This window comes from Homalodisca vitripennis, chromosome 2 (assembly GCF_021130785.1).
Source record: "Homalodisca vitripennis isolate AUS2020 chromosome 2, UT_GWSS_2.1, whole genome shotgun sequence".
Taxonomy (NCBI): domain Eukaryota; kingdom Metazoa; phylum Arthropoda; class Insecta; order Hemiptera; family Cicadellidae; genus Homalodisca; species Homalodisca vitripennis.
The window spans coordinates 25,582,018-25,654,106 of record NC_060208.1 but is presented as its reverse complement, the minus strand read 5'-3'; positions in this window follow the sequence as shown (position 1 = coordinate 25,654,106).

The window sequence follows — 72,089 nt, the reverse complement described above, 5'->3', positions numbered from 1 at the left end:
GATTCTGAGCTGCAATAAATAACAAAGAGCAGTCAATTGATTAATTTCTGAGTATTTTGAAAAGTAAGTCCCAAGTTAGTTTAGTGTTTTAAACAGCCCTGATGCAATAAAAATCCAAAGCAATACAAGAGAAATGGCGGTTTGGTTGATAAGCTTAGGTCATTATTAATTAACGACATTATAGTATTGTTAATTTGTTAGTAACATGTCAATGTGCAACATTCTCAGGTGTGGCACTGATTATACACAGCCACGTGTTGGAGTACAGCTAACTATTAAATCATTGTAATTGGTGGTTAGACTTGTTGACACATGCAATCGCTTCATGTTGTATGTAACTATAGGTATAACTTATTTTTATAAATGATTAATTATATAAACTTTACAAGCAGGCATTGTAGGGCTAGAGATGTAGGTTTTAATTACCTCTTCTGTAAAAAATCTTTTTCACAGTAATTTATTTTATAAGATTCTATAAAACACTCTATACAAATTTATTTTTGATACCGTCACGGTTTCCACGGTTTACAACAATTAAATTATTATGATCCTTTTTTAATCCTTACTCTGCCCATACGTATAGACATCTGGCCTTTGCGAGGATCGTATGAAACAGAATTAAGGGGAGAGTCAATAAAATAAAGGTTGATGGTACTGAAAAAAGTAGAACGGTCACAGACAGGATTTGAATTCGCATCCAAATTCTTAGACCATCGGCATTCACCCAAGAGTTGCGCTTCTACGTTGCATAAACTATTTTACCATGCCTAAAATTCTCTTAGTATTAGTGAAACATTAGTAAATAAAATAAAAACTATTACGTGCTATGATAATTATATTTAGTAAAAAATTTGTGTTTAAATTCAATTACTCGTTTTTCTTTATAACGGTTTATTTTATTTTCAAAACAATAAACCGAATAAAATTCTACACAAAATTCGAACACTTTTGGAATAATTTTATTTGTCTTGTCTATATATATATATATATATATATAGACAATGAAAATAGAATATAGAATGTTTGTGTGTTTGTCCTTTATAGACTCAGAAACTATTTGACCGATCATTATGACTATTTGTATGTATATGTATTTTTCCACGTAGAAGGTTTATATGCTATGCCCATTGTTGTAACTCACCACCAGGAGGCGCTGCAAAATATATAAGTTATCAAAGCGCCTGCACATTGTAAACTACAATTACGAGATAGTTGTGTATAATAACCACACACTATGTGAAGGCGCTAAGTTTTTATGGATATTTGTCTTTCAAATGAATTTCTGTTTGGCCTTATAGCTTGAATGTTAGACCACTTTATTATTAAGTACATGTACGTGTACAATGGCTATAAACATACACTTTTGGCAGATTTTCTTGATAGTGTCAACAAGGTAAACTCTACATCGGCGTTGACAATATAATTCACTTGAACCAGAAGTGCTCATACACGAGCAAAGCTTACAAAAAGCGTGCGAAGCCGCGGGGAACAGCTAGTAATACATAAATGTTTTATTCACCTTGAGTTATTTACAGATGTTACTATTATTACATTTATTTTTAAACATTGCCTACGTACATGTTAGCCACCTCTGCTATTTCAACACCAATGTCCCGTTGTCCAAGAATATCAGTTTTACTGAATCACACGTTAGATAAGGAACATATACACTAATACAAGTAAAAGAGAAAGATCAGAGCATTTCATGGACGATTGCTGAGGAAATTGCGGGTTTGGAAGGGGAATAGTCCCTCCGGAACTTCCTGCACCTGTTTTCTAGTAAATGTCTCTCCGTTCTAGTTTAAACACAAGTTGAATTGAACCAGTATTATTGTAACCCGTTGTACCTATACATTTCAGTAGTTAATAATTGGATTATATTTCCAAAAGGACTTTTATATTATACATTGTATTGTATTATGTAGAATGGTAGATGATTACTGTAGTAGAAAATATTTCATTATTTATAATAAGTTTTCCTTCCGTGCCTTCGTACCTTAATATATGTCCTGTAATAGATGTCCTACAAAACAACTAATATAAATTCCAATAAAATGTAACTAAAAATTCTGTGTTAAGGAAGATTTTCAGATGAAAGAAGAATAATTTGGAACCGAATATAACTCATACATAACATATATAACTCATACTGAGTTAGATAAAACTATTATTTAGATTGTTCTTTGCTAAGATCCTTCACAATTTAGATTTGGTTATTAAATCATTATACCAATACTCAAATTATTATTTCACATAATATTGTATGGCATTGATAGCATGGTTCCAGAATTGTATGATTAACATACTCAAATCTGTATATTAAATAATGATAGATTAACAGTAAACCTTCCATTGGTTATAATTGGTTAATCACTATTAGTAATTTTCATTGTGGAATTTTTTAATCAACAGCGCAAACATTTTTTAAATTATATGCTCACATATACTTTGCAAATATTACCGTCAATGTTTTTACTCGAAATTATACATTTTAATAAAAAACATCACATAAATAATAAACAATTATTGTTTAAAGCGTCTTAACGTAGTAAGTTATGTTATCCATACATTAATAAACTTTTAGAATATTCAGGCGAAATCATCTCCATTTTTGCAAATTGTTTAAACATAAACTTTATTTTAGAAAATTATATATCGTACTAACATTGTTTGGCATAAAACTTTTTATCAATCCCGAGACTATTTTAGACTTTATCTTTTATTTATTATGATTAAAAACTACAACCAAAATTACTGAATGACACAGTAAATAATGAAGCTATGTTAAGTCTCAGAACTAAAAATGTGTGTTATTTGATTAGCACAGTAGTTTTAAATTACATTTACTTAAACGTTTCTGATATGCCCTTGTTACGTCTAGTTTCAAAATTGTAAAATTGCCTATTTACAAAAAGAGTGGCATAGTTTAACGCGTAAATCGGTCCAAAGAAAGGAGCAACCTGTGGGAATGGACCCAAGGGATGTTCGCTGAACGATTCTGTCCTTGTAAGTAGAATGTAAGGCAACTTTAGGCCGGCACTTTATACTCAATATACAATATACTGTGGCGCAGTACATGACACAGTACAACACGACAATCCTCCCTTGTGTACTCAAGTAGCAAATGTTGACCTTAGTCAACCTTGTGTTTACCTTTAATCATCTATGGTCATCTCACCTTGCTGTTTATATTGTTTTACAATACATTTTATCCAGATTAAAAAAAATATATTCCATAGTTTATTAATTGTTTTAAATATTCCTTTAGAATATTACGACATTTTCAGAACTTACTTTATTAGCATTTACAAATTAGATTTTAGATATTTATTGTTATGTTCATAATTTTTATGCAATAAGCATTTGGTAAAAATCGTGTTTAATGATTTTGCCAAAGAAATTAATTGGTTGAGTATTGGCTAATCATATATCCGGCTGTCCATACCATATCTTGAATAGTAAGCTGAAGCTTTAGACAACATCAAAACCATATAATCAGGCAGTACTTTATTTACGTTGACAATGTTTTGGTTAATTTTAAAACAGAGCGAGTCATATCGTAAATTTTGGTTTCATATTTTTGCAATTATTTTTATTTCACGTAGACCTTTAACTATACAATATCGAAAGTTATATAATTATATTCTCCAGATCGTAAATATTTTTTATAAGCAAATATCGATCCACCAAAACTATTCCACATTGTTAACGACTAGTAGGATTTAGTTTTAGAGCCAATGTAGTGGCGCAGTGTAGTGGGTACAGCGTTTATCGCAAGATAACCGGATCAAGCAACGTCGAGCGTAGCTGCTACTTGGATGGATGACCGCTGAGCGATCCTGTCCTTGCAAGCAGCCCGCCTGCCTGGCCGTTGGTGGTGATCGGAAGTCACCTTTAAGCCGTTGGTCCCCAGGTTAAGTGTTAGAGAGGGCTTCTTAGCCCTAACTTTGCCTGGTAAAACAAGACATCTTTACTTTTTTTTAACGTTTTTATCAGTGACACTATCATCCATCTTATTACTATAAGGATGATAGGCTTACAAGTAGTCAGCTGGCTCATGATCTTCAAAGTTTTACTGTTCAATACATCTATAAAAAGAGTTTATAACGTTAGATAGCCCCTTGAGGCACTTGTGATCACATAAAGTTTTATTCTGTTACGTGACAGGCACTATCTCGAGGGATGGTTTTCCGCTCGTCACCACCAGTGTCGGGCAGCACCGACGCGTGCTTTTCAGCCCTCACTACACTGTCGTAAATAAGAAATACTCTCTAAGCTTGATTCAATATACCATTAAGCTTAGTTTGAACTACTATTTCATAGATTTTTATCGTTGTTTGTGTTTAAGAAAAGTGTTATATACAATAGAATACAAAACAATTTGACCCGGTGCACCTTAGAGATAAATTGTTGAAAATTATTTTCCTTGTAGTTTAAAATGAAAAGAAATATTAATATTATATTATTATTGAAGCTTTCGTAAAAGTAATAAAGTTATACAAATGTGTAAAGCATAGGAAAAGTTGCTCGATCTAATTACGAACATGTGTTTACCTAGAACATAAACATCGTTCAATAAATAATGTAGATGTAAGTTTTTAACTGATGATATGCAAGTAAAATTTGTCATTGTTAATATATTACTTCATTATTTAATCATGCATTGCAGTCGTAAGAGATTATATATATACATTATTTGTATACAGAAATCTTTACGATATAGGAAACAAAGTGTTTGATGTTAGTTATTGTTCCTTAAAGATTTTAAAAGTTTATTACGGTATTAGGCTTGGCAGAATTAAACCAATGACCGTAACTATTATTTTGGTATAGTAAAATAATATACATTTTATCTTCATTTGAAACTACAAGAAAAATAACTGTTCCACATTTTAGGTTTATATCTTTAATGGTTTCTAAAGTAAAAAGTAAAAAATTAAAAACTAAAAACCACATACAGGCAGACCATTCTGTTCCATTTAAATACTAGCTTCTCTTGGTCTAAGGAACAATATCTTAAAAATTTCACAATGCAGTTTTCTTACATCATGTATATTTTTTTAATATTAACTGTTATTTAAATGCAAATTCTATTTATATCTCAAGTAAAATAAAAAATTAATAATTTTATAATTTAAAAGTGATGCATTAAACGGATAAAGAAATAAAGAGGCGCGGTTGTGTATTTGTTCCCGAACACGATTAGTTTTACCAAATTATATACCGTGTATTTAACGTAGTTTCCAAAATCGGCAACATATAACTCTAACACGAAAAATATTGGGCAAAAAAGTTTTAATTGTAGAATAAAGTGATCAATTATGTTTTGTAGGTTTAAGTAAACAATGTATACAAACTATTTATTACATTGAGAAGAATATTGAAAACATATAATCATTCGTTTAAGCGTACAGTACCAAACGTTCTCACATGAAATTAAATACTAATATTACGTTATTTATGATTTATTCTTGATAATAAATAAATAGAAAATATATTTAGATCTCCAAGTAAAACATTGTGAACCCAAGAAAAAAAGTAAATTTGTTAATTCTTTGGTTTTATATTTCTATGGTATTAAACAACGAGCCAATTCGGTACTGTAGAAATAGTCTCATTATGTGCTGAAAGCTGCATCACATTAAAGATAATTTAGTAGATACTTTTTTAGTATATTAGTTTTTTATTTAGTACTTGGGAGAAAAGGCAAAATAACGGAGATAACAGTACAGTCAGGGCAATGTTCACGATCGAGGAGATAATGGAGGCTATAATAAGATGCCATTTCCTAACGCTGCTAAGTTTATCAGCAACCATACTACACAATATCTGGGCTTTGATAGAGCTTCTTACAATTTCTTTAAAACGTGTCAATAACAAATCCTTGATTTTTACCCACATTTCATTCTAATCGGATAGTATCAAATCAATCAATTCACACGGAAAAACAATACTTTGCTAGACATTGCTTTAAATAAGAATGTAAAATCTCTTGTCACGTATTAAACGTTCCAGATTCTATTCAAGGACTATTGAAACTCCCTTTTCTCCAGTATGACAGGAATTTGGAATGTAAGGAAAGGAATTGATAAAGTTTAAAGTTGTATTATAGTACGTTAAGGTGTTATTATATATTGTAATACATAAAATTTAATAAGGTAACGTTATGGCTGTCAATATTAGTTCAGCTATACGTAGTTGTAAGTCCCAAACAGATAAATGTAGAAGCCCATGAAAATCACAAAAACTATAAACCGTATGTATAAATTCGATTCAGGCAGATGATTTGCTTTAACATGTTCACATTATATTTCAGTTACTGATTATTGTTCTACTTTAGAGACTAAATTATTTCACATATAAAGAGTATAATCTGAGCAAAATGGATTGTGTATACAAGGTATTATCCGATTGCCCCACCATAGACCTTTTTTAATTTGAGTGTGGTCCAAAAACCGACGAGATATATAAAGTACAATGATTTATTACAAAAATAGAAAATTAGGGTACATGTATACAAAATCAAATAATTAAGGAAATACGCCTCTATTTGAGGGTATTAATAGATGAATATCAAAATGATCAAGTGCTATTTATTTCAAACATTAAAATTTCTAGATTAATGTGGCACTCGTCGCGTAACAGGCTTCGCTAAGGATGCGTGGAAAGGTAAAAATCTGTGTAGCTTATTTCACTCTCTAGATGTCCTGCGAGCAGATAGGAAGACTTGCTATGTACAGAAAAGAATATTTACATCAGGCAGACAACAGGTAGTTGTGTTAGCTTACTGAGTGATAGACTTCATTGAATCTCATTATTATATGTAAAAATGAAGTTTCTTGAAAAATACAAAATGTGCAGTTTAAATATTTCTCGATATCATTCCACATAATACATTCACATTTTTGAACAGTAAGTTAGGTTCTATAGCATTATTCCAATAAAAGTTACAGTAAGCTAGCATTGGTACTACAGTATAAGATTGCGCTGGTGAAATATTGTCTCTGAAATTTAACACTACCTTCAATGTATTGTATTTTCGTTTTACACTATGAATAATAATGTGTAACTTGGTAAATCCCATATGATTGTACACAGTGCGTAAAGTATTTATTTATTCAGCTAATTTCTCGTTCCCATCATGGTTACCTATTTAAACCAATGTAAAAATATTAGCTAATGCCTAGCCAAATCTTATGGAATGAAATTAAGCATATGTGAACTAAGTGTAGCTTATATTGAAATTAAGCTTGATGAATTTCAATTGTGTTCGAAAGTTAATTTTTGAGATATTATGCGGATAGACAGATAGACACAGACGGACAGATAGACAGAAACACCTTTTTCTAGTCCCAAGAGTGATAAGCGTCGCTAAAGCTTAACCAGTAAATAATAAAATCTATGCAATTAAGTATTGTAATACTTGTTCAAATTATTGAGTCTTTGAAGGCTGAATCTATAATTACAATACATAAGTCTGGAAGCAAGAATGGTGTTCGCAACTACAGTACTGTAGCGATCTAATCAGTCGTGGTAAAAATCTTTAAAGGTATGGTTTTGTATTTACTGAACTTTACCATAAAAATGTTATCATGGAAGAGCACCATGCTTTTATGCCAGACAATATTATGGATTTTCAACGGTTTCCCGGATTTTCTGGAGTTCCGCATGGTTTCTTTTTGTGACATGCGATGTCCAATCTTTTTATTAATGAAATCGGGTCAGCTGCACTGACTTTTTCAGCCCTTCCCTCCACTCCTTAAAGAAGTACTGTGTACTCTGCCAACCACCTGATTTATCTCTCGTGTGTACTCAAGATTAATCATTAGACGTGCGTGCGTGAACGCGCGCGCCCGCACACACACACACACACACACACACACACACACACACACACACACACACACACACTCACACACACCACATTACCACTGTATTTTGTTATTGCTTAGTTATATATTTGTTTCTATATTAATTATGCATTGGTTATTGGTATAGTTATTGCTATTGCTATATATGATGTTACCAATTTATTTGTCATCTAATGTGTTGATCTTCATCAGTGTGAAATGGCTTTGACTGTTGGGAGGAATAAATAAATTTAAGGGAGTCATAAGTAAGTATAGCATTGCAATATGATGTGACTAAAGGGTTGCTTGTTTGTAAATCATATATAAGAAATAAAAAAAAAAACATAACCTTTAAGCACCTATGACGACGATGTTTTCAATGGAACCTCTTGTAACATTTAATACTTAAACTTTCAACATCTTTAAGATTTTTTTCTACACTTGATTTTCACCTTCTTGTTGCAGAGGAAACAGCAGAATGAATTCTAACAGTTCTCCCGTATTCACATATTGTACTATGGACTAGGCAGATAAACAATACTGGAAAGTTAGACGTTGAGTTAAACTGGTGTAACGTTCCGGAAACTGGGTGCCACCTGTCTGTCAACCTCAGCTTGCTCTGTGACATTTGCAGATTATTATTCCTAACAGTGAGCAGTATGAAATGCGGCTCCACGTTTCTTTGTTACTTGCAATAGTAAGAGTTAATAAGTACATGAACTATATCAACATTTTCAACAAGTGATTTAATCTACGTTCTAGCCATTTACATTCTTTGGTACTTTTGTATTATGTTAGTGATTGATATGGAATCTTTACTCTCTTACCCCAAATATCAAATGAATTATTTATCAACGTTGCATTTACTATTAGAAATATGTATTGTCCTGGATTTCTTTCAATCTTTGAACTCCAAATTGTGAAATATGTTTCATAGTTTATCGCTTGTTTTAAATAGGTTTAAAGAAATGGAATGTTTTATTAATCAAAATCAAAAATGTCTTTTAATTATGTTAATCTGACCATTCCATTTAGATCCCACAGAAATTAATAAGACTGACTGTCGGAGATTTTTTAAAAGAAAATTCTCCTATCGATTACAAGAGAGACAATAGTTTGCGCTTAGCAGGTGTTTGATAAATCTACGTAATTCAGACTAAATGGAGGAGGGAATATAAAAAACAGCGAAAATTAATACAACGGTGAATTAAATGAAGAAAATATTGAAAATGTACATGGACTAAGAAAAAATGAATAAATGGCAGGTTTCGGATGAACGGAATAATACATGACGTCGTGAAATATTTCAACAGTGCACGCCAAAATAGTGACTCCTCAGTTTTGTAATTTTCCTAACTTTATTAAATTACATCAGGCATCATGTAAATATTACTCCAGAAAAGTTTGGGAGGTATGGAGTTCATGCGTTGCTGTCTTATTATATTTGTAGTAGTGCATTGTATTATTATGGGATGGTAAAATGTAACTCAATATCCAAATATTTATTAAACTTCTAGTCATAGATGTTAATGCAATGCATACTATATGCATTTTATATTTCCACGATCTAGGTAAGGCCCTCTCTTGCTGGAGCTACTATTATTTCACATGCTGTTATTGAATATCATTCAGTTTTACAACGTAATTTTTACCCAGTTCACTAACTATTCACGAAATATCGGAATTTTTAGATATGTCTGGACAACTTGTTAGTCAAATTGTAATATGAACTGACAAGCTTCTGATTCACACCAAATCACCTGGCTGCAATTATATCTTTAAAAGAAACGGAACCCCCCCCCATGTAAAATAAGCTACCTTAAGTCATTGATATTACATCCTTTAATACACTTTGCCTGCGATTGCTTGGAAATAAGCTTCCGATTGGTTGGATCCAACATAGTGCAATCGATTTTAGGTTTGGAAAATAATTTTTATGTATTTTTTTTTATTCATATTCCTTTGAAATACCTTCCCTAAATAAACAACCGAAGATAAAAATTTGTTTTTTGTAAATAATTTACATGCATTATATCTTCAGGGATACTTGAAAAAAGTAATTGTACAAAATTTACTATTGTGTGATGTATGGAATTATGAATAGGAGATGGTCTTGGCTCTGGGAGTGAAGTTTGGTGGCGTTATGCGGGAAAAGGACGTAGTAAGTGGAGAAAAATTGCAATAGCCTGATTTTTTATTAAAAAATCTATCTTAAGTGTGATACTTATATTGTTTGGGAAGGGTTTTTATTAGGGTTGTTAAAGGACGAGTAGAAGTTCACAGGAATAGTTCATAAGTTTCAAATTGTACATAAACGTTAAATACAATAATTCTGTAATAAGAAGTTATATTATTTTATATAATATTTTATATAATATAACTTCTTTTAATTTAATTTAATATAATTTGCTTTAAACAGTTTTGATGTTTTGCTAACGTTTGTAAATATTGTATGTTATTACTAAAGCTAACATTAATCACATATTGTTCAGTATGTAAAGTGAATATTAAAATACTTGTCTTATGGATGTTAAATTTTAAATAAATTATTTAAACTATTGCCAGAATAAATCATGTGGCAACTTTCAATCGTTTGTGCTAAAATTCAAAATTATATTGTTGTCTCTTTATAAATAACACCATTTGAAGAAAAGTTCATGGTTACTTTTCCAGGAATGCTCGCTGAACAGTTCTGTTGTTTTAAGTAGAGTATATGACAATCGTAAGCCGGTGTGGCATTTTAGTCCCCGACTTAAATTGTTAAAAAGTGTTTTACCTACACTGTCACTTACTCCAGTTAAATGAGTCTTATTTAAACTTTAAATTTATTTATTTATGTCTTAAATTACTTCTTAATACTCCATTTTGCAATCTGATTTTCATGTACTTTGAATGTGGCATACGCGTGAAGTAAAGTATTTCGGTAGTTAGGGTTGGGATACCAGACAGATTGATATATTTTCGTCCACCACATTTCTATTGCCCCTTTCTAATAACTTCTCTCTCAGAAGATCAAAATGGCACAGTACAGAAAGCCATAGTACAGAATGGCATAGTTCAACATGGTAGTTAAGCATGGCGCATTACACGACGGTATAGTTCAAAGTGGCATTCTATAGCTTGGCATGGGACAAAACGCTCAGTAAAATATGACACATTACGACATGGAACATTGCACACTTCTGTACCCATATCACAATTGATGTTAGTTTAATTAATGGCGACCTAACATCGATCTGCGTGTACATTATATCTTGAATTAGTCATCTAACCTCTCTGTTTACATTGGATTATATTTGGGTTTTCTAAATTCAATCTTTCCTCCAAATAAAGCATGATTCCACAAAATATTTGTGTATTGATTTGTAAATTTTTATAAAATCAGGTTAAATAAAACTGCAATTACATGTTCATACAACCAACACAATAAACTATCTACATTGGTTGTACTTCCGAGTTAGTGTACATAGTAAAGTATGTATAGAATATTGATATCTATTACTGGACTTGTATCGAAAATCTGAGTACAAATAGGAAAATTAAAATGACTCTGATACTGTTTTCCAAAATAAAATAAATATACGAAAACATAATCTAAATAACTTCAGCAATAAAATCAAACGAAATTTATTACGCAATTCGTTTCCGTCTAAACGAAATTCATAATTATATAAATAATTCCATAATTTTTAGCTTTGGCAATTTTGCATGTAAATAATTTACTGTAACTTGGTAAAATACCAAATTAGGAAATAAATCTGGTCCAAGCAAATTATCCAAGGTAACAATAATTTTTTAATTCTGCAATAGTATACCAAGTTGTTGTTCCCCCAACGATGCAAAGAAAATTTCAGGGAAGCATGAAACTAACCTAACTTTATCCTATAATTGGGAGAGTACATTGCGATCTCTCTCTCTCTCTCTCTCTCTCTCTCTATATATATATATATATATATATATATATATATATATATATATATATATATATATATATTGTATCAAACGAGCTTTAAATGTTTCATCAACGGTCAGCGTATGAGGTTTTTGAATAACAATTTCAGCACACAGGTTCTTTATATTAAATAAGGTAATGGAAATGCGTTGGCCAAGCATAATTAAACACAAAATCTGAAAATTTAAAACCGTTTGAACTTTTAAGAAGTTCTTGAAAAATTTAAACAAAATAAAAAGAGCTTAAAAAGGAACAAAACAGTTAGTTCATCATTCTTTTTAAATACACGATTGGATTAAATAAGTACTATACTTTTGAAACTTTCTTTAGATACATTAAAGATATGATAGATGAATCCATCCTAGTAGATAACTCCCACAAAATAGAAAGAGACCAAATAAATTTTTATTTGATCTTCATTTAAATGAGTTCATATATAAGACATTGTATATGGATTTTATTTCTCTGACTCTGAAGCATACATAGACACGTGATACAACTCAGCTTTTCACCACCCAGCCAGCGGAAGAGAGTACAAGTAGCATTTTGAACAGTTCTCCTGCCAACTCATGTAGTAGCATGACACTAGAAAGTTAAACAATGCAGCAACGTTGGAAGTTGAATAATGTTACGGAAACTGATGTCTCCCTGCCTGGCAGCGAGAGAGTTCTCTGGCATCTGTAGCATATAACTCCTATCTGCCAACAATCTGGAATGTGACTTCCGTTTCCTTTGTTCCTAAAACCAGGTAATTTTGAAGATTTAATTATTGTAGAGGGAATATTACATATGTTATTAAATCGCTTATACAATCTCAAAGCAAAACCTGCTACGATACACGTGGTACCTTTTATAAATTTACTTTATAGGGGGTATCTTGTTATAGTGTCTTACATGTTTAGGAAATAATATTACGCTCCCTCCGCATTTATAAAATGATCAATTCCCCAAATTTTTACTTATTTCAAGACATTTCTATTATAACCGAAATTTAAGAATTTCGTTCGGAATTTTTAATTTTTATCTCCTTCCCTTACTTGGAATGTACACGACTATAGATATATCTTTCTGCTAAAACACAAAACATGTTGTGTGCTTATATTATGATATTGTCTCTTATATTACGATAAATTTATGGATTAAATAATAAGGGTAATATCAAAAGATAAAACATAGGCTGTAATTAAAAACAAAATTTGCAGATTCTTACTGAGAACAGTTGTATCTGAATTGTTTACGATGGATTAGCGCCTTTGTTAACTGCTGCGAGTACACAGTCCAAGTGGAGTTATTGAGACTAAAACTGAACTATTTTAATTTCATCTTTATGCAGGGAATAGAAGAAAACGCAAGATTTATGTTAAGCAATATATCAACTGATTATATTTTAATAAAAATATAATAAAAATTAAACATAATTATTTACTAATTGTAAGTACTGCATTGTCCATCATACAATAACTAATCAGATTCATTAAAAAATTATGTTAATATTTATGTAAAAGAACTTCACAAAGCAATTGGAACTCCTGGAATAAACTGAGGTGCACTGTAAAGATAAAATAACATGACTTTCTGAAATAAGACATATTTATAAAACACAACCCTTAAGAACTAAAATTTGTTATGATTAAAAAAGATAAATTTATGCATGGGTAGCCTACACCATTTAAACAAATCATGCAATTTGAGCATTCTTCATACTTTAATAGTGATTTTATGATATTAATGGACGTTTACCTGACCATAGATGTGCGGTTTTGAAAGTTCTGACAATTCTTTGTTATATCTCGGTGAATGAAGTGATGGTGAAAAGTTACTGGCTTACGTTCTTTGTATTCTTCTAAAACAGTAATGCTCTTAGTAAGGTGTGATTAGTATTCGAATTTTACGGCCTGACTTACCAGATACTAGATCACTTATTCGACATGCCTATTATTTTTAAAGAAGTTTAACGGATAATTTGGAGACTAGTAATCAATATTGAGTAAGTGAAAGTTTTTTCCAGCAAGTGGTCATCAAACAAAAGTGCTATGCATTGTAGGCAAATATTGCCAAATTCTTTAACAAATCTGCCGTTACTGAACTACAACAAAAAAAACTATGATCGACTCTCTATTCCCTTATTCATTTTTGAGCTATAGCAGAAAGAAAAATTAATCGATCAATATGACATTATTCATATTCAGTTTATGGATCCATAATACTCATTAAGATTCCAATTCCATAGAGATCTACTATTGAGTACGTATTCTCCTTTCATTTAAACGCAAAATTTAAGAAAATGCAAGATGTAGCAGATTCCACTTACTACATTTAATAAACTACAAAGAATGAAGTGTAACATTCTTGTACAGTGTAAAACAGTTCGGAAATAATTTATAACACTCACACATACAAAGAGGGTAACCAAAATTTAGGGGAAATACTTGGTCTTGTAAAAGCGAAAACGTATTTACATAAAATGAAATTTATTTGAGTGTGCTCGTTATCTAAGCAAAGAGGTGAAATATGCATATTTTCTTACATGAATTTTTCCGAGCAGATAGAGTGAAGTATGTTAGATGCCTCTTCTCAGGTGGAAAGCATATATTGCACTTGAATAAGGTTTACTTTGTACCAATAAAGTTGGAACACAAAACCAAACACAAAGAAGGTAGAATGGTGGTGTAAATTTTACTAACCTACAATCATCATACGGTTATCCGTGGGGGACGGGCATCCTCATCGTCATCAGCCACTTTCCCAGATGGGGATCGTGGGTGTACCATTCTCGTCTTATGCTGCAACTTCTAAGGGAGTGGCAGGGTAAGGGGAGGAAGCCACCTTCCCTTGTCACTATTCCAGTGACAAGGGTAGAAAACCTTTCCCCCCTCTTGGTTTGGCCCTGAAAAATGAGAGTAGTTACCTATCCCTTCCTTTCCTGATGTTCCCTACCCCTCCCTACTTTACCAACAACCCAAGACTAAGGTGTTATGCGACCCGTGCTGAGAGTCTCGTGGCACTGGAGGTATATTCAATGTCTTCAACGGAGCCTTCTGGGAACCAGGGACACCCAGTCGTAATTACCCTTATCTTCCTAATCGGGTCACTGGGAAGATGGACTGCAAACATCCGGTTCTCATGGGAACAGAATGGAGAAGGAAAAAGTAAACAAAAAACAAAACTGAAACTCAAGAGGTAAGCGAGACTCAACCAGAAGAGCTACCGATTGAGCAGTTAAGAGTGTCTGAGATGACCCCATTGGAGGAAGACAGACTTATCTTGTCAGAAGGCGAAGTTCGGCCGGAAGAGCCAAAAAAGAAGCGGCTCTCGAGAGGCGAACTACGAAAGCGGAGGATTGAAGAGGCTGTCGCTAGAGGTAAGCCGATAATCCCCCGGAAGAAAGGCAGAAGAGGAGGGAAGAGAAAAACCGAGCTCTGATAAAACCACACATCGAAGCCGGTTCCTCAAAAGGGAACTTGGTTGTTGTCGGGGCCCCAGAGCAAGGGAAAACTCATTCCGTACCAGCCCAAAAACAACAAACCCCAAGCTATGTAGGTGTGAAGAGGCTGCGATCGCAGCTGACACCTGAAGAACAAGCAAAGGGAGGGGAGAAAAGAAGGAAGGGGCATGATGGAGGTGTCACAAAGAAAACACCCGAAACATATGCCGAAAAAAATCTCTGTAGAGAAGCTGGCTATTGTCCGGCTCGAACACCCAGAAATTAAAACTATCGATGGAAGAAGCCAACAACCTGAAGAAAGTGCTGGGCAAACGCGCCTTTAAGGGCAAAACGTTAGGATGTCCAGCTGTCATGTTGAAGGTGGAGCGATAGTGGTCGGCTGTGTAAACACAGAAACTAAGGAGTGGCTGGAGAAGCAGGTCCAGGAGCTGAGTCCTTTTGAAGGAGTTTCAGCTGAAAATGGGCCCAGCTAAAAGCCTGGTAAAGATTTTTAAAGTTTCAACTTTTAATCCCTAAGGACATCGAGGTGGACAGCAAGCAAGAGCTGTGCGAAGCCCTCAAAAACCAAAATGACCTTGACACGGATCAATGCACTGCTGTTGGAGAGAAATCTAGCACCAACGGCAAATTCCTGGTCCCTCATGAGAACGAATACTCCCTGAAGAAGTTGAAGACTCTGACGATGCGCCCATTTTTGGGCAGCGACAGGGTCACCTTCAAGCTGCAGGGAGGTAACGACCAATAGAGGATGACAGCGGTGCTCCAGATAAAACCTACACCACAGCAGAGCAAGCTACGGCAACACTCTGCTAGAAGATCCTAGCTGACGACATAGGCGTGGTCCTTATCCAAGAACCATGGACCGTTGGCAGTCGGTGTGATGGGGATGAGCACCACTAAAGGTAATTTGATATACGATTCTGGCAGTAACAACCCTAGAGCATGTATATATGTCAGTAACAAAATCAAATCACTAAAAATGGCACAAATGTGTTCTAGAGACACAGCCGTGACAGAGGTTCACTTGCAGACAGGTGATGGCAACATCAGAATCCTTTTTGCAGTGGGTTTACCTCCCATACGATTCTCCAGAACCACCGCCAACTGCGGAGATGAAGCGGATTGTTGAGTTCGGAATCCTTACGCGGAGGCACCTGATTGTCGGTTGTGATGCGAATGCCCACCACACCGCTTGAGGGAGCAGCAACATCAACAATCGGGGTGAGTGCCTCTTGAATTTTTATAGTAGAATCTAACATAGTTATTATGAAATCAAGGCCGTAAACCAACTTTTGTACAAAGAAGAGGTACAGGGTTAAGAGAAGAGGTCTTAGATATAACTCTGGCCTGCAACTATATGGCCAACTAAAGTTTTAAACTGGAGTGTGCTAGATGAAGCATCTACTTTCAGATCATATGTATATCTCCTTTGACATGAGGTCGTACAAAATAAATGAGACCTATAGAAACCCAAAGAAAACAGATAGGGGTAGCTTTCAATGCAGAGCTAAAAAAGCAATCAAGTAAGGGAAAATGGGTATCATGGGGCAAGGGGTCGAGGAAATGGCGAACTCTTTGCAAAAAGCCATGAAAGAATCGTACCACAAAACCCTGCCCCGTGATAGAAAAAAAAAAAACTCAAGGAAAAAAAGCATGTTGGTGGAACCAGGGACTGGAAACCTTGAGGAAAAACCTTCGCAGAGCATATAATACTTGCAAACGTGCAGGGAACTGGAGATAGGTACTCCTGCTGCCCTAACAGAGTGCAATAAAGAGGTGAGAAGAGCTAAGAGAAACTCGTGGAGAGAATTCTGTCAGAGTATTGATAAGGTACCTCACTGTGCAAAACTCCAAAAAGTCCTAGCTCGAAGCCCCATAAATGTTGTGGTGGGTACTATACTTAGGGGCAGATGGGACTCACACCAAGTATCCTGAGGAGACTCTTCAGTGTTTACTGAATACACACTTCCCAGGATCTTTTCAAACCAGTGAAACAGTTGTTAGTGAATAGAGGCGAGAACCTAGAGATAACTCGACTAAGGAGGACTGGAAACTGTGCAAAGACTGTTATCAACTACTTAGGGATATAAAAGGCCTTGGAGTCTTTTAAGCCGTTTCAAATAACCAGGTACCTATGGCATTTTTCCTGCTTTACTGCAGGAAAGTGGGGACTTGGTGATACCTCTGCTTCTACGACTGTTTAGAACCAGTCTAGCGACAGGAGTCATACCCTCATCCTGGAGGACCTCTAGGGTTATATTTATCCCAAAGCCAGGTAAACCCTCCTATGAGGTTGCAAAGGCTTATAGACCAATAAGCTTAACATCCTTATTTGTTAAGACCATGGAGAAAGGTTTCTGGATAGGCATTTAAAGGACACAGTCCTCATCAACCGTCCTTACATCCAAATCAACATGCCTATCAGAAAGGCAAATCTTGTGAAACAGCCCTACACTGTCTGGTTGGCAAGATTGAGCAAGCTATTGAACAAAAGGAAATAGCTTTAACAGTATTCCTGGATATAGAAGGAGCTTTTTGATAATACGAAGTACTCACTCTATACTGTCTAAGCTTACATCCAGGGGTACGGAGAAAACTGTTGTTAGATGGATAAATAACATGCTTAAGAGCAGAAGAGCACAGGCATCTCTGTGCGGAGTCACAAGAGAGGTCAAAACCAGCGAGGATGTCCACAAGGAGGTGTATTATCAACAAGCCTGTGGAACATAGTTGTGGATGACTTTACTCTGGACTCTGAATGAACAGGGTATGTATGCTCAAGACTATGCAGATGATGTTGTCATACTCATAAGAGGCAAGCATATGGTTACGTGTCTAGAAATGATTCAGAGAGCACTGGCCATTGTAGAGCGATGGTGTGACGAAGAAGGACTTGCAGTGAATCCTTCGAAGACTGTCATGATACCATTTACAAGTAGGAGGAAACTGGAAATCACACAGCCAGTCCTATGAGGGGGCCAGATACAGATAAGCAGGGAGTTCAAATATCTAGGAGTCAAACTAGATGATAAACTCACTTGGAATAACCATCTGGAATACATAACAGCCGATCTCAGACTACATTGATGATGGTGAGATGTGCGGGTAGGATGCACATGCGGGCTTAGACCCGACATGTCACATTGGCTGTACACTAGAGTCATCAGACCAATGATGGTGTATGGCTCAGTGGTATGGTGGCCAAAAGTCCAACAGGTCACTGCCGCAAAAGGGCGCTATGAGAGGAACACCAACGGAGCGGCTAGGATGGCTGCCTACAGACTGAAGTGCAATGGGAACTGGCATCATTACCATGCTAGTAAGCACACCAAGATCGTTGACATTCTCAAACTGGATATTCTAGAAATGATGTCTGACAGGTGACGGACAAAAGGTTACGGACTGGGAAAAACCATTTCAAGTCAAACATTGGTTAAAAAGGAATGGTCAAAAGGTGAGCCTGACTACATGAAGAAGAAGGCTCTATCCTGGTACACGGACTGGTCAAAGACTCTGAAGGATACTGGGGCAGGGGTCTGGGGAGCCAGACCTAGGGTTAAACTTAAGCTTTAGCCTAGGTAAACTGGCAATCGTCTTTCAGGCTGAAGTTACAGCCCTTGCAGAATGTGCAAGAGTTAATGTGGAAAGGGGCTACAAAGTCAAAACCATCTACATTAACTCGGACAGCAGGGCTGCTCTGCAGGCCTTGGCTAACCATTGAACTGCAATTCGAAGACAGTCTGGGAATGCCATAAGGTCATGAAATTGCTGGCGAAAACCAATAAAGTTATTCTAACTTGGGTGCCTGGTCATAGAGGAATTACAGGTAATGAAGGGGCAGACAGTTGCGCTAACTTGGGAGCCAACTGTCCTCTTACCGGTCCTGAAACCAACGTTGGGGTCTCATATAACTTAGCACGTAGATCAAGTTACCAAGTGGATGGTTAACAAACACCTACAACATTGGGAGAAAAACTGAGGGGAATGTACAAAGCAAAGCGGATGCTCAAGGGACCATCAAGGAACATTGCAAGCAGATTCCCACAGAATGAGTAGAACGGAGGTCCGAAAAAGTGACTGGTTGTATTACAGGTCATTGGATATTCTGGGAGCCCTCTGAATAGAATGGGTATATCCAGTTCAGGAAACACTGTGCAGGAAATATGGCGAGGCTGAAGAAACAGCTAAGCACGTCATATTTGAATGTCCGGCATTACAGAGCAAACGCTCAAGATCCCTAGGTGTTCTTATGCATAAGGAAAGAGGGGTTGGAACAGGAAAGCACTGTTCAGAAGATCTCATGGTTTTGTAACCTGGGATTTGATACAGCTTAAACCTGGGAGAGGGTGCACAATAAGCCGGATGGCTGAGAGGCAACTAACCAGGCCTACGAAACCTGGCTCTCTGTTACAAAAAAAAAAATCATTCGGTTACCTGCCTAATATATACGCCACAATTTTTTCCATGTGCTTACTACAGCAGATATTATATATTGACAAAGAGGATTTGAGATCTTGAAAAATAATAAATCTTTACAGAATATTTATGGGTTTATAAGTTTTGAATAAAACACCGCATTTATAACATAATGTTATAACCCTTTAGGTTTTAATATTAATAATATAACTCCCATATCACATTTGTTGCTGAAAAAATTTGTTAGCAATTATTTTAAAAACAGACAATAACAAACCTGTACACTTAACTTATATGATAAACTGATACGCAATGTAAAGATGAAGTAAGATTTCTCTCCTCAATGACAGATATTTATAGCAAACAATCTTGGAACTAAGATTGAAATGATTAGGAAATAAACGTGTAGGTACACTATTTGAACAAATTATGTAACGTGAGTATTTGTAGGTTCCAAAAGTGAAGAAATGTTTTGGTATTACATACTATTTTGGTATTGGGTTTATAATTTTAGAGTTTATGATAAATATTTTGCTCACATTAGGGCAATTCAGGGATGATGAACAAACAGCTACTGACATGACTTTTGCTCTCTAATAAAATAAGAAGATCTGATGACAAATTTAGTTCTTAAAGTTAATTAATGATTATAACCTGTCATAAAAATGCCTTTATAATGGTTTTCTCTGAATTGGAATAGTATGTTAAAAGAAGCCCACGTCGTCGTTATTGGCAGGGATAAGTGTCGTTTGACATTCCAATATTGGATATTTACAAATACAACATCTTTACGTACTTCATGTTTCCTTATTCAGCCGCCACTAAACACTTTTCCAGAATTATATTACACTGCAGCCTACATACGATTACAAACTAACCTATTTATCCAGCCAACTAGATAAATTAGGAAATGTTTCTTCAGTGAATGTATCTTCTGCGAGGGTCATATTTTATCTCGATAGTCTCAGAAGCGTATTATGAACTCTGACTATAAAGAAAACAGATTGAGGGTTTCCAACTACAAAGGCAACTTTACCTCTATGCCTTAAGATATCTAGCCTTAAGTCATCGTATAAGTACATTGTCCTTACAATAACGTCTCTGTCATCATATGCATCACACACATCACTGAGCTACACTTACTGTACTCGATCATTAAATATTAAAATATATATTTTTGTGGAAATAATTAATACAATAATTAAAACTCTAATGTCAAATGTAAGCATTGCATACGTTTGTGAACAATAAAGGTCCTTCTTCTTCTAACAGCGTAAGGACGTTTCCTGTCACGTGGGATCCCTACCATAGGCATTCTCCTTATCTCTTATTTGTATATATTTGTTTATCGAAGCAATAAATTCCCCGTTCCCCATCAAAATCGTGAGAATGACTCTTGGCGCAAGAACAACTTGACTTTAAAGAGTTTTAAACTTAATATTTACAAAAACTCCATATTTTATTTGCACACTAAACTATAAACCCTTTTCCAATTCAACCTAGGAGACATACAATGCTAATAGATTTTCCAGGGCTTAATCTGAATATTGTGAAATATAGTGAAATATTATATATAAATACATTAAATAAACCATTTGAGAAGAGCTTACGTATTGAAGAGATCTGCAGCATAGCCTATGATCAAATGGTTTATTTAATGTATTTATATATAATATTTCACTTATATATCGGTTATTGATGTATTGATAATAGATAATTAGTTACTATATTTTGCAATATTGTGCAACATTATATATACTTCATTAATATTTGATCCAAGAGTCCTTTTGATTTGGTTTTGTATTTTTCTCTTTGCTTAGCAGAATGGAAGTGGTGATATACAATACAGACTGAATCGTCAAAACGTAGTAAAAATTTTGTTCGCTTGGGTGGCTCAGTGGTGATATTGTTAGACCAGAAACGAACTCTTATGATAATTAAGAGGTATTAGTATATACGTATTTGCTAACTACCGTTATGACAGGTGAGTTGGCAACTATTAAAAAACACTCATTTCAAAAATTTTCATTTGTAATAAATACAGAGATAATTAATGTATGTTTATAATAAAAGCAGTGAAAACGTATACCGAGATAACGGCAAATCAATACAATGCCCATAAGTTTGGAGTGTTTACGATTTAAACAAAGGTAATTTCATTATAAATTAAAATTAAATATTGTATGGATTTAAAACGAGACGCTTCGTTTAAACTAATGCTGGGAAATTTTTTTAAGCATCTATTAACAAGCTAGGCTTAAAATTCATTGGTAATAATTGTCAGTAAAATCTAAATAAAGTCGTTAAACATGATTTGAAAAAGTAGTTTAAATCGTATTAAAAACCAGATTTACATCCAATAATATGTTGCATGAGATTAATGAATAAAATTAATGAAATCTTAGTATGATAATTAAAAAAATCAAGATTTCATTACGCTGCAATATATTTAGTATTGAATGCACATGGAAAAATAGTAATGAATTGAGTATATGGGGTTATTTAAAGTGTAGTGTGCTAGTAACCTGATTATGGTTGTAAGTTAGTAAACTTTTACACCACTATTCTATTATCTTTGTATTTCCTTTTGTGTCCCAACTCGATTGCCACGAGTAAACCTTATTTCAGCGCAATATATGCTTTCCACCTCAGAACAGGCATTCAATTTCCCTTATTCTGTCTGCCAAGAAAAATTAAGTAAGCAAGTAAAATGTAACCTATTTGATAGATGCCGAGCAACTTTACACCAAATTCATTTTACCTAAACACGTATTCGCTTTTATAAGGACAAGTGCTGCTCTTAGATCACGGTTCCTTTTATTTTTTTAAAGAAAGACTTATTCCCTTTAAAGAGGGGATCCAATTTTTTTCATATTAATATAATGGAATTCTTCCTTTCTAATACTTTGTTGGGAAAGACGGAGTTTTTGATGTAGAAACTTAATTCATGAGAGTAAACGTACTTGACACCATTGTACGTTAGCATACATTTTTATTGTTCTTATACTATTATGGCAATGAGAATGTAGTAGAATAAATAATTTTGTAAATAAAACGAGTACAAACATATTAAATTTTAACGTTATTACATGTACAGTAACAACACAGTTAGCCAAACTACTTTAACGCAAACAATACTATCATTTTGGGACTTTTGATGTAATCATTTATTATTTAAAACCTGCTAGAAAGACAACTTAATGAAATAAAATGGCAATGTACCATGTGGCAAAGATATCATCTGTAGGATTTGAATGTTACATAAAAATTAATTTCTACATACATAAGAGTGAGTTTAGATAGTGGTGCATATCCAACTATGGTATTTTGTTGAGCGTTTTTAAAACTTATCGTCCAATGATGTGACACAATTTACTTTCGTCTCTCAGGAAGATGTAAAAGTTATTTTTCTGTATAATTGCCTGTCTGTCTATCTGTCTGAAGACGGAACTGGGCTATAAACTTGAAATTTTGCATGCATCCTTATCGTAGCCTATTACGTGACATGTTTGTGACATATTTACGTTTTAATTTAAATATTTTTATCTTTCAACAATGAATACGACTCAATGCAATACACACGTAAGGATGAATTGCCGCCAAGTTAAGCGTAAAAATTGACCGGAATTGTTCCAAGGTCAAGCAAGTTAATCTGTAGGGACGATCCCTTCTCAACACCACCTCTGACCTACCTACCCTATCATGTTATTGAGCATTGTCAGCGTTGCTCATTCACAGGACAAAGCTTTGACTGCTGACCACATATTACCCTATACAGCAGACAGTGCATTGTGTTTAGTACAAATTACTGACTGATTTAGTAATTGACGCGCATCAGACTCCAAGTGAAATTCAACTAGTATTTGAATTTGTATAGACTAACTTAAACTCCCCTTTGCAAAAATAACATAATCTGTAAAGTACTGTGTTGTTTTAACTGTTTCCTTCAAAACATTTTAAAAATAACTGTTGTTATTGCACACCTACGATTTGTATCTTATTGTCTCTGTCTTATATCGAATCGGAATGTAGCAATACGAGTACATTTAGTTTTGAACGACTTTGGATTAAGGATTGGTATCTTTAAATCGATTTATTATTATTACTAATACTTCTGTAAACTATATTATTTTCCTAAAGTATTAAATGGCTGTTAACCCTAAAATTTTCAAATTCTTAATGCGCAACATCAAAGTAAAATTAAATTTAATGTTGAATTTCACATACCTTTTAAGCAGGTATAGTAAGATAAAATATTTTTAGTTACTATCAATTCAAAGCCAAATAAATAAATTAGTTATAGAAAACAATTGACAATGAAACGATTTGCGACCCCTCACTCGTTGTGGCGGCAGTTTAGAAAGTACAGTAATTAAACTGCAACCATCGTATGTTATTGTAACACAGGAAATGTGAACATGTAAAGGTATGTGAAGAGGGCATGCCACAGAATCGTTTGCGCCATTTTGTTTTGTTGAATGTGGTGAATTTTAATATACAACTAAAGATGCATCCTACTCTAAAACCGTTGTAGGGCTGTAACTGACAAAACGAGTAAGTAAGTACTCCTGAGAGCATTTGTTTCTTACTTTTGTTGAACAGCTGCAATGCAGAGTCAAGGGCGCATGCTTTAATAGCAGACAACGTTTTGTATTGTATTCTGTTGTTGTGAGCTCATGACAAAAAAAGGACGATACATTTGGTAGAATTCTTCTGAAAATAATTGCTCAACTTATGTCATCTTAAATGCTTCTCTGTATTTTAATTTAATAGTAAATGTTATATTTCAATTTTGTCTGTGATACCTGCATTACAGTGCTGACCAAGCATTGCGTACTTCACTAAACTTTCAAAAAATAGGAAGTAAAAGTATATTTTTCTAAAAGCTCTTAATTTTCTTATCAGTTTATTTCTTTCTCTGCGCCCAAAAATATTTCCAGAAGAGTTTGAAATAAGAAGTGGCTCTACCATTACGCTTGCTCTGTGCTTTCAATTAAACATATGGTTGTACTGTCATAAAAGAATGTTTACACAGATCAATTGATTACATTGAACAGGCTTTTTAAACCTATACCATTGTACAGAAATCACTTTATTTTTCTATTTAGCTTATTTTTACCCTGATATTTTATGAAATTTTAATAGAAATTCTTTTACTTGGGATGGAGACAAAGTCAAGAAATCATTATAATCAGTACAGTCGTTCTTGAGTAATAAAAGGTGTAACTAAACCGACTTTATTTTATGTATATAGATGGGAATTCATCATATTAGCTTATTTCTGAATTCGGATTCAGCATAAATATAATACCAACACTTTAAAAGGGCTTTTGAGCCAGTAATAAACACGGGCCATAAAGACCAACCTCAGAACAAAAGCCCAACTTTTACTTGTCGACTGCACTTAGCTAATGGCTCCAGTGTACAATACTTGGATGGGTGGGGAAATAAAATACTATAATACGAGAAAGTTAAGTATCAGTACAATACATACCTTCTTATAGCCCTGTCTCGAAACTTAATCACTGTGTCACCTCATTGGACGATAAGTTTTAAAAACGCTCAACAAAATACCATGGTTGGATATGCACCACTATCTAAACTCACTCTTATGTATGTAGAAATTAATTTTTATGTAACATTCAAATCATACAGTTGATATCTTTTGCCACATGATACATTGCTATCTTATTTCATTAAGTTGTCTTTCTGACAGGTTTTAAATAATAAATTATTACATCAAAAGTCCCAAAATGATAGTTTTGTTTGCGTTAAAGTAGTTTAGCTAACTTTGTTGTTACGTTTACATGTAATAACGTTAAAATGTTATATCTTTGTACTCGTTTTATTTACAAAATTATTTATTCTGCTACATTCTCATTGCCATAATAGTAATCCCATAAGAACAATAAAATATGTATGCTAATGTACAGTATAATCACCATCATCAAAGTAGCCTTTATAGCCCACATATAAATGAAGCTTCGTGCAAATTTTAGAGATATCGCGATTGCTGACAGACCAAAAGATCTAAATAAATTGTTTCTAGTTCCTCAATTTGCTCAGACAATACATTATTTGCTATAAATTATTGTTATACCGTATTGAAAACATTCATGTATTCAAATATAATACTCATTTCACCAATTGATTTTATGAATGAAAGCGTTCGATAAATTAAACAACCAATTAAACATCAGGAATATTTTCAGAGAATTCAAATTGAATCTGTTTGTCATTTCAGTTGCGCTATTTAGAGTAGTTACCGATTCTCCTGGTTGCAGACATCTTCATTTTCAGAATTGAGATTTTATAGAATTTATTATTCGGTGAATCAATTAGCATTATACTATTGTTTGGAAAGGAATACAGGCTTTAAAGACTGTACTCAACTGAAAAGATTAAATGTCTTTTAATATTCTATGTCTCCGAACATTAAACTTGAAAATGGATAAAAACCTATACTTTTAATCATTCATCATAGACCGAACAAAAACTGCTGTTTTAATAAACCGTTAAACACATTAGATCACACACAATGAGCGATTAATATGTTGCATGTTTATAAATCAACTCCAGTTACCGAGCCTGGTAATTTCCTATGTGGTAACTGAGCCATTAATAGTTTCTTCTTTGGATATTGTTGCTAGTTAGGTACCACAAGGAAAGGAGCGTTAAGGAAAGTACCTCTTTTTATTAGCTTACTGTGTTTTCACTCTTTATGTCAAAGTATCAGTTTAAATAAATAAATTTCAATAGTAATATATTTTGACGTGACAACGTCTTAAATTAGGTTGCGGCTCGGAGTCACTCATGAAAAAGTGTAACGCCCGGTAACGTTACGATGCCCGTCCAGTGGGTCCGCCGCACGGGATCCGCACGGGATAAAGCAGATAACTGTGGGTCCGTCCCGCACGGGATAAAGCAGATAACTATGTTTATTCGTGAAAATGTGGAGTGCTTAGATTCGTCATTTACAACAACTACAACAATAAAGGTAAATAATTGTACACTGATATTTTCATTATCGTAAACTAATGATTGATTGATTAATTGTTAGATGACACAAAAGTTGAGAAACTGAGTTTATAGGTTATGTCATACTATTGACAAATGTTGATAGTGCTAAGTAAAATTATTAGTTTAAATCACTCTGCAATCAATCGTAATTCAGTCGATTGAGAAGAAACAGCGCGTATTGCTAGTCAAACATTTAAAATAACAAATTATAAACCTCTAACCTGTCATAACAGTGCGACCAAACAAACGAACTAAACCGACCAATCACCACGCGCGGAGTTAGAATTTAACTGTGTTTAGCAAGAATTTCAAATTCCAATTTTAGTAAATGTTTTATTCAACTTTACCATTTACAATAACAAATTTTAATTAATTTCAAATTATGTACAATGTTTTTTTAGTAAACAAAATATATTTCTATAGTTAAAAATTGTGCAATTCTTATTTTCATTCAATTCCTTGTTCCTATTGTGCAATTTAATAATATTCATATCAATAAATATTCTACCGAGAAAAAGACGTTGTCACGTAAAATCTTCGCCCGTAAAAACCGACTTTACAGGCAACCATAAATTTTTTGTTGTGCAGTTTTCATTATTATGCTGTTGTTATTGTGTGTTATTGACATTTCAATAATTATGCACATTTTTATTTCATCTGTTTTCAATTACGAGTACATATTTCTCTAACTCTATTGGTCTAATTTATATAGTACTAGCGGGCCCGGCGCGCTTTGCTGCGCATTTCAATAATTTTTTGCAAAAGTTGCCCCGCGGCTTCGCACGCAATTTCCCGTTGAAAACAGTACACTATATTCACTTATTCTTTTTCTATAACATTCTAAACATTGCTGAGATAATTGATAGTCGTTCCATCGTGAGCCTCTTGGGCGTATTATGAAGGTATGTACCATATTCCTGCCTCTATCTAGCTGTTACCCACGGCTTCGCACGCAAATCTTAAGAACCGAAGTCCTTATATTACTTAGTAAATTTTTTTTTTTACTATAATAAATTTTAGATTAAATTAGTTATATCTCCGATGCCACGATTGAGCTTGCTTTGTTGTCTCGATCGAGAGAATATGTACACACGGAGTTTTGAGAGAACCATACTTCTGTCAAAAAAAACAACTAAGGTTGATTTTATAACATTCTTTATATTTGTAGCCAACGTAAGATAGTAATTATGATATCTGCATTGCTCTTTCTGATCAAGCATGAGCATGGTTTATATTAAATAAATATTGCAGTTAAAGGTGAATTTTTACGTCAAATTTGAATTGTATTATCTGGATAGTAAAGTCTATGTTTAACAGTGATTGCAGAAACAGTATAAACAAAATTTGTCGTTTCTCTTAAGCTTACTCTATGCTTTAAAACTATAAGTGTAATATATGTTTACAAAGAACAGCTGATTAAAATTTGAAAAGACGTTAACATATGTTTGCTGCAATGCATTTCTTATGGGTATTTCTGTAACCAGTGGGGGCGGAATCCTGAAATCGGGAAAGGGATGGGCATAGCTTATAAACCTTCTCCGTGGAAAAATACATATACGTACAAATTTTTCATCATGATCGGTCCAATAGTTCACGATTCCATAAAGGACAAACATACAAACATTCATTTTTATATATATAGATGGCAATTCAAAAAGATACAGTTGAAAACCCATTTTATAAAGGTTTAGAGATAGATTTTTCCAGAAGGCAAAGTCCGTAAAATAATTTATAAAAGTTTAGTAGAAATATAATGTAATATTGCTGAATTTAAATTTTTGCTATGTTAACTGAGATAAACTAGAATAATCTGATTCCGGAGAATGAGGGTGGATAACACAATGTAGGAGCAGGTGATAATTACATTTTCGTCACCGACTTTGATCACGGAATTTTAACTCTCAATTTTTCCTTCTTACTCTATGTTAGTTATCTCTGCTATTTTGAACTAGGAAACTCATATTCTGATAATATAATTAGTACTTGAAACTAACGACTATGTTTGGATGGTTGAAAGAAATAATATCACGCACTTCTGGTTTCAAAATTTTTAAAAGTTACCAGTGAAACAATTCAAAATCCAAAATAAAACAGAGTAGGAAACACACGCTAGACTAGGCGTATAGAGGGTGACGACTGGAGTATAAATAAATACTCGCCTGGAGTGATGATAAAAATATAAACTTTCGCCAAGACGGAACAATAACTTTACAGTTGATGCTGCTGTTTTATAGATGTATTTGTTTTATGAGGGACAGATATGAGACTACGTTAGAGGAAAATCTAGTGAGAATATTTCAAGAATTTTGTTTTGACTGAAGCATCCTACGGCATTTTTCAATAACGTAATTGCGTATTCAACAGGAAGTGTGTTGATACGCAGTAAATGTGTTAATTATTGTTATGTTGTTTAATAATAATTAAATTAAAAAAAAGATTATTTCAACTACTATTTCATTAACTTATAGATGTATACAATAACATAAAAGGTAAAATTGTTAAGCAGCTGGAACATTGTTCAATAAAAATACGGCAACTTATTAAAACAATTCAAATATCAATAACTAGAAGTATTAAGTATTTTGCAATACTATTCGATATTCTTCTCTGAATGCAATAAATGTGCTGCCAGATTTACTTTTCGTGTTTTTTTGTATATTAAATTTATTGACAGTAAAATACGAATAATAAACTAACTTAGAACATGTGGTACCACATGCAATGTCTAGTCAGGCCGTGTGTATCTGATATACCTGTAATAATTTGTTTTAGAATATTTGTACATAAAATAGTTTAGCCCTGGCTTAAACATATAATAATATATTATGAACGTTGTTCTATAAAGTCATATAAGGGAGATACAACGTCATGAAGGGAAACCAAACAATTACCATAGTAAAAATGGTAAAAACGTACCTTGTAAGAAAATAGACGTTTATTACTGGCAAATGAGTTATAGGTTAGAAACTGTGCATATAACCTCAGCGAAGCCTGTTAAACGATAAATAGTGTGGCGTACTCTTACATTGTTCTATATTGGTAAAGCAAATTAGAATATCTTCCAATAACATCTAAACAGGATTTCCCGTGTTATTCGCGTGTCCCCAATTTGAATATTTGAGAAAAATCATGATTCTCAGTTTATTAAAATTTTTTGATAATTTAAATTTAAATCAGTACAACGATTGAATTAATCTGTATTGAATGTCGATCTCTGATTTTAATGGGCAAGCTTTATTTTTTGTTTTTTTATTTATAGTTTTTTGTTCTCTTAGGGCAAGAAGATTATAAAATTGCACCTAGCCCGATAAGGACCTTCTCGCTGATTCCTTAATGATAGGATATTCTGGATGGGTAAAGTTGGGAGTACGTTCCGCCTCCTGTCAGGATTCATAAGAAAGAGTTTAGGGCACTAATCACAAGTCATGTCCCCTCAGAAGAGGAGAAGCCAGCTCTAAACCAGCCTCTCCAGCCAAAGCAGGAAGGGGGAGGTACACTTTTATGTCTAGGCTAGCAATAACCTTTGAATCTTACGGAACAAACCCCCCACAGTAACTCCAACAGTAATCTCCCGCAGTAGACTAGACCTATCGAACTAAACTTGTGCCCCAGAATCTTGACATTTGCGGTTATAGATGTGCTGCTCCTGGACATCAATATGGTTGCCCAGAATTAAGTGATACAGTTATGCTGTATCCAGTGTGCGTTCGACTGTAAGGCATAAACCAGCCAAAAGTGAACATTCTTGAGGGGAAGTTTTATTTTAATAGAGAATTAAAATTTGTGAACTTTGGTCAAATTTATTTCACTATAGTACGATCCTTAATCTGCCTTTTCGAATTTAAACTCTTTTACTTCCCAGTTAAACCATAGTGTTTAGATCTGGGTTTATTTAAAAATATATACTCATGGGATGGCCGGACACTAGAACTAGAACTTATGTCTTTAACTAATATTTATCGAAATCAGAACTAAGCGGAGATTGTGAAACTATGAACTTCTCCATTACTCGATTCGAGAACAGTTGTTTCTGACACAATACTCCCTGTACCCTACTCTGCGCGGAGTAACCTACTTCTAGTGTAACTGAAACATATGTAACCAATTCCCAACTAAATTTGACGCTGAAATAATTTGTTTTAGTACGATTCTATTAAAATATTATATTCTACTTTGTGAATTAGGTTAGCATTTATGCTCAATAGTCAATAGTTATTGTTTAGTATCTAATTTTTAAATATTTACAGACACAATATATCACGAGAAACTTACTGTAAAAGATGAATTATTATAGACAACACAATCAGACAACCACATTTATCTGTTATAAATTAGTCACTTTAGAAATTATAATATTAAAAAATGGTTTGAACCTTTTTCAAAATCAAACTATGTATTTATTTATTTATCAAAGAATATGTGCATACTCATTCCAAATTCTAATTATTTGTTGTAATGAAATAAAGAATCCTTGATTTAACCGCATGGTCCCCTTTCATGCTTAACCGTATTTTTATTTTACTGAATGAAAATGTATTGTTGACCAAAATCAATAATGAACGTCTTGGTAAAAAATAATATTGAACAAAGCCAAAAATATTGTTCTTAAATCTACCTAAAAAAGCACTTCTAATTCAAGTTTTAAAGTTATTAACTTTGAATTTTCACTTTCAGTGCTTCAGCTAGATCCATCTATCAACGCTGCACTTATATACATCAGGTTGTCTAACTCGTCTAATCGTTCCGAATATACTGTATAGTACATAATATGGTGCTGAGACAGGGCAGGGGTGTCTGACAATGGGGGTGATGGCATGTGGAAAGGAATTCTGTAATTAGCAAGTTGTTACTTGCTTGGAATTACTTATCGAATACTAAAGTTGAAACTGAGGCATTCGCGATGCATACTAATCAGAACCTCTATATTCTCATATACAGTCACTTATATGAAATATTATGTTTTCATGAATAAAACTGTTTAGATATCTAGAAAATGTTATAAAGTAGGTACTTTCTTTACTTGATATGTTAATACATTTTAACTCCATGTTGTGCTGTGTTGAAGTGTTGCTCATTAGCTCACAAATGAACAAATTACATTATAGTTTTATCGTGTAACCCTGATTTAATATTTTAAATTGTAAATTTAGTAGATCAGATCCAGTTTATACAGTTATAAACTGTCGTGACTTAATAAAAATTCCGAACAAGGGTAAATGTCACTTTAGTTTAATTGCCTGTTTAGAAAAAAAGGATATTTATTGTTTCTACGCTAGTGTAATGTCACTGAGCAACAATCTCTGTTGTGGTTTGTAGTGTACACGGCCACGTATCGGGGTCCAGCAAACTACTAAATCACCTTAATTGGAATTGTTGGTTAGATTTGCTGACAGCAGGTTCTCTCATTATATATTGAATATCAACGGAGACATAACTTGAATGGCAACGTGTCATTACCTGTTATACAATTCATTGTACTAGATACAAAAGATAAAACTAGCAATTTTATTTCTTCCTAACTAATATGTCATTATCATCTACTGTGTTAATTTGTGTAATGATGCGTCTCTCAATGCCCACTAAGACTATTGTAAGTATTTGGTGTATGTGGAGTTATCGAATATTGGAAAATATGCGATGCAGTAACAAGCATCATAGACGTAAACATTTAACCCTCTGCAAGGATTAGCAGTAGGAATGAAAAGTCTTTTCAAGACGGATAATAATGGCTTGTAAAGTGAAACATACACTCCCTTAAAATTACCTTCAGATACAGAAATAGAGGCTAAAGACCTTTGACTTTTGCTACCGGAAAATTTACTATCGTTTGTAAAAGGATTTTCGAGGGAAATGTCCATCAGCACAAATTCCGTCATGGAAGACTGAAATCTGAGTATTCATTATTGCTGTTATAGGCACCGTGAGTTGGAGGGAGGATTAGTTGCATTAAAACAACGCTAACATTTCAGTAGTTGGCAGAAACATTGCTAATGGAATTAAGAGGTTCTGTAATTATAGACCAGGAAGTAAAAAAGTGTCTTTACTGGACGTGGGTTCTAATCATTAGTAGATATATTACATAGTTGATTAACCGTGCAACATTAGGGAGCAACAGACGACAAGGAATGCAGATATAAGAAAAACTAAGAGAAGATTGCCAACTTAATTTTAAGACTGAAGGTCAAGCATACGGTAGGTTGACCCGTTAATCAATCAACGGGATAGAGAAAATTCCTCTTTTATAATGCAGCTCTCCAAAGTCAGAACATAATTATGCATTGTGTGTTGTAGGTAACAGAAATGACATTGATAAAATAAATATAAATGAAATGAACAGATTGAATAACAGATTAAAGAGATGATACATTTAAATCAAAAGTGCGTAGGGACAAGAAGGGAGATGTTTAGAGGAGTTAGATTGAACTGTAAAGAGACAGGAAAGGAATTATGTAAAGGTTATGTACAACATAAAGAACCCTGGCGGACAAGTCTACGCTTGTACTGGGGGTGGAGGTGAGAACAAGGATGTCGCCTTCATGTCTCTAGCCACTTCTAAATCGTGGATTTTGCCAAATACTTTGCTCTAATTGCAGTATTCAAAGACCAGCCTTCTTTCTCGCCCAAATCGATAGCGAGATGAATAGTTGTACTGTGTCTGTCTCCAGATAGATTAAAAAATTTTCAAATATAGGATGTTCAAAAATCCAAAAAATTTAACATCCTTTATCACGTTTCAAAAACTAAGCTCCATAAAGGAATTCCAGATTAACATATATAATCCCTCCTTCCACATCAAAATATTGCTGACAGTTACTTTCTTGAACTATTTCAGTTTAACTGTAGAGAGCTATTGTAGTTATTTTTAAACATCGTGTAACCTCAATAGTTAATTAAACACTGTTGGTCTATTCGACTACTGTTTCCACAAATAGCATTAAATCTGATTAACAACACTTTGTGTAGAGAACAAGAGACTATAGTAAGTAAAAACAAAAGAGCAGACTGTTTCTTTGTTGATAGTCGACGCAATTGGGGGTTGGTAGAGGGAATAGCCTGTCCGTACATTCCTGTAGAGAGCGATTGTAGTTATTTTTAAACATCGTGCAACCTCAATAGTTAATTAAACACTGTTGGTCTATTCGACTACTGTTTCCACAAATAGCATTAAATCTGATTAACAACACTTTGTGTAGAGAACAAGAGACTATAGTAAGTAAAAACAAAAGAGCAAACTGTTTCTTTGTTGATAGTCGACGCAATTGGGGGTTGGTAGAGGGAATAGCCTGTCCGTACATTCCTGTAGAGAGCGATTGTAGTTTTTTTTAAACATCGTGCAACCTCAATAGTTAATTAAAAACTGTTGGTCTATTCGACTACTGTTTCCACAAATAGCATTAACTCTGATTAACAACACTTTGTGTAGAGAACAAGAGACTATAGTAAGTTAAAACAAAAGAGCAGAATGTTTCTTTGTTGATAGTCGACGCAATTGCGGGTTGGTAGAGGGAATAGCCTGTCCGTACATTCCCGCACCTGTGTCCTCTAGTAAATGTCTGGCTCTTTGCTAGCCTTCCTTTCAACTTTTGTGTTACAATGCTCAATTTAGTTCTGAACCTTCAGCGACACTATAAGTAGTAAGTTGGTCGTCCACTATCAACGCATAATACATAATTAGTATTACGATTATTTTCCAGAACAAATGTAATTAAGGTTGAAATTAAATATTAATTCTAACACAAATATTAATAATTACAAATACAATACGTTATAATATCCAAATTTCACATCTTGGGAAATATTTTTAAATTAATTATGTCTATATTAACTTCTATTATATCACACTTACTTTCATAATCTCATTTCACTGATAATGTTAAGTAAATTTATGGTTTGCTGAAAACAATAAATAAAAGAAATAATAAAAGAATAAAGTGTGTACAGTAAAATACAACCACATATTTTATATTAGAACATCTTGTTCAGTGGAAGAAAAAGAAATTGGAAACGGTGCCTAAGTATTATTCGTTCTTTCAGTAGAAAGTGTGTCCTCCCATATGCTGAGTCGGATATAAATTTTATTTGGATCTTTCTTTCCTTTGATCCTTAATCATTGGTGTTGGCTTTCTTTCATGTTGACATTATTCCATGAAAACAGGCCAACAGATATGAATAACATTTTTTAGCACCTCAATTCGATCAGCAAATAAATTATTTGTATTTTCTCTGTATTGAAACATTCCTGAAGCTTTGAAATATAAAACCCATTTTTCCAATATGATTTTATGGATAAAAGTATCGCAGCATTAAACACCCAATTAAATGACTTTGTTATTCGGTGAATCAATTAGAATAAATTAGATTATTGTTTGGAAAGGAATGCAGGTCCAGTTTGCTTGAAAGAATTTTTACTAAACAGATAAGATTAAATATCTTACAATATTACGCATGCCTCCAAGCAATTTAAATCAAACTTTAAAATTGATGAAAACCTACATTTTAAATCATTCTTTACAAAACGAACAGAAACAGATGTTTCATCAAGCCGTTAACACATTAGATACAATCAGCGGTTAATGTGTTGTATGTTTATGAATCAGCTCCAGATACCAATCCTGATTATTTCCCATGTAGTAACTGAGCCATTAATATTTTCTTCTTTGGATATGGTTGCTAGTTAGGTACCACACCGAAAGGAGTGTTAATGAAAGTACCTCTTTTTCAATTGGCTTACAGTCTTTCACTCTTAATGTAGAAGTATCAGTTGAAATAAATACATTCCAAAAATATTATTTTTAACTTTTTGCTGCTTTTATTATTTTGTTGTCGTTATTGTGTTTTATTGAAATTTCAATAATTATACACATTTTAAGTTTATCTGTGTTTAATCACGAGTAACACAATTCTCTATCTTTATTGGCCCAATTTTTATTGTATGGCAGTTAAGTTCAATCGAAAACCCATTATAATCAAGGTTTTGAGATAAATGTCCAGAAGCCAAAGCCAGCTGAATCATTTATAACGTTTTGAAGAAATATAATATAATAGTGAGGAATTTAAATTTTTCGCCATGTTAGGTGAGATAAATTAGAGCAGTCTGATTCCGGAGAACGAGTGTGGATACCGCAACGCAGTAGCGGGCGGTAATTTAATTTTAGGTACCGACTATCACACGGAATTTAACTATAAATTTATCCTTCTTACTTTATGTTTGTTATGCCTGCTGTTTTTAACGAGGAAACTCATATTTTGAAAATATGACCAATACTTGAAACTAACTTCTAGCTTTGGACGGTTGAAGAAATAATATAATTTAAAATTTGTGTAAAATAATACTTTCAGGAAAAAAAATACTGATGGACTTTTAAAGGTATTTTATTTTTATTTTTGTATTTATTTCTTTTATCTGTAGATATTTTATCACATATACCTTTTACCGATGAAGTATAACACTAATAATACTTAATTAAAAGTGATATTACGACTAATAGTAGGTTATTTGTCAATATTATGTTTCAACAATATTTTTAAAATAACGATCTCAAATTTCGCTTACATGATATATCCATTTCAAATTTATAAAATTATTACATAATCACAATTACGAGGAAAATACATTTTAAAAATACAGTGGTCAGTATTAGAAACCTAAATTCCTATAAACAAAAACACTACAGCATATGTATGATTCCTATTTGGAATCCAAATGTAAGTCACTATGGGTATCACGTTCATTTTAGTGAGCTACAAATCCCATATAAAACATATTTATTGAAGGTGTTAAATACAGCAATTATACTACTTTAGTATTTGTGCTGGAACGCACTTCTGGTTTCAAAATTTGAAAGTTACCGGTGGAGCTATTCAAAATAAAAAAGTAAACAAGAATAGGAAAGATACACTAGACCAGGCGTGTAGAGGAAGACGACTGGAATAAAAATAAATACTCGCCTGGAGTGATGATAAAAATAGAAACACCCGCCGAGACGGAACCACAACTTTACAGTTGATGCTGCTGTTTTATAGATGTTTGTATGTTATCAGGGACAGATCTGAGACTACGTGAGGGGAATATCTAGTGAGAATATATGAAGAATTTTGTTTTGACAGAAGCATCCTGCAACATCCCTTAATTACATAATTGCGTATGCAATAGTAAATATGTTTATTATTCAACTATGTTCTTTAAATAATAATTATGAAATTAACAAAATCTATTTGATTCAGCAATTATTTCATTAAAGCACAGATTTTATAGATGTATAAAATAACATAAAAGGCATAATTATTAAGCAGCTGAAAAACAAAATATTAATAAAAATATTGCAAATTAAACTACAAAAACAACAAAGCAAATATCGATAGCTGGAAATAATAAATTGGAAAAGTGTGTATGGAAAAGAATTGAATGTTGAAACAATACAATGATATAGTAACTTTACTTTCAATACGTCAATAGAAATCAAGTGATTCACAGTGTTATATGTTCAAACAGACAAATGAGAAATCCTCTTATATTAAAACACACGATTAATATAATTTATTCTATGTAACTTGATTTAGTTGTAAATTTCCAAGTATTTTAAATATAATGGATTCACCCCATTTCATATCAGGTTACATTCATTACATTTCCATTTGGAGTCAGAAACCCGAGAAACTGTCAGTAATCGTCTATAATAAGTATTACTAACTAACTAAAATCTATGATCACTGAAGACACATATAAAATTTATCTTAATCATAGAAAAAATAAGTGATGATAATTCATGAGTGATAGGTACGTCAGCATTTCTCAAATTCAAAAATAAATTTTGGCTTTTATTTTACATCTCCTTCTATTATATTAGTTGTTATATTTTCCAAAAACCTTCTGTATTTTAATATTAACAATTGTTTTACCCGCTATTTACCTTTAGTATTGTTAGCTCTTTTACTAGTTTTAGTGACTCTTCCACTCTGAGACCCACAACATATAGTGCGGCTGGCGATAGATGTCCGTCATGGATCTCTCCAAAATTTTCATGTATTCCACACATAAGGTAGCAATGGGGGTAAGAGGTGATTCAATGTAAATGTTGAGTTTAACTCCATTATATCAACCTCTTGTATCGTCAGGTACAATATAGACAATTAGAATACCTCTTTAACTAGATTACACTATATTTTGTAGTCTGGATGTTTCTAATATCAAAACTAACTGTATTACTACGTTACTCTTTCAATATAATACAGAGACTTGTAACAATAGAAGTAATAAACGGTTTACGTATAAGATAAAATCATGGTTGTGTTATAATAACAGTTTTTACAATACTTTTACAGGTAACGGATAAAAAAATCACAGAATTTTACAGAATCTGTTATTTTTTAAAAAGAGAGTTTAATTTAGTCCAAAGAACTTTAAATACTAGTTGAATTTCACTTGGAGTCTGATACGTGTCATTTACTAAATCAGTCAGTAATTTGTACTAAACACAATGCACTGTCTGCTGTATAGGGTAATATGTGGTCAGCAGTCAAAGCTTTGTCCTGTGAATGAGCAACGCTGACAATGCTCAATAACCTGATAGGGTAGGTAGGTCAGAGGTGGTGTTGAGAAGGGATCGTCCCTACAGATTAACTACTTGACCTTGAAACGATTCCAGTCAATTTTTACCCTTAACTAGGCGAAAATTCAGTTTTACGTGAGTATTGCATTGAGCCGTGTCCATTGTTGATAAAGATATTTCAAATGGAAACGTAAATATATAATAAACGTGTCGCATAATAGGCTACACTGAGGACGCATGTAAAAGTTTATAGCTCAATTCCGTCTTCAGATTGATAGACAGACAGGCAGTTATACAGAAAATTAATTTTCACATCCTCCCGAGATACGAATAGAAATTTTCTCATAGCATTGGATGATAAATTTAAAAAAAAAAACGCTCAACCAAATTCCATGGTTATACACATCACCATATAATTCTCTCTTATCCATGTAGAAATTAATTTTCATGTAACATTCAAATTCTACAGATGGTACCTTGTCACTTAATACATTGACTTTTAAGTTCATTACCTTGTGTTTCTAGCAGCTTTTAAATAATAAGAGGCTACATAATAAGTCCCCAAACATAAGAGAGTTTTTTTCGTTAAGGTAGTTAGGCTAACTGTTTTATTATGTTACATGTTAAACCTCATATGTTTGTACTTATTTTATTTACAAAATTGTTTATTCCGCTCTTTTCTCATTGCCATAACAGTAACCCATAAGAACAATAAAAAATGTATGCTAACGCACAGTATAATCACCATCATCGAGCTAGCCTTTATAGTCAATATATAAATGAAGCTTCATGCAAAATTCAAGTTTTAAAGATAACGCGATGACTGACAGACCAACAGATCTGAATAAGTTGTCTCTAGTTCCTCAAGTTGCTCAGCCAGTACATTATCTTCTATAAATTATTGTTTTCCCTGTATTGAAATATTCAAGAAACTTTGAAGTATAATACGCATTTCACCAATATAATTTTATAAATGAAAGCGTTCGCTGAATTAAACACCCAATTAAACATCAGGAATATTGAAAGAGAATTCCAAATGAATCTGTTCAAGTCAGGTGAATCAATTAAAATTAGACTATTGTTTCGAAAAGAATGCAGGTTCAGTCTGCTAGAAAGACTTTGTACTAAACTGAAAAGATGAAATGTCTTTTAATATTGTATATGTCTCTGAACAATTTGCATTAAACTTGAAAATGGATAAAAACCTATACTTTTAATCATCCATCACATACCGAACAAAAACAGCTGGTTTTTGTAAACCATTAACCCTAGAACACTACCGTGCGTAAATTTTACGTATATGCGTCATGTTTATAGTCACACATACTCTCCCCCAAAACCTTCCGGTTTAAGCTTTGGGCAGTGCTTCTACTGATCAATGGTCGTTCGTGCTCCGAAGTGTAAGGGTGTATGTAGTTCTTTTTCTTATCTCAATATTGATTTTAATTTAAGCCGTGCGTCAGTCAATTTTACGTAGCGGTAGTAATGCTTGATAAACAAAATATACATATATTTTACGTATAAGTGTGTATAGTAAAATAAGTAACTAAACCTATTTAGGTTGTTTTTTGGTAAATAAAAGTCTTGGAGTTAGTAGACAATTTGTAGGCTATTTGGAAAGGATGAGTTTCTATGGCATTGTAGATATGAAGATAAGGTGTGGAAAAACACTATGTATCACACATGCACGCATTATTATACACACGCACACACGCTTAAACACACGCATCATGGCCTTAAGTAAGCACATAGGCAAGAAAAATACACAAACACAATACACAGGCATGAAAATAAACCTTTACATAACCTAAAAAAAAAAAAAAATAAACATGCTACGTAAAATTTACGTATCGGTAGTAACAAAGGTATATCAAAACACGGTAGTGTTCTAGGGTTAAACACATTAGATCACACACAATCAACGATTAATAAGTTGTATGTTTATGAATCAGCTCCAGTTACCAAGCCTGGTAATTTTCCATGTGGTAACTGAGCCATTAATATTTTCTTCTTTGGATATGGTTACTAGTTAGGTACCACAAGGAAAGAAGCGTTAATGAAAGTACCTCTTTTTTATAGTTTTTTGCGGTTTTCATTGTTCACTTTGTTTAACTCTTGCTGTCAAAGTATTAGTTGAAATAAATAAATTTCAATAGTAATATATTTTTTGCGGTTTTCATTATTATGCTGTTGGTATTGTGTTTTATTGACATTTAAATAATTTTGCATTTTTAAAATTTTATCTGTTTTCAATCACGAGTAACATAGTCCTCTAATTCTTAGCCCAATTTATGTGGTATGGCAATTAAAAAGGGTTCAGTTGAAAACCTATTATATAATGGTTTAGAGATAAATTGTCCAGAAGCCAAAGTCAGTAGAATAATTTATAAAGTTCAGTAGAAATATAATATAATATTGCTGAATTTACGTTTTTGCCATGTCAGATGGGATAAACTAGAATAATCTGATTCCGGAGAATGAGGGAGGACAACACAACGTAGGAGCAGGTGATGATTCAATTTTCGCCGCCGGCTTTGATCATGGAATTTAAACAATCAATTTTTCCTTCTTACAATATGTTACTTACGTCTGCTATTTTGAATTAGGAAACTCATATTTTTAAAATATGACCAAGACTTGAAACTAACTTCTATGTTAGGATAGTTGTAACAATAATATCATAATTAACATTAAATTTGTGTAAAATACTACTTTCAGACGAAACATGCTGATTGACATTAAAAGGAATTTTATTTATAGTTTTTGTATTTTTTTCTTTCATATTTATATATACAGCATACAGCAGTATATATATATATATATATATATATATATATATATATATATATATATATATATATATATATATATATATATATATATGTATACTGCTGAACATAAACACTAATATTAATTAACTGAAATTATTATTTTATCTAATAAAAAGTTATTTGTCACCATTATTTTGAAAATAACAATCTCAATTGTTGCTTTGATGATATATCCATTTCTAATTTATAAAATAAGTACTTAATCATAATGAGGAGAAAAATACACATTAATAAATACAGGTCATATTTAAATACCTTACTCCCTAGAAATAAAAGTCCTATAGCGCGCGCGCGCGCGCCCACACACACACACACACACACACACACACACACACACACACACACACAAATAGTCACTGTTTGGAGTCTAAAGGTGTCACTTTGCGTATTGCGCTCATTTTTGTGATCTACAAAACCCATATAAACTATTTTATTGATGGTTTCAATATAAAGCAAATGGGCACGTACTGCTGCTGTAAAGTACGTCTGGTTTCAACAGTTGGAAAAGTTACCCAGTGGAGCGTTCCAAAATATAAATAAAACCAGAATAGGAAAGAAACGCTAAACCAATGTAGTGGAAGACGACTGGAGTATAAATAAATACTCGCCTGGAGTGATGATAAAAATAGAAACTCCCGCCGAGACGGAACAACACCTTTACAGTTGATGCTGCTGTTTTATAGATGTATTTGTCTTATGAGGGACAGATATGAGAATACGTGAGAGGAATATCTAGTGAGAATATTTCAAGAATTTTGTTTTGACTGAAGCATCCTACGACATTTTTTCAATAACGTAATTGCGAGTTCAAGAGTTTATTATACAACTATAAACATTTAATAATAATTCTTAAATTAACAAACACTATTCAATTCATCAATTATTCCATTAACGTATAAATTTTATATATGCATAAGATAATTAAAGGGCAATAGTATTTAATAGCTTTAAAACATATTAATAAAAATATGGCAACTTAAACTACTAAAACAACGAAGCTAATTTCAATAACTGGAAGTAATAAATGAAAACATACAGTGGGATAAACTTACATAAAGATACAACAGAGCTTTTGATAGTATTAATGTCTTTTTATGTATTTCGCTATACTACTTAATATTTTACTCTGAATGCAATAAATGTGCTGCCAGATTTATTTTTTATATGTTTTAAATATTTTATGTATTTGGATACAAAGTAAGAACAATAATTAACTAAAAAGATTAACTGACAGATGTATCTGATATATACCTGTAATACTTTGTATTAGAATATAAGTGCATACCAATAGTTTATTCCTGGCTTAAATATAAAATAAATACTATAAAATTTGAACTATAATTTCAGATAAAAGAGATGCAGTATAATGAAAGGAAGCGAAAAACATTGCCATAGTAAAAATGGTTATACAAGTATGGCACGTGTAAGAAAGTAGGTGTTTATTACTTGAATATCAGTTACAAATTAGAAACTGTGCATACAATCTCAGCGAAGCCTGTTACGCTATAAATAGTTTGGCGAACTCCTAACTTGTTCTATAATGGATAAGGAAATTAGAATATCTTCCAATAACCGTCGCTTGATATGGCATCTACACAAGATTGACTGTGACCAATGATGATTCTCAGTCAGTATTTAAATGTTTTAATAATTTTAAGTTATATCAGTATAAGGACTGAATTGAAACTATATGAATGCCAGAATTAGTTATTTGTTGATACCTGGTGTTAATGGGAAAGTTTTACTTTTTATTTATGGTTTCTTGTTCCCTTAGGAAAAGAAGCTTAAAATATGGCACCTAGTCCTATAAGGACCATTGCGCTGCTTCCGTAGTTACAGGATATTCTGGATGGGTAAAGTTGGGGGTAGGGACCACCTCCCGTAAAGACTAATGAGGTAAAGTTTAGGGCACTAATCACAAGTCATGTCCCCTCGGAAGAAGGAGAAGCCAACTCTGAACCAGCCTCTCCAGTCAAAGCAGGCAGACCCTTATGTCTAGGCTGGCAATAACCTTTGACTCTTAGGGAAAAAATCTCACCAACTCGAACAGTCATCTCCAGCAGTAGATTAGACCTATCGAATTACCCTTGCGCTCCAGAATCTCGAGATTTATGGTTAATAATATGCCACTCCTAAACGCCCATAAGGTTTCCAAAATTTAAGTGACACATCGGTTTTTGCTGTGCCCAGGTGCTACAGGTTCAACTGGAAAGTAGAAACCCGCCATAAGTAAACCTTCCTAAAGGGAAGTTTTATTTTAGTAGGGTATTAAAATTTGTCAACTTTGGCAAACTTATTTTACTATAGTCTGATCCTTAGTCTGCCATTGCAAATTTAAACTTTTTTACGAACTAATTAAACCGTACACTGTGTTTAGAACTGGGTATATTTAAAAATATATACCCTTGGGACGGCTAGACACTAGAACTAGAACTTATGCCATTACTTATTCATTTAACGAAACCAGAACTAATCAATGGATGTGTAAGTATGAACTTTTTCATTACTAGACTTGTGGACAGTTGTTTCTAACACAGTACTCGTTGTAATGTACTCTATGTGGAGTAACCTACTTTTAATGTAACTGAGACACATGTAACCAATGGTTAAACTAACTTTGACGCTGAACTAATTTGTTTTAGTACGATTCCGATACGATGTTATATTCTACTTTGTGTTATAGATTAACCTGTATGCTGTATGCAATAGATATTGTTTAGTATTTATTCTTTAAATACGTACAGACACTATATACCCGGCGGAGCAAGTACTTTTTTGTGATTCAATGTTTATTGAAATTAAATAAGGCTATTGCCATTGATACAATTTAACGTCGTATATACATATATATATATATATATATATATATATATATATATATATATATATTGTCGAAGATTAATCAATGTAAACACCCTAGTAAGAGAGACACATATATCTGTTATACATTCGTCAGTGTAAATGGGATTAGATATTATAGTATAACAATTGTTCTGAACCTTTTTGAAATTCAATCTATGTATTTATTTATTTATGAAAGCATTTGGGCCTACGTATTTAAAATTCGAGGTGTTTGGTGTAATTCAATGAATAATTCTTGATTTAACCAAAGAAAGGTAGGACTATATGTCCACTCTTACGCTTAATCGTAATTTTATTTTCCTGAATACAAAAAAATTATTGTTGACCAAAACCAATAATGAACGTTTTGGTAATATATACTATTTAACAACGCTATTATTCTTCTTAAAAATAACCAATAAGCACGTACCTAACCATAAAAAATTTAAATGTTACTAACTTTAAATTGGCATTTTCCACTGGTCCAGCCAGATCCATCTATCAACGCTGCACTTGCCATCAGGTTGTCTAACTCGGCTAATCTCTTCGAATAAACAGTTAAGTACATCTTATGCTGCTGCTACAGGGCGGGGGTGTCTGAACATGTTAATGACGGCATGTGGAAACGAATTCCACAATTAGCAAGCCGTTATCCAACATTACTCATCGAATACTACAGTCGAAGCTGAGGCAATCGCAACACAAACGAATCAGAACCTTTAAATTCCTCATACACAGTCTGTTGTGTGAAAAATTATGTTTGCATGAGTAAAACTTTTGAGCTTTTTAGAAAATGTTATAAAGTAGGTAAAATGTGTGATTACGTAGCTTCCTTGTCTGATATATTAATTAATTTTAACTCCTGGGATGCTGGGGTGAAATATTGAAATTTTTATTTTATACTTAATTTTTATTTTAATGCAAATTTCTAAATTTATAGTAGCTCATTAGCTACCCTAATGAACAAATTACATTATATTTTTATCGTTTAACCCCGATTTATTAATTTAAAGTGTAAGTTTAGTAGATCAGATCAAGTTTATACAGTTATACACTCTCCTAAATTAATAAAAATTCCAAACAGTAATAGGGGAAATACCACATTAGTTTAATTGCCTGTTAGGAAAAAAAGATATAGTTACTTTGCTAGTCGTATGTCACTGAGCAACAATCTATGTTTGTGGTTTGTAGTGTACACGGCAACGTATCGGGGTACTAAATCACCTTAATTGGAATTGTTGGTTAGACTTGCTGTCAACAAGCTCTCTCATTATATATTGAATATCAACAGAGATATAACATGCATGCCAACGTGTCATTACCTGTTATACAATCCGTTGTACTAGATACTACAGATAAAAGTAGTAATTTTATTTCTTCCTAACTAATCTGTCATTATCATCTACTGTGTTAATTTGTGTAATGATACGTCTCTCAATTCCCACTAAGTTACTATTGTAAGTATTTGGTGTATGTGGAGTTATCGAGTATTGGAAAATAAACGATGCAGCAACAAGCATCATAGACGTGAACATTTAACCCTCTGTAAAGACTTATGGAGAAGGAGCACTTCATATTCACCAGGTGGTGGTAAGACGAGCAAGGCGGAGAGCGGGTCTACCCTTTTACTTGGTGTTGAGAATTTAGAGTAGATTTAGCTCATTTAGTGTTTGAAGCGGACTCTGGTAAATTAGGATGCTTGGGGTAGTTTAAAATGGCTTTGATAGAGAAAGAATGTGTGTTCAACAGGATTAGCAGTGAGGAAGAAAAACCTTTTAAGAAGGAAAATGATGGCGCGTAAAGTTGCATACAGTCCGTTAAAGTTACCTACCGACATAGAACTAAAGCTAAAGCGTACCTTTGGTACCTTTGGCTTTTGGTACCGGACTAATTTACTGATAATTTTCATAAATTCGTTTGGATTTTCAAGAAAATTTTACGTCAGGACAGATTACGTCATGCAAGACTGAAACCTTCAGATTCATTATTACTGCTATAGAACCCGAGTAGGAGGAAGGAATAGTCACATTACAACTCTAATGTTTCAGTAGTTAGGAGAAGCATTGCTAATAAACCTTTTATTAACAATGGCAGAGGTTCCATAATTATAGACCAGAAAGTACATAAAGTGTCTTTACTGGACGTGGATCTTAAACAATAGTAGATCTATTAAAAGAATTTTTAAATTTACAAAAAAGCAGATCGACCGTGCAACTGTCACGAGAAACAGACTTCAAGGGAAGTAAAGATAAGAAAAACAAAGAGAAGATTGCTTAATTAATTTTAAGACGAAAAGTAAAGCAAGCGGTAGTATGATACGTTAACAAATCAACGGCATGGAGATAATACTCCGTTTATAATATAGCTGTCCAATGACAGAACGTAAAAATTCATTGTGTGTTGTAGGTAACAGAAATTACATTGAAAAAAATAAATAAGAATAAAATGAATATATTAAATAACAGATTATAAATTTCAATCAGATGTGCGTTGGAACAAGAAGAGAGATGAGTAGAGGAGTTAGGTTGAACTGTGATGAGACAGGAAAGGAATTATGTAAAGGTTATGTAAAACATAAAGAACCCTGACAGACAAGTCTACGCTTGTACTGGGGGTGGAGGTGAGAACAAGGATGTCGCCTTCATGTCTCTAGCCACTTCTAAATCGTGGATTTTGCCAAATACTTTGCTCTAATTGTAGTATTCAAAGACTGGCATTCTCTCTCACCCAAATCGATAGCGAGATGAAGAGTTGTACTGTGTCTCTCTCTGTCCAGATAGATAAAGAATATTCAAATATACGATGTTAAAAAATACAGAAAAAATAGAACATTCTTGATCACGTTTCAAAAATTAAGCATTAAAAAGGCAGTCCGGATTAACATATATATACTCCCTTCCACCATCAAAATCTTGCAGACACAGTAAGTTACGTTCTTGAAATATTTCAGTTTAGCTGAGAGAGGGAGCGTAGTTATTTTTTAACATTTTGTAACCTCAAAAGTTTCTTAAACACTGTTAGTCTATTTGACTACTGTATCAACGTTTTTCCACAAATAGTATTAACTCTGATTAAACAACACTTTGTATAGAGAACAGGAGACTATAGCAAGTTACAACAAAAGAGCAGACCGTTTCTTTGTTGATAGTCTACGCAATTGCGGGTTGGTAGAGTAAATAGCCTGTCTGTAACTTCCCACATCTGTGTCCTCTAATAAATGTCTGGCACTTTGCTTCCTTTCCCTTCAACATTTGTGTTTTACTTGTTGTACTCAAATTAATCATTACGATTACAAAAACCTTTAGCGATTCTACAAATAGTATTATGGTCGTCCTCTTTCAACGCAAAGTAAATAATTAATATTTATATTATTGTTCCAGAAATTATTCATTTACAGTTGAAATTAAATATTATTTCTAATACTCATATTAATAATCATAGAATATCCAAATCACTCGTGTTAGGAAAACTTTTAGAAATAAAATATGTCTATTTTAACTTCAGTTATGTCACACATACTTTCAGTCTCTCATTTAGCATTATCAACTATAACGTTAAGTGGATGTACTGTCTGTTGTTTACGAAAACAATCAAGTGTGGATAGTACAATGAAACCATATATTTCATATTATAACAGCTTGTTCAGTGAAAGAAAAAGAAATTGGAACCAGTGCCTATGTATTATTTGCCCTTTGAGTTGAAAGTATCTCCTCCCATATGCTGAGTCGGATATAACTTTTATTTGAATATTTCTTTGCTTTGATCCTTAACCAGTGGTGTAGGGTTTTCTTTCATGTAAAAGAATATTTTTAAAGAATAAAATACGATATAAGAACAAAATGTTCCGACCGACTAAATATTATTTATATTTATGATTTCGCATAATTTCATGATATTATATTTTATTATAAAAAGACTAAGGAAAATAGTAGCAGGGCAAATATAAACAAATATAAAAGATAATAAAACGGTATTGCATGTTTTTATCAAACAGAAACCACTACTTTAAATATCGCATATAACAGTGGTTGCAAGGAAAGATTTAAAGAAGAAGTGTTGAAAGTTACTACTTTCTATGAGTATTATCGTAAGTATTTTTCGCTGAGAACTAACAAACTATTAGTTGAGCTGACATATATTTCATTTCTGTCGATCTCTCTTTTACCATATGACAAGACCGGAAATCAATAAACTTTGCACTATTGTTATGTTTATACGTAACACGTATAAGTAGCTCACGTCGAGCAGCTTCCGCATTTCCATTAGCATATCCGTAACAGAACATTATGTCGGCATATTCTTCATTAGAAAATTGAAACGGCATATTAACTTTTATACTGTATCAATATTTACACTTAACTTATCTGTATGACACTTCAATACAAAATATTCAAAACAAGTTCGTAATTGTGATTGTTTGAACAGCTGTTAGTACTGCCAACCTATGAAAATAATATTTTTGTTACAAAAGTTGTAGAATAACGTAAATTAATTCGCAATTATTGTTAGTTTCAGATTTTATGACACTAAAGTTTTTTTACTAGTATGTAATTCATTAGAAAAAATAGAAGAATGTTTATATAAATAAAATCTATACATAATTATTTTCAATAATCATAATTAACATGTTTTCTCCAAATATTAGGATGTACATTCAGTAAGAAAAAAAGTGTAACAGATTTTGTCTATTCTTCGTACGTTATTTATTTAATTAAAAATTTATTTTCTTAAAGTTTACGTACAATTTTTACTGGCTTATTTTACATCATTATCTTAAGAAATTAATTCTTTACAAGTTTTGTTAAAGAATTTTATGTGTTTGTTACTCATTTAACAAAGTTAATCTACTTGAAACCTAAATGAAACTTGTTTTTGGACACCGAATTTTGCGTATTTGTTCAGATATTTTAAAAATTACTGCAGCTAGAGGTCTGGTACCAATTTTATTCAAATTTTCAGTTCAATTTGCATAATATACATTAGATTTTTTGTCCTGGGTAACGCCCAAAATAATTTACTAGGGCTCCCTTATAACGGTGGCACTGAAATCTGGGCGAAATCTTTCACCCTGTATAGCTCGCTAACTAAGCGTTTCTGGACCTATGTGTATATGAACTTTTTTCGTTATTTTCACCGTAAGAACAAGTCCTGACAGTTTCTCCGTTTCTTCATGGGACACCCTGTATATGCAAAATTTATTTCGATGATGGGAATGTCAACCTATGGAATTTGGCTAAGCAATAAGTTGTTTACATTGTTGTTATGAATAACCATAATGGGAAAGAAAATATCCCGGTCTAAACTTTAAAAAAAATAACATACTGAGTATAACAACCAAATGGAATTCTGACACCTACACTAATAAATTGACTTATAAAATTTAAAATGTTAAAACTAAACTAAACAGTTGAAAATGTATTATATTAAGATTAGATCATTGTTTATTTTACTGGCGGAACTTATATTCTAAGACTTTTATGTCAACAAAACATTGAACCATTGAACGTAAAAATGTAATGTGATAAGATTATCTGGCAGAATTATACATAAACACTGTACTAAGAGAGCATTGACCTTCCCGTGACACGCGAAACAACCACCCTTCTCTTTACTTGGCACTCCTTGGATCGCTGCCACAGTTTTCAGTGATTTGATCTGGCTGTCTATTTCAACCTGAGTCACCTACCCGCGTTTTGGTATTTGAATACGCGAACCACCAGCAACGTTCCTTACTTACTTGGTGCTCACTAGCTCTCAGCTACAGCTGTTACTAATCGTATATGGCAGTCTATTCCGTCCTGGTCGTCTACAAAGTGTTTTATTATTTGAACACGGGAACTACCACAATGTACCCTACTTCCGTGGTAAGGCGTTGTAGTTAGTTATTTAATAACTGCTCTAGTATCAAATACGAGCTTGTTTTGTACTGTTAAGTACTTGTTTTGCTCGTAGATTGTTTTGAGCAAAAAAAATTGTTGGCTCGTTACTTAATAAAGCTTCAAAACATTAATGTCATAATCTTTACCATCATCTAAACCACCAATAAATTCTATTTATTTCTATATATCTTATCTTAAATACTTATAAAACAAAAAACAATAACAACAAAAATGTTTTCTGCGCCAGTAAAAGTTACTATATTAGGAAAAAGATGTGTTCTTTCCTGTTTTTACAAATTACGTTTCTATTTTATAATATTACCTTCCTAGTATTGAAACATCTACAAATTAATTTGCAAAAAGCTGATAAAGGTTGAATTAGGTATTTTTAACTTTATATGCTATTCACTTTTTAAAATAATACGGCACACAAGGCACCCTCTCATTTTTATATTGTAAATTTACAATAACACCTTATGCATACCAAACGTAAATTTGAATAACGTTATGAGTTACAAATACAAACGACTGATTATTAATTCCTATAATAGTAGTACATAATTTAAGCTTGATTATCCGTTCACAGAACAAGGTAAACTTGTTTTGAAACGTTTACGATTAACCAAAGAAACAGTTATAACGTGAGCATTCAATATAAAACCATAAGTATTACAATGGAAAAGCACATAATAATTATATATACAGGAAAATAACGAAAAATTGAAAATGTTTTAGATCCATGAGGTTGAAAACAAGGCATATACCGTTGGTTCAAATGTGTGTTTCATTCATTTGAGACTTCAGATGAATGCAAACATTCAAGATATTGCTTGACTGTGCTGTTTGCTCTAATGCTCATGTTACAGACCAGGGTTGATATTGTCCTTAAACGTAAAACTGCTAATAAATCAATAAATAGATAAATAAATATATATATATATATATCAGCAAGTACTTTTTGCGATTCAATGTTTATTGAAATATATATATATATATATATATATATATATATATATATATATATATATACATATATATATATATATATATATATATATATATATATATATAATATACATATATATATATTGTTATTAGAAAATGAAAAACAACAAGTATGAAATATATGAAATTAAAAAAAAGAACCATTCATTAATATTTTACACCATACACGATCTTTTATTTCTTGATTTTGAAGGTTCTTCGTAATAAGCTGTTAGAACCACAAATATTTGCATAAATTTACATAATTAATTTATCGAGAATGAATAATACATACGTACCATACGTTCATACGTTTCAAAATTGTTGAAATGGTACAGTCGAAAATGTGTATTTTTCAATTTTGCTGAGATACACAACCAAACAGCAAAACACAAAATGGTAGGCAAAGTCAGTCACAAAGTCACAAAGTCAGGAGCGAAAGCCAATTTGCATTGCTTAGTGTTGTAACTTAGTTAATCTTAAAATCGATAGAGGATTTTTCCTAAGAAAGAAAATAATTATCAACTACTGTAATCTACTACTGTAGTTTCGATGGAGGTCAAAATTAGAGATTATCGAAAGGGTTAAAAATATGAAATTATAATTATTTTTTAGGTTATAGCTTTCCCAGCTTGATACATTTAACACCGACCAACAGACTCATAAACAATATAAAACCATCAGACAATTATACAAAAAAGCATAAAGTAACCAGTTTAATGCATTTTTTACGGGTTTTCAACTCGGATTAAATATCTATTTATATCCTTGATGGTTAAAACGAAGTACGTGAAGATAATTCAAATTATATCTCGAGAAAAGAAAATAAAATCACATTTATCATCTTTTTGATATCCTTCCACTTCAACCTCAACAATTACTAGGTTGGCTGGTGATCAAATATTTGGGGGGTGTTTTTTCTTATCGCTTTCATGAAAAACTTGGTTGCGTGCTTACAAATTGCGTGATATAAATTGCTGGTTGCGTATATATGCTCTCAGCTTCTGGACGATACGATGTAAATATTATTTCCGATTTATTGAATGTCGATCCCACTTATTTAAAAAAAACATTAATATTTTTATTTGTACACTAATTACGATTGTTATAGTTGAAAAAATAACTGTACATGAAGTCAACTACGTAACTTAAGCTATGTTCGGTCAAACTATGGCCTGAGTCCTATCTCTGGACTGATTATTATAATATTTTTTCATATAAGTTTAATTATTGATTAACGTAAAGTGGTAGACGATGAAGGTGAATAATCAACCAAGTCTGGATTGTAATAAACATTAGAGATGCGATATCATAATGAAGGCGATATCATAAGGTTTTAAAGCTCCTTCACTGGTATTTTTGGAAATGCGTGGGCCTCTTGACAGGCCACTTGTAACGTGAATTTACGTTACCGGCAACACTCCATATCAGTGCATTATAGTTTCTGGTGTCGAAGGATTTTTTACATTAGGTATAGGATAGTAAACACTAGATTACCATTACATTTATTTCCATTACATTTCGTAACGATTTCTTCAATATTAAAAACTGGCTCTATATATCAGTTAGCCTTGGATTATTGCTATCTGGAGATCAACTGAAGAGAAATATGCACTTATCGCATATTTCTCAGTTGAAGATTATTCAACTGAAAAAGTAAATCACGCCATAGGCTTGATACTTTCATTAATGTATGTAGGTCTGTTCGCACGATACTAGTGAACGAATTGACCTACAGACTAAAACTTTTGTAAGTAGCGTCATTTGTATAAAACCATCAAGTTCGAAAGTGGTGCAAGTCTCACCGTGGGAATTGGCTGAGCGTTAGTAAACATGTTTGAATTGGTATTATCGGGAACTATGATAGTAATATAAATAGCCTAACTATCCGTATCTAGGGAGATATTTCATCAGTTGACTTTCATTTTGTAAAAAATTTAAATTTTTTAAAGACAGAAATAAGTTGCATGATGGCTCATGTCTATCTATGGGATTTGGCTGAGCTTATTACTCATCTGGCAAAACATTTCTCTTTTGTCTGCCAGGGAGATGCAAAATGTCTCTTCGTATGATTGTCTGTACATCTGCAGAACGTGTTAAGAATGAATTAAGCTATAGGCTTTAACTTTTGGAAGTAACATCAGTGGCATACTTCTATCTTGTTCAATAGAAATTAGTATATATTTAGCGATTTTAGTTCTATACTAGTTTTACATTAGTTCTCTAACAATGTTTAAATTATAGTTATATTTATCTATTAGATACTGGTCGTGATATTTTGAATGTTTGACTTAGTATTGCTATAATTGTACGAATGGTATGAAACTACTGGAATATATATAAATAAACAGTTTCATTATTCGAATCGTACACAAAATGTTACATAACGAAGGTTTAATGATGAAAATAAATGTAGAAGAATCAAAAAACCAAGGTCCAAGAAAAGTGAGACAAGTTAGACCTTTGTTTTTCTTAAAACCAATTAAAGAGGAATTAATGGACAAATTAACTTGTCCATTTGTCCTTCTCACCTTTGAGAGTCATGTGGTTTATCAAAATCTGAGGGTTAGTTTATTAATATTTTGAATATAGACTAAACTTGTATTGCGAAACCTATGCAACTTTTGATAATCACAAGTTAATTATATCAAACGTGACTTTTCAGAGTTCATGAAAAATAATGGTATCTGTGTTAACTAGTTTAGGACAGCTTTTTTAGAATTCAATGTCACAGTTCACTGTAATCTAACACGTGGCTGTTACTGTGGAAACTACATCAAAGGGTGGGTACAACATGTACAATGTACATAGTAAGGCACTAATACGGTTACATGAAGGTTTACCGCAATATTCAATTTTATGGTTTGGATTCTCTACGTAAAGTACACGCTCTTTTAGTATGTACCATATCTCTGCTTCCTTTATTATAATTTCATTCATAGTCTTACTTATTTTAATCTGTTATTAAGCTACTCAAATACAGTTTTGACAGCCTGTAATAAGCTTTGATTTTAGCTGTCAGTGGCTGAACTTTAGCATCGCTTGTCACTCACTCTAGGGGATAAAAACCTACTCGTAATTCAACCTGTCCGCACGATATCGACCCACACACACACACACACACACACACACACACACACACACACACACACACACACACACACACACACACACACACACACACACACACACACACACACACACACACACACACCACACACACACACACACCCACACACACACCACACACACACACACACACACACACACACACACACACACACACACACACACACACACATATATATATATATATATATATATATATATATATATATATATATATATATATATATATATATCTAACAAATCTATAGTCTTGATATAGTAGAGTTCGATGATGGTGCACGTCACTACATTACATTTGAGTGAGCGTTAATAAACATTTTAAAATAGGTCTTTAAGCAAAGTATTATCCACAAAGTAGTAACAAAACTCGTCCTTTTATTGTTTTCTCATTGTCCAGACGGTACATTGAGTTAATAGATCTGATACAGCTCAATGTTCCTACATTACCCGTTATGTATTTTTTGAACGGAGATATTATAAAGAAGAGGAGCCATATAGAAACCGTAGTGGCCAGTGAAAATACTAGAGCATGCTACAGCTCGTTAGCCGTTAACCAAGCATAAGGCATTTCTGTTTTGAAATTTGGATAAAACTGTGTTATAAATATAAATACGTAACAAATCCATTATGTTTTTCACTATATACATTTTGTGTCTTAGTGCTAGTTTAAAAAATACTATTTTCTGTTAATAATAATGTTTCATAATTTGTATTCAATATAGAGTATTTTTTGGTAAAATCTAGGTCAGATATAAATAAGAAACATTAATATTAACAGACACTCGTATTTTTACATATCATCAGCATTGACACCATACGATGAGTATATTATACATAGTTTTAAACTTTAGCTTTATGTCAAAAGGGAAGCCTTAAATGCGTGGCCGGCAGCTAACTAGGGTCCCCTCTTAATGGTTTTAATTACATCTTTATGCAGTTATGTTCTTTTGTGTAATAAAACGTATTTATTACGTTCTATTTAGTGGATTAATTTGTATTAGTTAGGAAACACATTATTTTATACTTTTACTAAAACATTCACTTTCCTAGTTTTAAAAGATTATTTAACGACTGTTTTCAATAATATGTTGTTTTAAACGGCAAGCGATCAAGAGTTTAATTATAATATAAATCATGTATTTAAATTACATGTAAAAATTTTGCATATTACTTGACGCATATCTTTGTCAAATTTCCACATATTTTAGGTAGCATAACCTTTATATATCAAAGAACATATTAGTAATATTATTATTGACATAAAATACAAAGTTAACTAATTTTACATGCTATATGCAGATCAGGATACAAAACTAAATCGATTAAAGGATTACACCATTTCTTTGTTAACAGTTGAGGATATTGTGGGGTAGTAGGAGAATAGGCTCTCTGTTACTTCCCGCACCTGTGTCCTCCAGTAAATACTCTGGCACCTCTCGCTTCTAGGTTTCTGAAACGCACCTTAATTCAAAAACTGAAGCAGTAATTTAAATGATCTGCTGCTAGCTATTCGCTATGTATGCGGTGTATTATTAGCAATTATTATTTCATTTATCCAACAAGATGTTCAACTTAGTGGTTAGCACAAGTAAACGTATCTTTACTAATTTCGTGACGATAATGCAAATTTTAACACTACTAGCAGGAAAGAAATTTAGTTTTTCATGAAAACTATGTGTATTTGTAGGACATCTCTCATCTGAATCTCCCTAAGAAAGTAAATGTCAGTTACAACTTTTTGTGGGATTAGAATATGAAGGTACCGTACATAAAAAATGGCTTTATTGTCTTTTCATTCTCTTTATATATTAAACATAAAATATAATAACGCAGCTCTTATTAGGTTGGAGTTTAGTTTGGATTCAATTGAGTTAAAAAAATAGAATCTTCCATCTAAATCCCTACAAAAATAATGTAATTTTCTAAAAAATCTGTTTATACAGTTATAGTAAACCATTAAACAGGAGTATCAGTCACCAAATAAATTTTTGAAGAGAAGTTCCTTCAAAACTGTTGCTTTGAAATAACGGAACTGCAGTATTTTTATATAACTCTGGTTTTTCTCTATTTAGAAACTTTTCCGTCCTCTAGCCTAGATCAAAGGTAAATTTTATAGGAGGGGAAAGAGAAAAAGATTTTTGTCGTTATGGGAGAAATGTTAATATTATATTTTGTCTCCCGCATTTCATATTCATGTACAAGATACCACTACAATGAGCAGTACAACATGACACAATGCTCACTTGTGTACTCAAGTACCAAATGTTGACCTTAGTGAACCCTGTGTTTACCTTCAATCATCTATAGCAATCTCGTCTGACAGCTTACATTGTTATATATATAGGTAATTACATATAAGTAATTTTACGTCGTTAATTTATATATTAGTGTTAATACGACAAATGACAATGTTGTGCTGCATAAAGAACGTCGAATGTTATCCTCTAAACATTTATACCTGTATACTATTCGAAAGGTCTGAGACCTGTTTCAAAATATATTGAATTTGTCATAGTTTGAGTCCAACCTATCCTCAGGAAGTATAATATTTTCTGTAAACAGCTAACGAGATGGTTCGGTGCCTGGAGAATATAAAGTTAGGTGAACCACAGTATACGAGTCAGGACTCTAAAATGTTTTTAAATTTATGTAATCAGACAAGTCACATTTGTAAACGATGATAGTTTTTAGATACATTACTTCACCAGTCTAAAATATTGATTTGCTAAAATTTTATATTTGGTGTATAAATATTTTTTTTTCATTTCAAGTTAAACCACGTCGTTCAAATGATATTTCATATGTTTCCATAGTTTTGCCTTATCCATTTTTGAGGATACAATATGGACTACATACACCGTTCTGCATTACACCAAAGCTAATACATTTTAGTTTGAAGTTGTAATTCATCTTTGTTAGAGTCAGTATTTTTTCCGGTGCATAGGAAAAATGTGACCAATACTTAAATCTAACTTAATTGTATGGTTCGTTAAACAGTAGCTCCAGTTCACGTTCCTCTTGTGCAGCGCTGGAATCCGACACTGTCACAAACATAACTCTCGTAATCTGGAGTCATGTTTGTCTGAAGAGATCCAAAAAAATATCAAAGACGAAGAAACTCAACATGAACTGTTTACATCGTGTCACCATTAAAGACACGCAGACTAAAAAATTTAGTGTAATCTGTGTGAAAATTGCGCAATTGGTTGCGCTACGATGTTTTACATACGGCATATAAGCACGGTGGAGCCACAGAGATGCCAGTCTGTAAAGGGGAAATGATAAAGTACGATTATGTGACCAATACTTGAAACCAACTATTATATTTATAAGGTTGAAGAAATAATAGCACCAATAGTATATATGTGTACTACTTTTTAGACAAAACACAATTTGACTGACCTTCAATAGTTTTTTTTTATTTTTTGTTTGTTATTTCTTTTTTCATCTGTGTATAATTTATCAATATACCTTTTACTAAATTTATAATACTATATAGATTATTGCTGTACAGGTAAGGATAGCAATATTAATTTGTGAAATATAAATACGTTTTTATTATAAATATTAGAAAGTTATTGTCAATATGTGTCAACATTATTTTGAAAATAGAAATCAGTGATGTTGCTTACGTTATATACTCATTTCAAGTTTATAAAACAAGTATTTATATATAGCATTACTATTTGGAGTCTAAATGTAAGTCAATTTGTGTATTACGCTCATTTTAGTGAGCTACAAAACACATAGAGAACTATTTTATTGCTGGTGTCAAGACACAGAAAGTGGGATATAGTATTTGTGCAAAAAGTACTTCTGGTTTCAACAGTTATCCAGTAGAGCGTTTCAAAATAGAAAATAAAACCAGAATAGGAGACACACTAGTGAGGCATATAATAGAGGAAGACGACTGGAGTATAAATAAATACTCGCCTGGAGTGATGATAAAAATAGAAATTCCCGCCGAGACGGAACAACAACTTTACAGTTGATGCTGCTGTTTTATAGATGTTTGTATGTTATGTGGGGCAGATCTCAAATTAAGTGAGAGGAATAACTAGTAAGAATATATTTCAAGAATTTTGTTTTGAATACTCCGTATTCAAGAGTTAATACGTTTATTAATAATTCAAGTACATTTTTACATAATAATTAATAAATTGAGATAAAGTTTGATTCAATAATTATTTCATTACAGCATAGATTTTATAGATGTATGCAATAATTAAGAGGCAAACGTATTTAACAGCTGTAAAAAACAAAACAATAATAATTTTTAAAGCTAAAATACTAAAGCAAGTCAAACATCAATAATTAGAAATTTTAAATACAAAAGGCGGTCGCGGCAATAACCTTCAGTAGTGACTAATTCCTATAACGGGCTTTGAATTTGTAGGTTGAAAAAGTACGTTTTCTAATAATTATTAAATAGTTGTTTTTTATGCTATGTGTATTACGCGTATTTATGATGTACCGCTGCTGAGAATGTTGATTATTAGCACACGATTGCATTTGTGAAACACTGTTATTGTTTTATCATATTATCATATTGAGAAATTTATTATTCTTGTACATTGCTATCCTAACAACTTTCACAATTCATATGGACAACTTCTTGCTCAATTATTTCTAAACTATCTACATTATGCGTATTTGAATGTGAGTCTGAAGTTGAATCCCAATCCTTTTAAGAAATATGCGGTATTCTATTATGTGCACCTGTGTTTTAAGTTTGCACAAATGGAAACTTTATCCAGGATTGGCCTGAATTTTGCGAATTATGAGTAATGTTTTGATTTGCATTTTTTGATTTGACATTGACAGATGATTTTTCATTATTTCTAGAAATATCAACATTGTTCAGTCAACTTATTTTTTTATTGTCTGCGAACGTTGTCTTGAAAGTTCTTTTGAACATCATTTAGCCAATTCTTTTTGCCTTGCTTGTTTTACTTCATCAGTCGTAGTTTCAATTTCGCTTACTTCTTTTCTGCCTTTTGTAAATTACAAATTCTACTTCGTTCTTTTCAGAGCTTTCTCACCACTTTTTTATTTGGTTTTGTGGATGAGTCAGAATAATTGTAAGAGTTTTCCTCTATTGTAATATTATTGGCTGAAAGAAATAAAAAAAATCAACAATGTGAATCCAAATAATAATATCATATACGCTCCGTAACAGCTGATTACAGATACAATTCACATTGCCTAGTTGTTGACTGCTGGTTGTTCCATGTTAGTTCAGATCATATGTTTTATATAAAGTTTTGTTTATGTTTCAATAAAGCTGTCATTATAATTTGAAAGCATGTGGAAAACTTGTTTAACGTTCCTATGTGAGAATAGTAATGTCCTATGTGAGACCTTGTTTACAGTGAATAATTGCGTGCAAAGTCACGGGCACCAGTTAGTCTTAAAAAACTATAATTATCAGTATGTAAATATTAAAATTAACGCTGCATTCATCTGTATAACGACTGATTAAAAACAATATTGAATGCCAAAATAAAGTATTCACTAATATTTGAGATTAGTGGAAAAGGTTTATATTAGTATAGTTTTAAAACTTTTAAATATTTGTATTATTTTATTTCCACTAGTACGATCCTCAGTCTGCCATTGCAAAGTTAAACGGTGTTACTTACTATAGCACGAGAAATATCAATGACAGCCTGGGTTGTAACAAATAAACTGATATTTAATTCACTTAGGCCTCAGTTATATTAATCAAACCTCGAATGAGTATAGAAGATTATTGCGAAAACATTACTATTAAAATTATTTATTGAGATACCGTAATATATAATTATTAATAAATAATAACGCTAATCGACCAGGCTTGCAATGATATGTCTTGTACTATAGTTAAATGCTTGGAAATGTGTTTATTAAAGAGCACGCGTTAGTCAGATAACAAATTAATAAATACAGTAATAACGCTAATCGACCAGGCTTGCAATGATATGTCTTGTACTATAGTTAAATGCTTGGAAATGTGTTTATTAAAGAGCACGCGTTAGTCAGATAATAAATTAATAAATAATAACGCTAATCGACCAGGCTTGCAATGATATATCTTGTACTATAGTTAAATGCTTGGAAATGTGTTTATTAAAGAGCACGCGTTAGTCAACCAGAACTTATATCATTAGCTAACATTTATCAAAGTCAGAACCAAACAAAGAATGTTTAACTATGAACTACTCCATTATTGGACTTGTGGACAGTTGTTTCTGACACAGTACTCATTGTAATGTACTCTATGTGGAGTAACCTACTTCTGGTGTAACTGAAACATGTGTAACTAATTTTAAACTAACTAACGCCCAGGCAATTTATTCATACAGCTGTTTTGAGAGACAGTACAGTATGTTAGAAATTCGTTAGCATCTTAGTTAGAACTAGACTTTTTTTAATAAGAAAACTGTTTCAACTGCTTTTAAATTCGACCGTATATATTTATCAAATCATTCAAGTTCTTTTTATGGATGGGCTTGTTAGTTTGTGCTTACTTATTCCTAAATCCAATCGTTTGGTTTATGTGTATTTGCAATTATATAACTCAACAAAGGTATTACTACATGATCCCAGTTTATGGTTAACCTGACTTTTATTTAACAAAAAAGAAAACTTATGGTTGAAGAAAATTAGTAATGATCTTCTTGCTACAAAGTAATATATAACATACAAAAATCCCTTCCTCACACTATCCAAAACACATATATCATATTACCAAGTGCACATTCATCCGTTAACGCTGCACTTATAGTACTTCAGATTGAGTGGACCTGGGCTAATCGCTTTGGAATATACAGTTCATCTTATAGTACTGCCACAGTGCGGGGGTGGCAGACAGTGGAAGTGATGGCATGTGGAAGGAATTTCATAATTGGCAAGCCGGTACTTGGAATTACGCATCGAATACTACAGTCGATGGTGAAGCATTCGCAGTGCATACGAAACACCAGAACTTATGAAGTCTCATACACAATCTGTTTTCTACAAAAATGATGATTTCATCAATACGTTCCGTTTCCTTTGAAAATGTTATGTAGTATGTAGTTTCTTTGTCTATTAAATAAATACATTTTAATACCTTGTTGGGCTATGCTATAAGTTTTATAACTCAGTAGCTCACGAATTATTAAATTACATTATAATGTTACATGTAGCTCCGATTGCTCAAATTCCGTGTGAATAGTAGATGAAATAAAGTTCATACAGTTGTAAACTGCCCTGAATTAGTAAAAATTCCAAACGATAAAAGGGGTCTAATACTACTTCGGGTTAATAGTCTGTGTATACAAAAATAGTATATGTTACCATGCTATTGGAATGACTACGAGAAACAATCTCTGTTGTGGTTTGTAGTGTACACGGCCACGTATCGGGGTCCAGCAAACTACTAAATCACCTTAATTGGAATTGTTGGTTAGACTTGCCGACAACATGCTCTCTCATTATATACGGAATATAAGCAAAGGTACAACTTGCTTTGCAACGTGTCATTACATTCAATAAACCCGATGTATTAGAATGTAAGCATCAATGTTGCCTTAATTTAATCCAAAATAAATAAATTTTCTTTCTTCCCACTTAATCTGTCATTATTATTAACTGTATGAATGTGTTATCAATACAACTCTCAAAGCTCTATATTCTTATAGAAGAGATTTCCCTGAACCGTGGCTTGTTTTTTATGCAATCGGTTTTCTGGTTTGTTTACAACAATTACCTGGAATTGTTTACATTCGTTCTTTAACTTTAATTTCAGTAAAGTGACATTTAGCCTTTTATTTTTTTTAAACACCTTCGACTATCCTGTACATAGAAGACGTATAATGATGACCAGTAGTATACTCTTCAGGATTTAATGTTTTCTATTTGATATTTAATAATTTATAAATAAGTAAGGTTATAAAAGATCTTGAAGAACCTAATTGTTTTTTTTTCTCTCATGATGGATATACCTATACTACCTTATGGCATAGTAGCATACATAAGTGGACAGAAAAGTGGCATAAACATTTTCAAACGTTCCAATAAAACCAAAACAGTGAGCTATTCAAATCTGCTTTCCTATATACCTCAGAACCGAGGAATTGTTTTTGTGCAGTTTTTTGTAGGAACTAATAGCTGTACTGAAATATTTTTTCCATAAAAAGCATTATTAATGTTGTAATTACGTAATGGTTCTGTTTTACGTAAACTAATAAGATTTTTGTATTAGTTTATCTAAACAAAAATGCATATCAACAACGAACTCATCAGTCCAAATATATTAAAATATTACAATTAAAATATTATAATTTAAATAATGTTCCCCGTTTTTAGTCACAAACTTCCATTTTAACCATGTATATTTTAGATGTGAAATATTAAAAAACAATATTAAATTGACTGTTACCCAAAAAATAAATAAAATAATAATTTTTTTTTATTTTTCCTTATTTTTCTTTGGAATGTACTGATTTCATTGCAGTAATTTGTTTTTTCCTATGATTACTATAAGTTGGTAAAAAATATATTATTGAAACCCTTGCATGTCATTTTTCGACACTAACTGAACATCAGTCATGTTCCACTAGCTAACACTTTCATATATTTCATTGTTTTGCTGTATTTAACTTTTTATGTTGGCTATACTGTCTAGCATCTTTATTTCAGGTTACTATTATTGTTACTATTGTTAAAAGAGGATGGGAAAGCGGCTTTTAAAATTAAAATCTGTCCTCGGGTAAAGTAAAACTTGAGGATGGTAAGGGATTAGGTGGGCAGGGTAGGCTAAGTGAGCCTAATATTCAAAAACTGCAGACCTATTATGGCCTGGCCATAAGGCGAAATGTGCAGAGTGTTGAAGAGATGAGAAAGGCAATATGGGCAGTGTACTTTCACACGATGTCATGAAATGATAAACCTACTCATCAGCTATGCCCTAAAGACAATGAGACATAGTGTAAATATAACCTGAGTTTACTGACCAATGAAATGTATGACCATGACAAACATTTTCACATCCCTGAGTGTGTTATGAGTTTTATAAAACCCATATTCAAAGACCTTTCAGAAACCAAAATGTTACAGCGATGTTTGAAAGGGAAAACTCAAAACCAAAATGAGTCATTGAATAGTGTCATTTGGTCCCTAATACCAAAAAGAACTTTTGTAACTCTGCCTACCCTTAAATTTGGTGTTTACTCTGCAGTTTGTAGCTTTAATGACGGCTTTTATAGTAAATTACAAGTTTTGGAAGCATTAAACCTACGTCCAGGGAAAATTTTTGTAAAAGCGATGCAGCGCCTAGAAATAGTGCGAGTGAAGGAAGCGGACAAGAAAGTTCAAGAACTAGAAAAGAAAATAAGGAACAAGAGAGCTTTGAAAAGAAAACGCCTTGAAGACATGTTTACACAAAGTGAAGACCCAGATAATCCATCCTACAGCTCAGGAAACTACTAGGCTATTGTAGTTAAAGACATTTTCTTCGATTCCCGTAAGTGGGGGTTTTTCTATTTAGATGCAAGTTTTCTCAGCCATTTATGAACATAGAACTCTCAAATTTTTACCAATTGTACTTTGTACTATAATATAGGTCCTGACCATAGGGTTTTACAAAATAAAAAATATTATCTTAGAAATAAAATATATTTTGTGATTTTTTTAGTTTTAAAAAGGTGAATTTTTTTAAATTAGTTTTTTAATACTAAAAGAAGATAAATTGTAATTTTGGTTGGTCACGAACTATAAAAAGGTGTGCTTTAAAAGACAAAACAAATCAAAGCTCTATTATGACTCATTATTTTAGAAACCTGCATTAAGTTTATATGGACTAAGATAGGCGGTAACAGTCCCCTTAACTGGCGCTGCTATAATTGTTAGTATTGTAGCCTCGAAAAGTGTTTACTGTAAATACAAAGAATGCACTTGTTAACACATTTGTATTTTTTATTTCTGCAATGCATATTTCGAAAACTTTTATTTGCATTAAGCTACAGTTCGTGAAGTTGAATTCTTCGAATGAGAATTGTTCACAGTAAAAATTAAAACTAAAAAAGTGATTCTATTTAGTGACATAAGTAGTCATAGGACACTACTAGACTTTATATAATTTCGGATTTTCATGTAATTGAATAATTGTACAGAATAAACACATATTTTCTTTCTCCTTTTTTATTTCTTCAATCAACCTGATTTCTCACACCCAATAAAAATTAGAAGGAAACAACAAAATTATTATCCTTGTTCTCTTCGAGCAGCATTTAATGTGTAAATATGTACTACTAGACATCTGAAATTAGAGTCGGAGTTATTTTCATAAACCTTACTATTATAAAAAATGCATATACATGAAGTACTCAGACTAGCATGTCTCAAACTGGTGTAGGTAGAATGAACGGTTAATGGAAAATATATGATGTTGAAGTAAGCATCATAAAAGTGACCATCTAGCTGATTAAACTTGTAAAGGAGAGGCTGTATGAGGATCACCTCTAATTCACCGGGTAAGGTAAAACGACCTTAACGGAGAGTTGGTGGGAAGGAGAAACGAAAAGTGTCTGAACCGGGCTCTCTGACAAACTTTGGCGCTACAGGTTAACAAAACCCTCTGTAGTAGAGACATAAATAATTTAACATAAACAATTATTGTGTCCAAAAGTGGGGGGTGGGGGGGAGGGAGAAAATAACTTGCAAGAAAGATAATGATGACGGGTTTAGTTACATTCATTCCATTAACTTTACTTTCTGACACAGTAGAGCGTCTAAAGACTTTGCGCTTTTAATACCTGACTAATTTAATGATACTTTAGGTAAAATCTTGTGTAAAAGGATTTTAAATAAAAATGCCATCACCACATTACATGAAAGACTGAAACCTACAGGTCCATTACTGTTGTTATAGGAACTGAGAGGCAGTTGGAGGAGGCACAGCTGCATGACAGTGTTAATATTTCTGTGTTTGCGAGAGGCATTGATAATGAAATTTGTCTTATCAGTGGTAGAGGTTCCCTAACAGACCCTATACTGAAAGTAAAAAAAGTGTCTTTAGTCGACGTAATTTTTAACAAGGGTACTTCTATTAAATAGTTCAAACTTTGGACCATGGTTGCATCCATGCCCAGTTACTGCTTCTGAGGCGCAGATAAAACTATAAGGAATGCAGAGATAAGAAAGACCAAGACTAGATTGCCTCTGTAAATTACCAAATACAAGGTAGGCCATGCAGACTACCATCAAGCAACGGGATGGGAAAATTCTTTGTTTAATATTATAGCCGTTTAGTAACAGAACGTAAATAATAATTGTGGAGTGTATATAACATAAATGGTATGTATAACATAAAAATTAAAATTAAATAAATCGATTTAATAAAATCATTTTTTTTTTTTTTCAAAAAAAGTACGTTTGTGGAGAGATGTGCAGAGTTAGGTTATACTATACAGAATGAAAAAGAATCATGTAAAAAGGTTGTGTAAAAATTAAAGAAGCCATGCAAAAAAGTCTCCGCTTGTATCAACACTTCGGCCTTAGATTTCTGTAGCCACTTCTGCATCGTGGAATTTGCCAAATAATTTGCTCTAATTGTCGTATTTAGTATCCAACCAGCTCTTATGCCCTAATCGAATTCGAATAAACTGTTGTACTGGGTCTGTTTCCAGATAGGATAAAGCGTATGCAAATATAGTATGTGTAAAATCAATATAATAGAACACGTTTTAGAACTAATGTTAAAAAATAATGCCATATTAGCCTGTATAACCCTCAAATCCCCATAAAAAGTTTGCAGACACAATTAAATTATTGAAATACGAGTATTTCAATTTCGCTGTGGAAAGCAATCGTAGTTACGTTTAAATATTTTATACCTCAAAAAATATTATAAAATATTCCCCGCCTATTCTACTACTTTATCACCCTTGCCCAACAATAACATTAAATGTGATAAACCACACTTTTTATACTAAAGCAGGGAATATAACAAGTAACAGCAAACGAGCAGACTGTTCCTTCTTTAACAGACAAGGAAATTGTGGGTTGGTAGAGGGCATTGCCTGTCCGTAACTTCCCGCACCTGTGTCCTCTAGTAAATGTCTGGCTCTTTGCTACCTTTCCCTTCAAAATTTGCGTTATGAATCGCATGAATATTGAATCCCACATGCAACCTACGTATTAATTAAGCACACGCACAAGTTTTACATGCTATTATTATTGCCTGATCAAGTAGGGTCACTCAGAATTACACACGCCACTTAGAATAAAATCGCCATCTTAATATAATATTTATTTATTTATTTTTTGTGTTTGTTAATGTGTGTAATATTTAAGCATATTTATTTGTTATCATTGTTACTTAAGTATTGTTGATTATTTTTTGTCTTGCTCATAGTATTTAGATCGTTCACTTACCATCAGAATCAAATGTACCTTGAGGTACTCATAAGCTGTCAACTGTTTATTTGCATTTGTCAATTGTTATGCCTTTTATTTATTATAAGAGATTTATAGAAAAGTTTGTGCAAAGCTTTACTGGATGTATTTTTTTATATTTGCTGTTATATTATATTTATATAGTCTATATTGTTGTTATTCTTTACTTATATAATTTGCAAATTTCTATGAAAATCAACAGAAGAATAATGTTAACAGTCTTTCATGTTAAATTAATAGATATAATAAAAATTGTAAAGAATAAGCACGTAAAATGTAAAAACAAGGCATATCTTTTATTATATTATATGGCATGATAGTATTGTATAACTATGATTGAGGGCTATGTATATTGTATGCTATCGTAACTGTTTTTCCCACGCGTGCTACTTGAAGCACATGGGAATGAAAATTCGAAATGCCTGTAAAATTATTGCCAAATAAAGATTTTTTGAACTGTTTTGAACTGTTAAAATTAATATTGTGTAAGTTAGCTAATTAGTGTATTACAAATTTTATAATTTTCACATCAGTGTTGAATTTTGATACTAAATATATATGGGAGAAAAAAAGAAGGAATATGGAGAATTATGGCACTTACTTACTTGTTTATTGATTATTCCTAACTATACGTTGAGTTTGAATGCATATTATTAAAATATAAGTTATAAAATATATAACACTATGTTTTACCATGGCATAAATTCATCTTTAAAGGAAAGTGGAGAAATAAAAAAGCAGTAGAACAAGGATGGTACAATCAAGACAATATTCACGATTGAGAAGATAGAAGAGACTATAAATAGAGACCATTTGCCAGTAGGGCTTAGTTTATTAGCAACTGAAGTAAACGTTGTCTGAACTTTGTTAGTGTTTTTACATCCACTTTAAAATACGCAAATAGAGGCTTCCTGGTTGGCGTGAATATTTTAATTATACATTGTACATTATTGATTCTTATAGGTTTTTGTTAATAAAGTTATTTATATATCAAAGCAATTAATATAATAAAATGTTTTTATATCTGTGGAAATATTTTAAGAAAATGCGTGAAGTATTGTTACTTTTTACGATAGTATTATCGCAAGTATTTCTCCGCTGAGAGTTAGCAAAGCCTACCACCAGAGGGGCTAAAAATATTCCATTTATATCTCTTTATCTGTCTGTACGAAGATTGAACTGACCACAAAACATAACATTTTGCATGAACTTTAATTTTTAAATATGCCTAATTGAGTTCAATTATGGTGCAGGTCACCCATGGGATTTTTCTGAGTGGAAGCAATAATTTAAAATTTGTTATGGATAACCAGAATGGTAACGAAAAAATTGCAGAACAAATGTACACCTAAACAAACTGAGTATAACCATGTGGTATTCTAACACATGCACCTAATGAAATTATGTAAAACATTTTAAATTTGATACTTTAGCGCAAACCGTTTTATCCCACATTAAGCAATTTTGTTATCTAAAAAAATAAAGATAAAAATATTTTTTACTGCGTTTGAGCATTAAGTACTTAATTTATATTTAATGGAAATAACAGTTGACAATGTATTAAGGTTCGACTATTGTGTCTTTATTTGTGGCAGTTATATTCTAAGAGTTCTATGTCAGCAAATCAATGAACTCTTGAACGTAATGATATATTGCGATAAGATTACCGGCAGAATATACATAAACACTGGACTAAGAGAGCATTGCCCTTCCCGTGACACGCAAACCACCACCCTTATCGTTACTTGGCACTCACTAGATCGCTGCCATTGATCTCAGCGATTCGATCTGTCAATCTATTAAAACCTGAATCACTTACCCGTGTTTTGGGATTTGAATACGCGAATCATCACCCGTTCATTATTTGGTTATCACTGATTTTCTGCCACAGCTGTCACTAATCTAATCTGAGATTGCCACTTTTCCGTCCTGGTCATATATACATGTTTTATTTATTTATTAACTCGCGAACCACCAACCACCTTTCTTGCTTGACGTGGTCGCATTAAAATTTTTAAAGATACATCAATGATAATTTTGGAAATGTGTGAGCATCTTGCCGGTCTACTTATAACATAAATGTATGTTACCGGCAAACCTTCATATAAGAGTAGTGACGTCATTATAGGTGAAATAGTCTCTGGTGTCGAAGGAGTTATTTTAATTAAGTGATGAACAGTAAGAATTGACGACTTAAATTTCGTTGACGCTTGCTTGAGTATTAATGAAATACAATACAATACCAAAACGACAAACAATACAACCAACAAAACCACACAAAACACACACACACACACACACACACACACACACACACACACAATACTATAACCAAATCTATGAGAGTTAATATACATAGAGTTGACACATGATACGGTTGTTGTGATTTCTGTGCGTTTCACAACGCTCTGGTATGATTTTTTATTTTATAATAAATTGCAGTAAGTGTTGCGTTGGTTCCTAGCCTGAGAAAGAGATTGAAGATATCGAAAAAAAGTGTTATCGATATTTTGTAGAAGAATTGTAATATTATTTTCTTTTTCCTCAGTTTGTATTCCTGTATAATTGAATTGTACAGCATGGCACAATCGTGTCTTGTGTACACAAGTAGCAAATGTTGACCTTAGACAACCTAGTGTTTACCTTTAATCATCTATGGACATCTCACCTTGTTGTTTATGTTTTGAAGTGTTACATTAAATCACTTCTGAATTAAGTATTCCCTGAGAGCATAATGGGATTTCACAACATTTCTTAATTTATTTATGTAAAAATTATAGATTATAATGTTGTGGTCCATGAAGAACGTTGAAATATTTCTTATTTTATTGTGTTCTCACTGTTAGTTAAAAAAAATTTACCATCGATTCAAGATGTCTGAGACAATATACAGTAATGTGAAGGACAGTTTACCAGTGAAGACTTCACTCTTTAAATTTGTTTTAAAACTATGTCTTCGGAAAAGTCACAAATGTCAACGACGATAATGTTTAGATAGGCGAATACACTCATATGAATTACTGATGTATTGTTTTCATACACAACTTGCATATATGATCAAAATATGTATATAGATAATGTCCTTCCTCATTTCAAGGTAAACCATGTTGTTCAAAGGATCTTTTTACATAATTCTAGACTTTAATTACCAAAGAAAAACTAATAAATTTTTGTTTGGTATTGTTACTCATCATTTTTAGAGTCAATAGTTTGCTCCGGTACTAGCAAGAAAGTTAATGAAAAATTTCATTGTTTGGTAAGTTTTATAAATTTTATTGTTGTCTGTGATGCACAAAAAAATCTTGTTTAATTTTAATTGTAATACTAACAGTTAAATCCACTTTTAAAATTACACTAGAACTATGCGATTGTGTCGTTTAGGAGGAAAGTAAAAGATACAATGTGAAGATTTGAATTATTGTTTGAGTACCACATCGTTCCCAGGTTAGAGCTGATGGAAAACTTGAGTTAATCTGTCAGTAAAAAAAAACATCTTACTTAATGTGATATTTGATGACTTATTGAAATGGCTTGAGGATTGAATCAAATTGAAAACAGAAGAATAAACACTTAATAAAAGAATTAAAAGTTTGTCGTTTGAATCTAGATACTTGAAATATGGAACAAAATTAGTAATTTTTATTTTATTTACAGTTTTAATTATCATACAGTTGCTGTATTTGATTATCCCGATGACTGACAAATAGACGGATGCAAATGTAATTTTTTTCAAATTCCATAATTGGCTCAGTTAATAGATAAATTGTACGATTTTCATTAAAACATTCAATAAACTTCGAAATATAACACCATTTCCAACAATGTGATTTTACTAATGAATGCGTTTGCTGAATAAACATCAGAAGTTTTATCAGAGAATTCAAAATGAATCTGTAAAAGTCTTTCATGGGTGGTGTATGAACGGTTACCGAGTCTTCTCAAAGGTAGGACACTCCTTTATGTCAGGATTGGGGATTTACAGCATTGAATTTTAGTCGGTGAATGAATGAGAATTGAATTATTGTTTACTAAAGAATGTAGTCTTTTATCAAGTTTCAGTCAGGTAAAACGATTTAATAATCTGAAAAATGATTAAGTTTTAATACGGATAAAAACCTTATAAAGTTACTTCAATGGTGTGAAATATGGTATCATTGATCACAAACTGAAGAGAAACAGCTGTTTTAATAGAGCGTGGAGCACATTAGACCACAATCCGCTGATAATGGTTTATACGTTGGAGTTTTATTCTCAAAATTTGAGTTTACACAGATAATTTACATTTTTTTTTTTCAAAGCAGTCAACATTATACTTTTACTATGGTATTTTAATGAAACTTTTATAATTATGTTTTACGAATTACACAATTCTTTAATCTGTCCCAATGTACAGTATATTCTATGTCGTTTAAACAAGTTGTAACCAAAAATCAGTATAAGTATTTTGAGATAAATAAGTTACAATATTAATAGTTTTGTAATTTCATTTACAGTAAAGTTATCATTATTATTAATTTGTTATCGTGTTCATTAAAATTACAATTATTATGCATATTTTCAGTTTATGTTTTTTAAATCACGATTTATACATTTCTTTGACACTATTGTCCCAATTGATGTTGTATAGCATTTAATAAAGGAGCTATAGAAAACCAGAATAATCATTTTAAGATAAACGTTCAAAAGTCGAAGTCAGCAGAACATTTATAAGGTTTAGTAGAACAATATTAAAATTGTGGTGAATTTTCATTTTTTGTTTTAGTGGATGAGGGAAACTAGGGCCGCCTATTTTCGGAGTGAGAGGGAGAATACCACAACGCAGGGTCGAGTGACAATTAAATGTTTAGGGCCGTCTTTGAACTCGGACTCACTCACTCTACTTCTCCTTCTTTACTTCAGTTACGCCTGATATTTTAAACTAGAAAAATGAAATACTAAGTTTCAGACAAAACAAAACAAATTTGTCCTTCACATCTTATAATTCATTCTTTCATCTACAGACAATTTTATTCGTCGTAAATATGTTTTACTAATTTTGCATGATTATTTCATTGTTATGTGTAAGGATAACACAAATATAGATTATTTTTGTACCGAAAACAATAATAATATTACTCAATTGAAGTATTATTAAGATAAAGCTGTTATAAAAATCACTGAAGAAATTTTTAATTTATAACAAGAAAACCTATTTAACATTACGTAATAAAAAATTAAATATAACTCTAATGAAACTATCTACAAATACTCTGTATTTTGATAATCTTTTTCATTTTATATTTTTAAGTCTGTTATTACACTATGATAAATCTTTAGCTATATCATTTGTTGTTAACAACTTCACTGCGGCAATACCCATGTACCGACTGTGGAACAGCCGAAATAGTAGGGGTGAGCTTTACATGAGACATTTTAGATTTTTTTAGACGTCGACATCCTTGTTAGTATCCCATTGTAACCTGTGCTAGTGTGGTCTTCGTACTTGAGATTTGTGCTTGGGACTGGACTCCAAGCAGCTTTTGGGAGTGTTTGAACCCTTTTCTTTCCATTCTTTACTTAGTTCTATTCTTTATTTTTGTTTGCATTAATACATCCCCTACCTGACGAAGAGGATAGATACCAATCCTCGAAACATTGTATTATACCTTTTATAACCTATAACGATTGCAAATGTCCGAAATGTTCTGAAACATTTTTGATAGTAAATGCAAGATGGTGCAAGACAACTAAAAAACTACTTAAAATTACTTATTTGTATTACTCACTGTTCCAA